The sequence below is a fragment of the Corylus avellana genome, chromosome ca5 (assembly GCF_901000735.1).
Source record: "Corylus avellana chromosome ca5, CavTom2PMs-1.0".
NCBI lineage: Eukaryota > Viridiplantae > Streptophyta > Magnoliopsida > Fagales > Betulaceae > Corylus > Corylus avellana.
Genome location: NC_081545.1, coordinates 3,594,248 through 3,665,869, shown reverse-complemented (window position 1 = coordinate 3,665,869; position 71,622 = coordinate 3,594,248). Strand labels below are relative to the sequence as shown.

At 35.3% G+C, this 71,622-nt stretch overlaps 5 protein-coding genes across 14 annotated transcripts in view; 4 read left to right on the top strand and 1 right to left on the bottom strand.

The window, feature by feature from the left end:
- Positions 1-9,736, top strand: part of LOC132181473 (ATP-dependent helicase rhp16-like) — a 19,463-nt gene extending 9,727 nt beyond the window's left edge. For 4 of the 5 annotated variants that reach the window (XM_059594709.1, XM_059594708.1, XM_059594712.1 and 1 more), the window contains 6 exons: positions 600-827; positions 3,894-3,998; positions 4,079-4,231; positions 8,710-8,798; positions 8,889-8,969; positions 9,354-9,736. In XM_059594709.1, coding sequence (XP_059450692.1) covers positions 600-827; positions 3,894-3,998; positions 4,079-4,231; positions 8,710-8,798; positions 8,889-8,969; positions 9,354-9,426 — 729 coding nt within the window. In that variant the 3' untranslated portion in view covers positions 9,427-9,736. Of the gene's footprint in view, positions 1-599; positions 828-3,893; positions 3,999-4,078; positions 4,232-8,709; positions 8,799-8,888; positions 8,970-9,353 lie in introns of those variants that run through there. The other variant, XM_059594713.1, reaches the window with a different exon arrangement.
- A 6,583-nt stretch (positions 9,737-16,319) lies between these two features.
- On the top strand, positions 16,320-24,791 carry LOC132181471 (ATP-dependent helicase rhp16-like). 3 transcript variants are annotated; one of them, XM_059594706.1, is made up of 16 exons: positions 16,320-16,477; positions 16,982-17,077; positions 17,446-18,689; positions 18,950-19,072; positions 19,161-19,234; positions 19,832-19,895; positions 19,998-20,144; positions 20,231-20,316; positions 20,927-20,996; positions 21,449-21,574; positions 21,909-22,139; positions 23,161-23,265; positions 23,354-23,506; positions 24,048-24,136; positions 24,229-24,309; positions 24,411-24,791. In XM_059594706.1, exons 1-16 carry the CDS (start codon positions 16,432-16,434, stop codon positions 24,481-24,483), a joined length of 2,808 nt encoding a protein of 935 aa, XP_059450689.1. In that variant the 5' UTR covers positions 16,320-16,431; the 3' UTR covers positions 24,484-24,791. The 3 variants fall into 3 exon arrangements, with proteins under 3 accessions (XP_059450689.1, XP_059450688.1, XP_059450690.1); XM_059594705.1 differs by having other exon boundaries at positions 16,979-17,077; XM_059594707.1 differs by lacking the exons at positions 24,229-24,309; positions 24,411-24,791 and having other exon boundaries at positions 16,979-17,077; positions 23,379-23,506.
- Positions 24,792-26,018: 1,227 nt separating this feature from the next.
- LOC132182385 (dihydrolipoyllysine-residue succinyltransferase component of 2-oxoglutarate dehydrogenase complex 2, mitochondrial-like) lies at positions 26,019-31,914 on the bottom strand. Of its 4 annotated transcripts, none has more exons than XM_059595617.1 (15): positions 31,786-31,914; positions 31,361-31,429; positions 31,112-31,195; positions 30,401-30,461; positions 30,239-30,263; positions 29,541-29,611; positions 29,322-29,396; positions 29,113-29,168; positions 28,927-28,971; positions 28,502-28,789; positions 28,292-28,386; positions 27,889-27,979; positions 27,668-27,778; positions 26,812-27,006; positions 26,019-26,577 (listed from the first exon to the last, which is right to left on the bottom strand). In XM_059595617.1, exons 2-15 carry the CDS (start codon positions 31,394-31,396, stop codon positions 26,386-26,388), a joined length of 1,425 nt encoding a protein of 474 aa, XP_059451600.1. In that variant the 5' UTR covers positions 31,397-31,429; positions 31,786-31,914; the 3' UTR covers positions 26,019-26,385. The 4 variants fall into 4 exon arrangements, with proteins under 4 accessions (XP_059451600.1, XP_059451599.1, XP_059451601.1 ...); XM_059595616.1 differs by having other exon boundaries at positions 31,361-31,426; XM_059595618.1 differs by having other exon boundaries at positions 31,361-31,419.
- Positions 31,915-39,081: 7,167 nt separating this feature from the next.
- On the top strand, positions 39,082-43,481 carry LOC132183165 (uncharacterized). Its single transcript, XM_059596565.1, has 2 exons — positions 39,082-39,449; positions 42,902-43,481. Exons 1-2 carry the CDS (start codon positions 39,167-39,169, stop codon positions 43,282-43,284), a joined length of 666 nt encoding a protein of 221 aa, XP_059452548.1. The 5' UTR covers positions 39,082-39,166; the 3' UTR covers positions 43,285-43,481.
- A 5,373-nt stretch (positions 43,482-48,854) lies between these two features.
- LOC132180367 (dirigent protein 22-like) lies at positions 48,855-49,394 on the top strand. The gene has a single exon (XM_059593163.1). It carries the CDS (start codon positions 48,870-48,872, stop codon positions 49,392-49,394), a length of 525 nt encoding a protein of 174 aa, XP_059449146.1. The 5' UTR covers positions 48,855-48,869.
- Positions 49,395-71,622: the final 22,228 nt, after the last annotated feature.

Genomic DNA, 71,622 nt, shown 5'->3' with positions numbered 1-71,622 from the left:
ACAATCCTTGGCATAGAGGAAAAACTATGAGCTTGCCAGCTGTCAGCTGGAAAAGTTGACCATCTTATGGAAAAATACATGAAATTGTGGTGGCAACACAAACTCAAGCCACCTACAAAAAGTGTTGTGTGTCCATTGCTGAATATGTGGTTGACCAGCATTTTGTTAATGAGATGAAGGATCACATCCATAGTTAACTATTAGAGTTGACTGTCAAAAAAAAAAAAAAGTCAACTATTGGAGTTGACATCTAGATGCAAATTGAAACTGCATGAAGGCTATGTAATGCTGGAGAACATGGATTTATGCTTTAACTTGGTTTTTCGGGTATTCAAATTTGTTATTTTGCCTTTAATACAGTACCCTGGTTTGGAGACATATCTCTAATGTATTTTTCATCAATTTTGCAATGTATTATTTAACAACTTTCTGTTGGGTAGTAATAGGCCAAGCAGACATGTATTCTCTGCTTTTTCTTTTTGCCCTGAAAGAATGCACTTGCTTTCTGAATACCCTATGTATTGCTTTGTATATTTAACTTCGTTTACACCTAGTCCTTGGTTGATTTTTCCATCTAATAGCTTTTTCTTATTGTTTAGGATACTGCTTCTGAGCATTTTTTATTAAATGCTGTTTTAATTGGTGTCTATGCTTCCTTGGGACAAGCCTTTTGCTCTTCATGTTCAAATTTATTTACTGTTGATTCACCTAAAAATGGGGATGGAGATCATGCTTCTAAAACTACCATCAAGGGGTTCAGATCCTCAAGTATTCTGAACAGAATTCAACTTGACGATTTTCAGACAAGCACAAAAATAGAGGCTTTGGTATGTGTACTCGAAATTGTTAAATATTACATGTTCTTTGTTTATTATTATTATTTTTTTTGCCATTCAGATTGCAACCTTGATAATTCTATAAAAGAAGCTCCAATGATTTCAATAGCATATCTTGTGTACCGCTTCTCATGATATTTCTTGACATGATTTTTTCTAGCTTGTAATGTCTATATTTTTCTATGAGTAGGATAGAGAACAAATAGAGTTCCTTGAAGGCAATTGTGGAAGTGATTTCCTTTTATGCTCATTCTTTTAAACTAAGAAAACCTTTAACATTTAGTCTTGCAAGAAACTGCTTCAAATGCCACAACAGTGGTCAAATTATATTGCAAATAGCAAAGCACAGGTGAAGAAAGAATCAGTTTTAAGAGCAAATTGTTTTTTATTATGTCCATGAAAAGGGGAAATAGTGTGTTGTGACAATAATTGAGGATCCCCAAGAAGCAAAAAAAGAACATAATGAAAATAACTCAATTACACAGGACACCAAAATTTAACATGGTTCGGCTTAACAAGCCTACATTTACAAGCGGAGACAACCAAGAGAAATTTACTATCAAAAGATGGAGTACAAAGAGAGTAGTAGGGAAAAAACCACTTAAAACCCAAAGCCTCAATACACCAAAATCTCACTTTTACACAAAAGAGAAAACTCTGTTTTTTTCTTAGTGCTCGTGTGGCACAAGACTCTGAGAAAACTTGTGAGCAGCGCCAAGTCTCTTCCTCTCTTGCTGTTTGTCACACTGAGAGATCTCCTTTTTTTAAGAGCAGAAATCGACGAGCTTGAATCCAAGATCAAATAGGAAAGGAATGAAAGTTGGCTAACCTTAGGAGTCCAAATTTGTTCAGAATTAGTTTCTATAAAACCAAGTCAACAAAGTAAAAAGGTTATGCCATGGGGCCCACTTCAAGACTTGTCAAAGACAAATAATATACGTCACATAGTGAAGCTTAAGTTGCAGATTTTTCAGGCCCAAAATTGGAAGCTTTTTTAGGAAGTTGCCTAAACAAACTTCAGAGATTGCTAAACCATTAATTGATGGAGCCAGGATATTCTTTGATCATCTAAAAAATCTTTTTCTTGCTACAATATGATAAAAAAGGTTCTTCCGGGCAAATAGCCATCCCTAGAATTAAAAGAAGAAGAAAAAAAAGGTGTCAAGGAACAAATTGATATCATTTTTTGGGCAAAGTGAAAAAAGTAATATTTTTCTATATCCGGTTTGAACATTAATCTGGCTAAGTCAGAATTTGTTTCTGTAGGTAGTGTCAATAATGTTGATGGATTGGCCAATATTCTAGGTTGTGGGATGTCTTCTTTGCGTTTGAAGTATCTTGACCTTCTCTCGATATGGGATGGAAGCTTGAGCGTTGTTTGGTGGGATGGAAAAGGATGTATTTGTCTAAGGGTGGAAGGATGACCTTAATCAAGAGTACCCTTTCCAATTTGCGTACGTATTTTATGTCTTTCTTTCCCCTTGTTGGTGTTGCCAATCGCATAAAGAAGTTACAACGAGACTTCTTATGGGGTGGGCTAGATGATAAGTTCAAATTTCACCTTATCAGTTGGTCCAAGGTTTGGTCTTTGATTTTTGAGGGAGGGTTGAGGGTAAGAATCTTGCTTTTGTTCAAATGTGATCTTTTGGGGAAATGGCTTTGGCGCTATTTGCACGAGAGAGGCCTTATGAAGAGTTGTAATGGACACCAAATATGGCAGCTCATGGGGCGGGTAGTGTTCTAACGAGGTTCATGGATCGTATGAGGCGGGGTTATAAAAAAATAGGAGGGGTTGGTGGGAGTTTTCCAGTCATACAAGGATTGAGGTGGGAGATGGATCAAGATTAGATTATGGCATCACTTGTAGTGTGGGGATTAGGCCCTTAAGGAAACTTTTCCGGTTTTGTAAGTATTGCTCACATAAATGATGATTCAGTGGCAGATTACTTGGAGTTATCTAGTGGTTCTCAGTATAATGTATGCTTTATCAGAGCGGCTCATGATTGAAAAGTGGATGTCTTTTTAATTTGTTATATTCTTTAAGATTGAGACTGGGAGGTAAAAACAAGCTACATTGGGTCTTGTTCAAGAGATGGATGTTTGATGTTAGATCTTTCTTTGAGGTCCTTGTACCTCATGAGAGTGCCTCTTTCCCTTGGAAGAATCTTTGGCGGCATAATGTTCTTCTAAGAGAGATGTTTTTTTCTTGGACAACCACTCTAGGGAAGATTTTCCCTATGGATAACTTAAGGAAACGATGTGTCATTGTGGTTAACTGCTATTGTATGTGTAAGAGGAGTGGGGAGATTCTGGATCATCTTCTTTTCCATTATAAGATTGCCGGTGCTTTGTGGAGTGCTATCTTTAGTCGTCTTGGTTAGCTTGGGTTATGCCTAGAAGAGTAGTAGTCCTTTTCACTTGTTGGAGAGGGTTGGGAGGTAGTTCTCAATGTGCAGTTGTGTTTAAGTTAGTTCTGTTTTGCCTTTCGTGGTGTCTTTGGAGTAGAAAAAAAAAAAAAAATTGATTGAAGTTTTGAAGATTGCTAGAGGACAGAGCTGAAATTAAATTATTTCTTCTTCCAAACTCTTTATCATGACAACTGCCTTAGATCTTAATTTTCTAAGTTTCCATGAATTGTTTTACTTGTTTTCTCTTTCTAGCAAGGTATTTATCTTGTGTACTTAGTTTGCGCCTTTTGTGTTTTTCAATAATATTTTAATCACTTATAAAAAGAAATATTTTCTCGTGTGTCCTTATATATTACAGGGGTTTTATATTTTTCCACTTGCCACAAAACAATTAATTGGTTTTAAGATAACCTGTGATCATTTGATAATTATGTTTGCTGCATCATGTGGCCTTATGAATATTATCTTCCCTCTCTATCAAAAATCTGTTCCAAGAGAAAAACTGGTCTTTTTTTTTTTTTTTTTTTTTTTGGGCTATGGTAATTTAATGATTTTTTATTGATTTGCCTCTATGTTTTCTGGCGTGTCCATATCTACCGTAATTGTTATATTTATGCACTTGCTGTTGACTGAGTTTGAATGGTTCTAGAGGGAAGAAATTAGGTTCATGGTTGAAAGGGATGGTTCTGCAAAAGGAATTGTTTTCAGCCAGTTCACATCATTCTTGGATCTTATAAATTATTCCCTCCACAAGGTACTTTAAAATCTGCATTTTGATCTTTTCTTTTCTCACTTTGTGGAAGTTGAGAAAGTAATGCACTGAACCTGTTGCAGTCTGGTGTCAATTGTGTTCAATTAGATGGAACCATGTCCATGTCTGCTAGAGATGCTGCTATCAAGAGGTTTAATGAGGACCCAGATTGCAAGATTTTCCTTATGAGCTTGAAAGCTGGTGGTGTTGCTCTGAATCTTACAGTTGCATCACATGTGAGCAATTCCTTTGTAGTCTTGTTAAATTTAATTTCTAATTTCCTTCAGGCTTCATGGCATGCATTTTTACCTGTTTTTCTTAAACTAAGTTTTTTTTTTTTTTTTTTTAATCAGTAATGTTATATATATCCAAAAGCACAAAGGGGCAACCCTAGTACACCGGAAGTATACAAGAGAATGCTTAAGACGAAAGAGAAAAGAGAACAAGAAAATCGGAAAAGCTAATTACTAGGGGACCTAATAAGTTGCTGTCCAAGTAAATTGGGAAAAAAAAGAAGAAAAAGGACTTGAGCTTCTCTATAGTCTTCTCTTGGTTTTTGAAATTCCTATAATTTCTTTCCCTCCACAAGCTCCACATGAGGCAAGAGACATCATCTTCCAGATGGCCGGTCTCTGAGAGTTACCTCCCGACCACCGGCAGGCGAACGAATCCGCCACCCTATTAGGCATAACCCAAGATAGCCCAAAGCGACTGAAGATGGCATTCCATAAGGCGTTGGCGACCTCACAATGGAGGAGGAGATGATCAACAGATTCCCCATTCAGTTTACACAAACAGTATATATTAACCAGGATGAGATGTCTTTCCTTTAGATTATCTATGGTAAGAATCTTCCCTAGAGCCGCCAACCATGCAAAGAAAGCCACTTTTAAGGGAGTCTTGGTCCGCCAAATACTCTTCCAAGGGAAAGAGGGATTGTCTTTGCATGCTAGGATCTTATAAAAAGATTTGACGTCAAATATCCCTTTACGAGACAGGATCCACCAGAGCTTGTCCTCCCCTCTCATCTTCTCCCTCTATTGGAGCACAAAAGGGAATAGAAAGAGGCCAGGACATCCACTTCCCAATCGTGAGCCAAGCGAGCAAAGCTAACGTTCCACTGAAAGGAGCTACTCAAATAATTCATATTAGTAGCCATAGGTGCATCCTTCGCACAATCAATGTTATATAAAGCTGGAAAAGCTACCTTGAGGCTCACCTCACCTCACCACACCACACGTCATCCCAAAATCTGATCTTCGATCCATCACCTAAATCAAATCTGGTATGACTCGAAAAAAGCCTCCACCCCCTTCTAATGAACTTCCAAATCCCACGCCATGCAACCTGCGGGAGCACCACCTACCCCAATTGCAACCGTATTTGGCATCCACGATAGTTTTCCACCAAGCCTTGCTTTCATTCGCATAACGCCAGTTATTGTCCTAAAAGGGCTTGATTAGACAGTCTCAAGTTGCAAATCCCTAGGCCTCCTTCAGAGATGGGAGAGCAAACCTTGAGCCAGCTAACCAGGTGATATTTAAATTCTTCACCTAATCCACCCCATAAGAAATCTCGTTAAAGCTTCTCTATTCGGTTTGCCACAACAAGAAGAATTGGAAAAAGAGACAAGAAATATGTAGGTAAGTTGGAAATTGTGCTTTTAATGAGGGTAACCCTTTGACAAGTATATCCTTTTCCAACTAGCCAACCGACGTTCAATTTTTTATACAATGCCATCCCAAATAGACTTGTCCTTAAAATGAGCCCCAAGGGGAAGGCCAAGGCACTTCAAAGGTAGAGAGGACGTCCCACAATCTAGGATGCCAGCCAGCTCAACCACATTATCCACATTTCCCACAAGAACCAGCACCGACTTGGCCATATTCACCTTTAAACCAGAAACAGCTTCAAAACAAACGAACAATGCTCGCAAGGAGTGAATATGGTCGGAATTGGCTCCACAGAAGACCAAAGTATTATCCGCAAACAAGTAAGAAATATTAACCATCTCGAAGGGTCTAGACCTCATAGAAAAGCCTGAGAGAAAGCCGTTGTCAATAGTAGCGGTAATCATTCTACTAAGAGCCTCCATGACAATAATGAACGGAAAGGAAGACAAAAGATCTCCCTACTTGACCCCACGAGAGCTACTGAAAAATCCGGACGAAGAGCCATTAACCAAGACGGAAAAATGCACCGACAAAATGCAATGTGCTATCCAAGAGCACCATTTCTCTCCAAAACCACATCTTTTCAGCAAATACAACAAGAAGTTCCAACTAATGTGATCATAGGCCTTCTCCATATCCAACTTGTAGAGCACCCCTGGTTCACCAGACTTGATGCGACTATCCAAGCATTCGTTAGCTATAAGAACATAATCCAAAATTTGACTGCCTTTAACAAAAGCATTCTGAGGCTTTGAAATGATCTTCTCCACAATCCTTCTCATTCTATTGGCAAGAACTTTAGCAATGATCTTGTAAACCCCACTCACAAGACTATTTGTCTTCCGACTTACTTTTTGTCTTTGTTCCCTATTCCTATGAGTGTTGCAAAAAGGCTGGAGAAAGTCCAAAGAGACTTCTTGTGGGGAGGGATGGGAGATGAGCCTAAGTTGCACCTTGTAAGTTGGAATCAAGTCTGTCGTCCTCTTCGTTCCGGTGGTCTCAGCATTCGGAAGTTGCATCAGTTTAACCAAGCTCTATTGGGGAAATGGCTTTGGAGGTATGCGAATGAGAATGAGGCTCTTTGGCATAAGATTATAAAAGCTAAGTACGAAGACCAGGAGGGTGGGTGGTGCACTAAGGAGGTTTCGGGCTCTCATGGAGTGGGTCTATGGAAGCATATCCGGCAAGGTTGGAACTTTTTTGCCAAAGGTATTCGTTTTGAGGTTGGGGCGGGCTCGAGAGTTCGATTCTGGCATGATATTTGGTGTGGGGATCAACCGTTGAAGCATACCTTCCCTTCCTTGTTCAATATCGCTAGATTTAAAGAAGCTTGGGTGAAGGACAATTTTTCTTGGAGAAATGGGGTTGTCGAGTGGAATGTCATTTTTGTGCGGCCCGTCCAAGATTGGGAGATGGATATGGTCATTGCTTTCTTTGATCGGTTGTATTCTTGTAAGATAACCGTTGGCTCTGTGGATCATATTCGATGAGCCTCGTCCAAGAAGGGTAAGTTCGAGGTGAAGTTGTTCTTTAAGGCCTTGTCCAACACTAATCATGAGGCGTTTCCTTGGAAGAGTATCTGGTGCACGAAGGTGCCTTCGCGGGTGGCTTTTTTTGGGTGGACTGCAGCCCTTGGCAAAATTCTGACTCTCGATAATTTGCGAAGGAGGAACCTTGTGGTTATGGATTGGTGTTGTATGTGTAAGAAGAACGGAGAGTCTGTTGATCATCTTCTTCTTCACTGTGAGATTGCAAGAGTTCTCTGGCACACTATCTTTAGTCGGTTCGGGTTGCTTTGGGTTATGCCTAGCAGGGTAAGGGACTTGTTCGATTGTTGGTGGACGGGAGGGCGTTCTCGTAGTGCAGTTGTGTGGAAGATGATCCCTCTCTGTTTTATGTGGTGTGTATGGAGCGAAAGAAATGCTAGATGTTTTGAGAACTCCTCTAGGTCTTTAGAGGAACTTATTCATTTCTTTTTATTCACTCTGTACTCTTGGACGGCCGCCTGGCTAGCTCCGTTAGTGATTAGCTTTTCTGACTTCCTTTTTCATTTCTCTCCCTCTTAGGCGCTCTCTTGTTATACTTCCCGTGTATAGGGGTTGCGCCCCTCTGCGCTCTTTTTATATCATTATTACTTATCAAAAAAAAAAAAAAAACCCCGCTCACAAGACTAATAGGATGGAAGTCCTTTAGATTCGACGCCCCAAGCTTCTTCAGAATTAGAGCAATAAAGGTGGCGTTAAGGCTTTTTTTGAACTTACCACAAGTGTGGAAGTCTGAGAATACCCCATAATGTCGGCCTTAATTAGATCTCAGCAGTTTTGGAAGAAAGCCATAGAGAACCCATCCAGGCCTGGAGCCTTATTTCTATTCATACCTTTTACCACCTCAAAGACCTCCCTTTCCTCAAACGGAAACTCAAGACGGGAAGACTCCTCCGCGTCCAAAGATTCGAAAGCAAGGTCGTCTAACCTAGGCCACCAATCGTATTGTTCTGAATAACTAAGTTTTCATTTCCTGAGCTGGTTTTTCATAAAGAAAAAGTTTGTGATAATCTTCCTTAGGCTCCATATGATTCGAGGGAAGTCCTCTTCTGTTAGACTCATGTTTTATTGATTTTTGTATTCGGAAAATAGATCTTGTGATATTTGAGAAGCATTTCTGGGACAGTATTTTCTATGCTTTTATTCTCCTCCCACCCCCCACCCCCCCCTCTCTCCCAACCCACCCCCACCCCCACCCCTGCCCTTTTTTTTTTTAATGATTTTACCACTGATGTCCTTCTGCATGCATTTGCAAACATGAGCCAGGTCAGATACCTTCAAATTATATTTGTAGATTGCGTTTTTTCGTTCCTGGGTTTTAGTTGTTAATTTGATTTCCTTGTACCTCTGTGTTACACCAATCCTCTTTTATGTGGCTTATACCTCCAAAAATATGGACGCACCCTTGAGCTTCTTCATTTATTGTGGATGCCTGAATGTAATTCCTTGCTAGTTTCTTAAGGTTTGGTATCCTTCTTGTACTGTGCCTGTGTCTAGGTCTTCTTGATGGATCCTTGGTGGAACCCAGCTGTGGAGCGGCAAGCACAAGATAGAATCCACCGAATAGGGCAGCATAAACCAACCAGGTGCTTTATTTTGCTCACAACTCTAATATCCTGAGTTCTTATAATGTTATGCTTTCTATAAGGATTATAACGTAGTCTCTACATTTGCAGAATTGTGAGATTTGTTATTGAGAATACAATTGAGGAGAGGATTCTGAAGCTGCAAGAAAAGAAGGAATTAGTGTTTGAAGGGTAAGTGTCATTTGCCTGGTACTGAGAATGTATTATTCAAGTCGTTTCCACCGGTTGGCTTCTATTGATTGAAAAACATAAAAGAAAAGAAAGAAGAAAAAAAAAAGATAAATCGATCACTTCGAGGGGATTCAACAGGATCAACCTCCAATTGCCTTAACAAAATTAGGTTTCTTCTTCATTCTATTGCCTACGGCATCTGCACTGAATTTCTAGAATAAAGCAAGACTTATTTAGGTAAGAAAATCTTTGGTTTAGCTTATTAGGAAATGGCCTATTAGAGAAATAAAATCAAAATATGCTGATACAGCTTATTAAGGAAATAAAAATCTCTAGGATTTCCTAACAGTGCAATACTGACCTAGCCAATATTGTGTTTTGCAGGACTATAGGTGGCTCTTCAGAGGCCCTCGGAAAATTAACTGAAGAAGACTTGAGATTTCTATTTGTTATCTGAGCAGGATTATCCACAAGATGAGGCTACTGTCAGTTCTAAACATCAACTGCCTCCTCTAGGTTATGGATGTGTGATTTAAGCCTAAACATTAAATCATCATCTTCCAACCTAGTACCTGCTACTTCTTTTTTGGAGATTGCCACCTGGTAAATATTTCCTTTAGGAGATGACCTGGCATCAAAAGGTAAGCAATCCGGCTATGGATTGATTTTGGGTGATATTTGGTGATATTTTGGCTAATACCTAGTTTACATTTAAAGAAAGTTTTATTTATTTATTTTTTTAAAAAAAAAATTGTAAAGAATCAACATTTGGAATAATATAGGTTTTTTTTTTATTTTTTATTAGAGTTCTTAGATTTACATCCGATTGATCATCTGAGATCATACTATTTTCTTTGCAACTGACTTTTTGAGATATGGTCTTTAATAAAACGGTTTATCTATTCTATTAAAACCATATTTGAAAAATATATTAATCAACACAAGAAAAGCAAATCTTCATATGTGCTAAAGTAAAGCATAAAATTATGCACATTCATTGAGGTACTTGCTTTCTAAAGCAATATTCTCTCTCATATATTGGAGTTTTCTTACACTTGAATTTACTAGAAATATATTTTAAAGGGAAAATTTCATTTAACCCTTATGAATTTTCAGTATTTTTGCAATCATCCTTCTAAATTTAAAAAAAAATTAATTTAGTGTAGCCAACTTCAAAAAGTTTGTAATGTCATCTCTACTGTTAGGATTTGGGGTTAATTCGGGTGGAATATAGGTGAAATGTCTCTTATACTCTTATAAATTATTTAATTTTTAAATAATTAAAATTATAAACAAAAACACGGAACCCATGACTTGGCCATGTGTTAGTTTGTAAACAAGGGTATTTTGAGTATTGGATGGGTAATATTGCAAACTTTTTAAAGTTGAATACATTAAATTGAGAATTTTTTAAGTTTAGGAAAATAATTGCAAAAGTGTTGAAATTTTAGGGGGTTAATTAAAGTTTCCCTTACTTCTAGTGGGCCAGAAGATAACAAAGGTCTTCTTATCAAAAACTAGAAACAAAATTGTTTATAGAGAGCCCTTACTATGCGGTCAGGTGCAAAACCCAACTTTTGTAGCCTCCAATCAACTACTGCCACCTAAGCTAAGGGCACAAACATAACTTACAACCAAATACACCGGAAGAAAACAAGAGAAAGAGAGAAAGAAGGGGAAAGAAGCAATGTCGTGGGTCTGGCAGAGAAAGAAGAAATGGCCGGTGGGTCTCGCCAGACCCACGGCACGGGTCAGGCGAGACCCAGCTGTGGGTCTTGCCAAACCCATGGCGTGGGTCTTGCGTGACCCACGGCTGGGTCTGGCCGTGACCCAGTCGTGGGCCACCTCTCCGACGATTTTGGGTCACCCTCTCCGGTGACTTTCCTGTCGAATTCAGCCTCAAGAATCGATTATAATGCCACAAAAATCGATTATAATGCTTCAAAACTAGTTTTTGGATTAAAATTAAAACTTAGAGGGAAAGGTTAACCCTTAGAAACTAATGCTTCAAAATCCAACCGGAGCTGTGAGACCCACGACCAGACCCCTTCACTGGCGCCGTTTCAGTGGCTGGGAAGACCCATCAGAAAAAAACCCATCAAGCAAAAAAAAAAAAAACTGATCAGAAATGATTTTGAACTCAAATGATCAGAAAAAACCAGACCCATAAGAAAAATCCAAAGAAGAAAGAGAGAAAAGTTACTTAGTTACCCATGGCCATTTGTTCTTTCTCTTCTCTGCCAGACCCACGCCACTTCTTTCTATCTTTTCTTCTTTCTCCTTCTTTCTCTCTTTTCTTTCTTTTTTTTATCTAGTGTTTTTTTATCGGGTGTATTGGGTTGTAAGCTAAGCTTGTGCACTTAGCTTAGGTGGCATTAGATGATTGGGGGCTGCAAAAGTTGGGTTTTGCAACCCGACCGCATAGGAGGTTTATTCTTGTTTATATGTTATTTTACCATTGTTTATCTTTTTCTATGCCAAATGCATGCATGTTGAGGCAAGCCATTTATGAGAAAGCATTACAAAATCAGACTTCATGGAGATTTGGATTCCCTACGATTCTTTGCCTAGAGTGTTGGAGTTAGGGAAATTGTGAGTTGTGAGAGAGGGGTCTCCTGTTCGAGCAACTTGGTCGAGCGGCCCATGGGCCTCTCACAACTCTGCTTGATTTTAAGTACGAGAGAAATTTCACAAATCCCCAATTGTGGGGGATCTCGATCCTGTCATGACACTAGGGCCGCATAGAGACAGATTACAAATACATTGTGTAGTTCTCAGTCACATAAGTTAACTAGGTTATTTTTCAATAATGATTTTGACCAATTCAAAACAACTACAAAAATATTTGATTTAGATGTAACTAGTATTTTAGGGTATGACTAACTTGCTCAAAGAGTTTCTTGATCGGGTAGTTCTAGTTGATTGAACGTATTTCATGAAGTTTGGATTTGGGTGTTATAAATTTTTAACAATCTTTTTCCACTTAATAAATCTTTTAAGGACATATTCTCTAAACCCATTTAAAATAGTATTAAACCCATTTAAGTGTCTATAAACATTTAAAAAGCCCATTAAATTCTTAACGTTATTAATAACAGCTTACTAACTTAGGAACCTTTTGGGATTGCGGTTTCAATAAGTGCGATTTTAAAAATTGCGTTTTTTAAATCGCTACTTTTTAAAATTGCAAAGGCGTTTGGTAAAACATGTTAAAAAATACTTTTTTTATCAAATATTTGTTATGTAAAATCGTGATTTTGGTTTAAATTCGCATTTTTTAAATAAGCACCCTCTAGTCAGCCTATAGAAATTGCAGATTTTTTTCCTATTTTAAAATAAGTGCTTTTTAAATTGCAATGTCAAAAGTCTTACGTTTTGTGATATATTTTAAAAATGCAAATTATTCTAGCAAAATCGCAATCACAAACGCACCCTTAAACTAAATTTAATGTGCTTTTTAAATGTTTATAGACATTTGGCACTATTTTAAATGTGTTGGAAGATATTTCATCCGGACCAATTTGGAGGAAATTTTGTCAATCTTTTAATAGATATGCTATTAAAAATAAGAGAAAATTACAGTTTACCCTCCTAAAGTTGACAGCATTTTTCAATTCGAATACCAAAGTTTCAATTTTTGCAATCCAACCCCCACCCCCCTAAAGTTTCAAATTTTTGCAATTTGACCAATTGTATCCAAAACTTCCCATATTGCCCATAATTTTTTTTTTTTTTTAATTTTTTACAAAAAATTTAAAATATATATATATTTCGTGGTCCCTTGGCAATCTGGCCATTTTTGCACCCCCAATTTTTTTTTTCATAAAAAATAAAAATCAGGGGGCAATATGGGAATTTTGAGATAATATTGGTCGAATTGAAAAAAATTGGAACTTTGTGGGGGTGGATTGCAAAAATTGAAACTTTGATGTTCGAATTGAAAAACGTTGTCAACTTTAAGAGGGTAAACTATAATTTTCCTTAAAAATAATATTATCTACTATTTATACAATAAGAGTAATGTATACATGTTCATCAAACCTCTTCATATATCCATTAAAAGATAAATATTCTATTCTTTGTGCATAAAAATAATATAGTAGGTCAAGTGTTATTAATATCCAAATCAAATAAGAAAACAAATAAATACAAATCAAATCATATTGATGAATCATATATTTTTGTATATAATAGCATAAGCATTCAAGAGAATAGCTTAGAATTGCAACAAGTGGCAATTTAAAAATATGAAAGAAGCATATTTAAAATTGAATCAGGCTTCTAGACCTACTCCCTCCTCCTTTCCCCTCTCCCCTACTCCCCTCTTCTTTCCTCCCCCTCCCCTTTTATTTTTATTTTTATTTTTTGTTTTTTCAACCACTTCAGTTGCTCCAGCCATCCCTTTGCTTGTATTGTGCTGCCTCCGTCCGACCTCCACCATGCTGCGCCGCTCTTCACTTCCCTGAAATCGGTTGAGCTTTTCGTCTCCTTCGCCTCAGTTGTTGTAGCTGTTTGCTGGTTTTTTATTGCATTTTTGTTGTTTTTTTTAATTAGGATTTGACTTCTCCTTAGATCTACTTTCATGAGCGATCTTTGGGGTGAAAGTTTTTATCCTAGCCTTTAGGTCGAGGATAACCACTTTATAAAAGAAAAAAATTAAAATTAAAATTTATTTTTTTTACACTTTATAAAAGAAAAAAATTAAAATTAAAATTTTTTTTAATAAAAAAAAATTATAAAAAATTATAAAAAAAAAAAATCAAAACAATGTCATTTCTATGGTAACACCATAATATCATACTACATACGACATCGTTTCTATATATATATGCGGTTAGCAGTTAGTATGGTTAGAGGTTAGCAGTTTATGCGGTTAGAACCGCTCGCTATTTCACCCCTAGTAATATGCATGTTTAATAACTCTGCAAAAAAAAAAATTCACTAACAATTGCATATTACTGATACTATACAATCAAACACATGGCTGTTTTCTCGCTAGACGTTTACTCATGTTGGCAGGGAGGCAAACCAGGTAGCTCATGAGCTGGCAAGAATGGCAATGAAACAAAGTATAGATACTGTGTAGTTTTCTGATCCTCCTTTTTGATTCAATGAACTCATTGTTTATGAGCAACCTGTAATCCCTATTTGATATTAATGAAATTACTACAATTCTTTTCAAAAAAAACAAAAAACAAAACAAACAAAAAACAAAGTTACTACAATTCTTTTTTTTAAAAAAAAAAAAAACAAACAAAGTAGGTTGAAAAGGAACCAAAATTTAAAATATAAAATTATAGGGTGGTTAAGTATGTTACAAACTACACCAAGGTGGTAGTTGAGTTGGTAAAGCAACAGAGGATAGGGTTCAATTCTCCCCTCCTTTCTTCTTATTGATCACGAGTTCGAACCCGCTTGTAGTAGCTAGTCTGTGAACCAAATACTACTAAGAAGGGGCTTTACCAACTTGCACTTTGGTGAGACTGTGGTGACGGACTCGCCTTCCCAAACAATAGCTATGGCTCAAACCTAACATTTTACAGCGGTTGGAAACCCCGATGGTCACGCCTAAGGGGAAAATTACACTGGTCACCCCTTCTTGGCTTTTAAATTATAAAAAAAAAAAAAAAAAAAGGTATGTTACAAACTATATTTTATGACTATTTGTTGTTGTTTATTGTTGGTTTAATTGGATTCACCCAACAGTCACCATACGCCAGATCAACGGTTGTTTGTATTTAATGAATCTATCTACATCCTTTTTTTTTGTTAATTTTTTCATTATTATTATTCTTTATACTTTTTACTATTTTTTATAAGGTTTTTTAAATTAAATTATAATGAAAACCCCACACATAACACGGATTATAGACTAGTTTATATAAAAACGAAAATCGCATTTAAGCATATGAGTTAATGAGCAAAATTTCGTACTTTCACTTGAAAAAGAAAAGGAAAGTATAAATTGGCCAAACACAAATAAAAATAGATTTATTAATACTTTAGAGAATTCAGAATTGTACAACCTTACTATTTCCAATTAAAAAAGATAATTATAAAACTTAAATATATCAAATCAAAAGAGAGTGAAAAGTTTCACTCAATCAAACGGTCAAACCTACTAGAAAAAACTTGACATTTATTAAAGTAGGTTGAAAAAAAAAAAAACATTTAATTTATGTTTGTTCACAAACTTCTTAAGATCTACACCGTCCACATAAATATGACTTTAGGAGTGAAAAGACGGGCACGATTAACCGCTAACCAGGGGTGGAATCAGAATTTTTCATGTGGGGGATGATATATATATATATATATATATATATATATATTTGTGACACAAACTTATATAAATACAAAACATATATATTTGTGACACAAACTTATATAAATACAAAAACATATAGATACATAAACACACAATAAGCATAAAAGTCTTAAATTTAATTGCATGACATCACAAACACACAATAATATAAATAATTAGTAAAATAAGCTAAAATAAAATAAAATAAACATATATTTTCATCGTATTCTACACTTTTACTCCAAATAAAATAAATGCAAGGAAAAATAAGATATGGGGAAAAAGGCTAAGAAAAAAAAAAACACAAACAAAATAACTTATAATATGTTTTGGGGGACAAAAATATCATTTTGGGGAGTGAATTCTTAAAATATAGATATTTTATGAATAATTTTAAACATTTTCAACCCAACCCAACACATAGATCTGCCACTGCCGTTAACCGCACTAACCGCTAACCACTTTTGAAGGCAGTTAGGAACGGTTACCATTAGTGGTTATGGTTTTTAAAAAACCGCTAACCGCTATTCAAAACCCTAACCATTAATTGCTAATGGCCTTTATATATATATATATATATATATATATATATACATACATAAAACGCCATTGTTTTTGTGTTTAAATATATAAAAATCTAAAAATGATGTTGTATGTAATAGGGTATTATCATATTACCATAAAAACAATTTTTTATTTTTTATTTTTTTTTAAGTTTTAAACTTTTTAAATTTTTTTCTTTAAAAAACAGTTAACGGTTATTAAAGTTATTAACCGTTAAACATCGGTTAACTGTATAAGCAGTTAGCGGAGGCCGTTAGTAAATTTTACTAACCGCTTAGATGGTTACGATTAGCGGTTATACCATAACCACCTTTTCATCCCTAAGTGACTTTCTAGTGGGACCCATTGAAGCCAACCTAGAAACCGCTGTGATATGTTGGACTTGCTAGGAGAAGCTGACGTGGTTCCCGCCACTTGGCACTATATAATGCGGCTTCACCGTCGTCGTTTCCTTCCCACGTTCTAAAACCTCTCTCTCTCTCTCTCTCTCTCTCTCAGAATTAGAACGGTCTTCTACTTCTTCCACCGAGCCTTAAAAAGCCCTAACTTTTTTATTTTTTATTTTTAAAATATTAATTTGTTGAATAAGCAATGGAGCTTCGTCCTCGAAGGCGAATCTCCAAATCTCCTATCGATGGTAATGTCTGAGACTCAATTTTTATTTTTATTTTTTATTATTATTGATTTATGTTGTTGAGAGTTTTTATCGCTGTGTGGTTACTGAGAAAGTGTGGTAAAAGTTGGTAAGGTTTTAGATTAGTATGAATCTCTCTCACTGTTTTTTTTTTCCTTCGAGTTAAACCTGTTTGGTTACTAAGAAAGTGTGAAATACCATAATGAAACTGAAATTTTGGACGTTAGGATTTGGATTAATTAGTATAACGAAAAAGCTCAAATGTTTTCGTCTTGTTTATTTATTTATGCACATTGTTGTGAAAAGGAGCTATGTGTGCTTAATGCGAAGAAGGAGAAGAAAAGGAATTAAAGTTTTGAACATTAGGTTTTGGATTGTTATGGGAACGGGATATAAGGTTCAGAACTTCGAAATCAGTATGACTTGAAAACTCATACTAAAATGAGTATTTTTATCTGTTTGTTTTCTTTATTAATTTTATTATTATTATTTTTGCTAAACTAGAAGCAAGCGATGTGGAAATACTACAGCTTAGTGACGATAGCTCTATCGAATCGGGCTCTGATTCCGAAATTTTTGTGCCGTCCGATACCAGTGATGAAGGTACTTTTGTTTTTTGTTTTTTTTGTTATTTTTTTTTTGTGGGATTATTTTTTATTTCAGTTACAAAAATTGTGGATTTTGAATTATCCAACTACCGACTTTGTTCCGGAAAATTTCTTGGCACAATGTATGCTGGTGAAGTATTTTCAGCTTGAGGATTTATGTATTTGAAGTAGGTAACTAGATAGATGTAAGTTAAATTTTTAATGAAAAAAAAAAGAAAAAAAGAAAAAATTATAGAAAAGTGTTCTCAAGGAGATATTTTTACATGAAACAAACTAGTCTGCCAGATGGAATCTTGTAGTGTATTTTAGCAATTTTACTTCTTGTTTATATATAAGTGAGATGTGTTGATATGTAAAATATAGATGAAGACTATGGCGGGAGAGGTGATTTGGACTTGAACCAGAAACCAAAAGCTACAACCAAAGTTGATGATTGGGAAGATAATGGTTATGGATTTGAGAATTATGATGAGCCTTCAAGAAAAAGGAGGAAGAAAGGGGGAGAGAAGAAAACAGTGGAGCGTGGAGGACCGAGTTGGGAAGGGAACTTGGTGGAGCATGGAGAACAGGTTCGGGAAGATAATGCAGTGCATCATGGAGGTGTAGATGGTAACCAATTTACTCAGCAAGGAGCTGTCGAAATTGATTTCCTTGGGCTGAGCAAGAAGAAGACATACAAAAAGAGGACAAAAAATGGTTCAAAGCCAATCCTTATGTGGAATCTATGGGAAGAAGAGCACGAGAGATGGATTGATGAAAATTTGACGAAAGATTTTGATTTGGGTTGTCAGAATGAAGTGATAATTGAAACTGCTGAGGCTCCGCCTGAATTGATCATGCCCTTGCTAAGATACCAAAAGGAATGGTTGGCTTGGGCTTTGAAACAGGAAAAGTCTGCAACAGGAGGGGGAATTCTTGCGGACGAGATGGGGATGGGGAAGACCATTCAAGCAATTGCACTTGTCCTTGCCAGACGGGAAATCCACAGGATTTGTGAACCTGATAAACCCTCTACATTACCAGGTCCATCCGAAGGTTTGCCTGGAATTAAAGCCACCCTTGTAATTTGTCCTGTGGTTGCTGTGAGCCAGTGGGTGAGTGAGATTGATCGGTTTACTTCAGAGGGAAGCACCAAGGTGCTTGTTTATCATGGGGCCAATAGAGGGAAGAATTCTAAACACTTCAGAGATTATGATTTTGTCATAACAACATACTCTATTGTTGAGGCTGAGTACAGAAAGCACATGATGCCTCCCAAGAAGAAGTGCCTTTACTGTGGCAGGTCATTTTATGATAGGAAGCTGTCAATGCACTTGAAATATTTTTGTGGGCCTGATGCTGTTAGAACAGAGAAGCAATCTAAACAAGCCAGGAAAAAAGGGAAAAGTGTAATGTCAAATCAGAAAATGGAATCTGCTGAAGACAAGATGAATGAATGTGATGGCAAGAAAAGGAAGGGAGCTTTTAAGAAGACATCATACCAGCAAAGCAAAGAGAAGGATATGGGAATTAGATTTGGAAATGAAAATTCAGATGGTGTCGAAGGTTCTTCCAGAGGGAAATCCTTTTTGCATGCTGTGAAATGGGAACGTGTAATTCTGGATGAGGTAAGTTGGCACAAATTATTTGCAATAAGGGAATTGTCTTTATGGTCTCTTGCTCTCTTTCTCTGTCCATGTGAACAAGCATCTGCTCACGCACTCACAATCAGTGTTGTCCTACATGGATCAGTTTTTGTTCAGTTTTTTTTTTGCCTCCCATTGTTGTAGTTATGGATTAAATGTCAATTTCTACTAGGTGTATGCTTTTGAGAAGTAGTTTGACCATCCTTTTTTTTTGTTTTTGTTTTTTTTTTTTGTGAAAATAGGCACATTATATAAAAGCTAGACATTGTAATACAGCAAAAGCTGTTCTTGCTTTAGAGTCTTCATACAAATGGGCTTTAAGTGGTACTCCCCTTCAGAACCGTGTTGGAGAACTTTACTCTTTGGTAAGTTTAATGCATTTACGAAAAATATGCTATATAATCAGGCAACTTTCTCAGGCAAGCTTATATAGTTAATATGTTGTTTGCACAGGTTCGGTTCCTGCGAATAATTCCGTACTCTTATTACTTGTGTAAAGACTGTGATTGCAGAACACTTGATCATAGGTATGTTTTGAAATTCAACATTCTTTATGACTGCAATATATATGTAAGAAGTAATAGTGTACATTGGCTATGGTCTAGAGTTGATTGACTACATACAATTGGTTGTGGCTTAATTGAGAAATCTGAACTGGTATGATTTTTTCTTGTATGCAAATTGAAGAATTGGATAATCATTGTTTTAGTTGATATGTTAGAACCGTGAGCGAATGTTTTAAATGTCTTTATGTTTCTTGTACTGAAAACTTCTTACTGTTGGGAGGTTTCAGGGACATTTTTGGATCTTATTCTCCTTTGTGCTACACTAGGGTCTGTAATTGGTTTACAATGATACAAGTACCAGCCAACAATGGAGTGGACTGTGTTATATAGTTCATATCTTGCTTCAATGAGGTGGCAAAAAAGAAATAACGTCAAGAATCTGTAGCTGTTAATAAAAAATAGTTTTCTTTGACTTAGATTTATCTTAATTCTTCTCATGTTGTCATGTTGTTTTGTTATTGATTCTTAATAGTTATGGAACATTAATTGGGATTACTTTTTTGTCAATTTTGGTGTAATTGTTATTTATATTTTTGTTTCTCTGATGGCCACCTGCAGTTCTTCAAAAGAATGTTCGAACTGTTCTCATAGTTCGGTGAGGCATTTTTGTTGGTGGAATAAAGTGAGTCCTGAAAGTCATTGCTCTCATTTTGTTTTTGTTGTTTATGAGGCATCTTTCTTAATACTCCTTGCTAACATATAATTCAATGCTGATCCTTTTAAGTATGTGGCTACACCAATACAAATATATGGAAATGGTGATGGGGGACGAAGAGCCATGATTTTGCTCAAACACAGAATTTTAAAGAACATAGTGCTAAGACGCACAAAAAAAGGCAGGGCTGCTGACCTGGCACTTCCCCCCAGAATTGTAAGTGTTAGTGATTTATGGCTAACCCCCCACCCACGGGTTTCTTTCCTTTGCATCTTTAAATTCTTCCCAAAATCTTTCTGCAGGTTTCATTGAGGCGGGATACTTTGGATATCAAAGAACAAGATTATTATGAATCAGTGTACAATGACAGTCAGGCACAGTTCAATACGTATGTCACCCACAATCTCTTTTGCTTTGTGCTTCAGTTTTGAAATTCCACACATTGATGGATTAGGGTGGGGTCATTGTTAGTTGGTTCAATTGGAACCTGCCTTGGGGTTTTGAGTTTGCTTGTTTTAGTTAGGTGTTTACTTTTGTATACTTCTTGTGTACATATGGGTGCGTCATGCTTTTAATAAAATTTGTTGATTACTTATAAAAAAAATGTTACCATGAACATCATTAGATGCTAAAGTTTCAAATTAATTTTTCTGGAAGTTCAGGATTTTTGGGGGGCCAAGTATCTTCCTTGCTTTTCCTCCCGCCCCCCCGGGGGGCCAAAAAAAGAAAAACAAATGCAAGAGAGAAACTGTGATTCTAATGAGTGTTTTTTTCCCCCCTCTTGAAAGCCATCTACAATTTTACATGGCAAAAAGTTGTTTCGTTCAAAGTTCATACTTGTAAATGCATGCGCACGTAAACCACACATAATTATTTCATCTGTCTTATGAGATTAATTCAGCGTGTCTGTATAAATGTGCTTTTATACTTTACCAATATGTTCAGGCAGGAACCATAATGAATAACTACGCTCACATATGTGCCTTTATACTTTACAGATATGTTCAGGACGGAACCATAATGAATAACTACGCTCACATATTTGAGCTTCTCACACGCTTGCGGCAGGTGAATGATAATTATACTGTAAAACTAAAGTAGCTCTTTTTTAACCTTTTAAAAGTATATCTTCTGTGGACAACATTTTACTAAGAGAGGGCCTTGCGTTAAACGTGTGTGCCCTTTTGATTGGAAAATTTGATCCCTCATTTGTGAGGTTCAAGCGTTTTTAATCAGAAGAAAAATTTAGCTCTTGATTATGAAATTTTTTCCAGAATTCTTTGATGGGTTAGGCTTGACTGGCCAAGTCTAGAGGGCCACTAATCTATATGGGTCTTCTCTTAGAGAGTAGTTTGCATATCAACTCAGCAGCAGAAGATTGAAATTTGCAGAAGTAGAAAACTGTAAATCATCTGCTAGTGCTGTGGATTCAAAAGTAAAAACTGTTAATAATCTGCTAGTGCTATAGACAAATCTCATTTGCCAAGGCCTCTAATTTCTATTTTTGTGTATAACTACAGGCAGTGGATCATCCTTACCTTGTAGTATATTCTAGAACTGCTGCACTAAGAAGTGGAAACATGGTTAATAATGACAATAGTGAACGCGTTTGTGGTATTTGTCACCATCCAGCTGAAGATCCTAGGGTAAGTTCATCTATTTAGTTTTTGCAATTGTTCTTTTCGCTAGTATGGAATTTTGGCACAAACATTGATAATCACCATTTTTTTTGGTGGGTGTAAAGCTTTTCAATAAAATTCTTGATGGATAATATAGTGAATAAAATAAAATCTGACTAAGTTGATACTGATAATAGATGAAACTTGTTCATAATTTCTTTTCCTCTAATCTTGTAGATTTTATAACTTTTTAGATTTTCAACCCCAATAGGTTTTCGTATGCATGAGCTTTTTTTCTTCTTCTAATAAATTATTATTCATAAAATAATAATAATAAATGAAACTTTTTTTATTGTTACAGGTCTCTGCTTGTGAGCATGTTTTCTGTAAGACTTGTCTGATTGATTTTTGTGCTTCCTTGGGACAAGCCTCATGCCCCTCATGTTCGAAATTACTTACTGTTGATTTGACTAGAAATGTGGATGATGGAGATCAGACTTCTAAAACAACCATCAAGGGGTTCAGATCCTCAAGTATTCTGAACAGAATTCAACTTGACGATTTTCAGACAAGCACAAAAATAGAGGCTTTGGTATGTGTATACAAAACTTTTAAATGTTATGTGCTCCTTCCACACACATCCCTTTCAGATTGCAACCTTGATAATTCTATAAAAGCTCCACTGGATAGTATATATTTCTTAACATGATTTTGCTACCTCGTAATGTCTTTATTTGTATATAAATATGATTGAGAACAAATAGAGGTCTTTGAAGGCAATTGTGAAAGTCATTTTCTTTTGTGCTCATTCTTCTAAATTAAGAAAACCTTTTAAATATGGTTCTGCAAGAAACCACTTCAAATGCTACAGCAGTGGTCAAATTACATTTCAAATAGCAAAGCAAATGTGATGAATGAATCAGCCCTAGGAGCAAGTCATTATTCATTATGTCCATGAAAAGGCAAAATGGTGAAGTAGAAGTTGCAGGTTTCTCAGGCCTGAAATAGAAAGCTTTTGATCTAGGAGGTTGCCTAATCAAACTTCAGAGACTGCTAAACCATTAATTGATGGAGCTAGGATAGTATAGTCTTTCATCATCTAAAAAATCTGTTTCGTGCTTCAATATGATCAAAAACCATCTTCTTACTGGCAAATAGGCCGGCCAAATTTAAAAAAAAAAAAAAAAAGGTGTTAAGGACAAAATTGATATTATTTTTTGGGCAAAGAAAAAAAAATAGTAATATTTTTCTGTTGATTTTCTTCTTCGTTTTCTGGTGTCCTTTTTTATTGCATGGGTTTTCTATTTTTCTACTTGTTGCTAAACCATCAATTGGATAATGTTAAAATAATCTTGTGACCATTTGATAATAATTATGTTCCTGCATCATATGGCCGTAACTTCCCTCTCTGGCAAAATTCTTTTCCAAGGATTTTAAGAAATTGGTTTTTGCCAAAAAAAAAAAAAAAAAAAAAACCTGATCTAAACTTTTTTGGCTATGGTAAATTAATGTTTCTTTTTTTGTTGATTTTCCTATATGTTTTCTTGTGTCCATATCTATCTTAATTGTTGTAGTTTTGCACATGCTGTATGACTGAGTTTGAATGGTTCTAGAGGGAAGAAATTAGGTCCATGGTTGAAAGGGATGGTTCCGCAAAAGGGATTGTTTTCAGCCAGTTCACATCATTCTTGGATCTTATAAATTATTCCCTTCACAAGGTAGTTTAAAATCTGCATTTTTATCCCCCCCCTTTTTTTTTTGTCAATTTATGGAAGGAGAGAAAGTAATGCATTTAACCTGTTGCAGTCCGGTATAAATTGTGTTCAATTAGTTGGAAGCATGTCCTTACCTGCAAGAGATGCGGCTATCAAGAGGTTTACTGAAGACCCAGATTGCAAGATTTTCCTTATGAGCTTGAAAGCTGGCGGTGTTGCTCTGAATCTTACAGTTGCATCACAAGTGAGCAATTCCTTTCTTGGTCTTTTTAAATTTAATATCTAATTTTCTTCAGGCTTCATTGCATGCATTTTTACATGTTTTTTAAAAATTAATTAAGTTTATCATTTCTTGAGCTGATTTTTCATAAAGTAAAAGTCCATGATAATTTTCCTTAGGCTCTATATAATGAGGAGTTTTCTTCTGTTAGACAGGTTCAAGACTATTGATTGATTTGTGTATTTGGGAAAATAGATCTCATGGCATTTGAGAAGCATTTTTGAGAATTTTTTATGCTTTATTCCTTTTTTGTCTTCTCTAGATTTTACCACTGATGTCCTTCTGCCTGCATTTGCAAAAATGAGCCAGGCCAGTTACCTTCAAATTATATTTGTAGATTGTATTTTTCGTTCTTGGGTTTTAGTTGTTAATTTGATTTTCTTTCAACTCTTAGCCAAACCAAGCCTCTTTTTACGTGGCCTCTGCCTCCAAAAGATATAGATAAACCCTTAGCTTCTTTATTTATTGTGTCTTGGTATGCTTCTTGTGTTGTACCTGTGTCTAGGTCTTCTTGATGGATCCTTGGTGGAACCCAGCTGTGGAGCGGCAAGCACAAGATAGAATCCACCGAATAGGGCAGTTTAAACCAATCAGGTGCTGCTTTTTGCTCCCAACTCCAATATCCTGAGTTCTTACAATTGTTAGCCTTTTCTATGCGGATTCTGACTTTCTCTCTACATTTACAGAATTGTGAGATTTGTTATTGAGAATACAATTGAGGAGAGGATTCTGAAGCTGCAAGAAAAGAAGGAATTAGTGTTTGAAGGGTAAGTGTCATTTGTCTGGCGGTGAGGATGTATTATTCTAGTCGTTTTCACCCGTTTTTGTTGCAATACTAACCTTTCTTCCCAATAATTGTGTTTTGCAGGACCATAGGTGGCTCTTCAGAGGCCCTCGGAAAATTAACTGAAGAAGACTTGAGATTTCTATTTGTTACCTGAGCAGGATTATCCACTAGATGAAAAGCAAATTCCAGTTCTAAGCCTCAACTGCTTCCTCTTGTTTATGGATATGCTCGCTTTAAGCCTAACATTAAATTATCATCATCTTCCAGCCAAGTGTATTACTACCTGGTGTATGTTTGTTCCTTCGTGTAGGAGATGAGCCGGCATCAAAAGGTAAGCAATCCTGTTATGGATTGATTTTGGGTTACATTTAGTGATATTTTTGCAAATTCCTATTTTCCAATTAAAGAAAATTTTACGTGTCCATCAACTTTAGTTATATTGAATAAAGAGTGTTGATCTTAGTTTTTTGTTGTAAAAGATGAGATTTGGATTGGATATCTGAATGACTGGATATGGCGATGAGTTGGAGATTTAGGTATGTCTCCAACAGATATTATAACGCATCGTTTTGGAGTTTTTCTTACCATTTCGTATTACGATTGATGTAAATCCGGTTAAAACCAGATCCATATACAGGCTTAGACTCCACTGCTCGCAGAGGTGAATAAATGGATATCCCAGCTGGAAAGGTGAATAAATGGGTAAAATAGCCACTCTCCCGAGGGTTCAATGCGGTTACCACAAAATGGTCATATATACTTTCAAGTCTGCTATGCTGTCCGACATAAAATACGGAAGATTTTCGGAATTGGCATAGCAGAACTGTAATACCATGGCTTCGAACTGTACTAAGAGAACCGTTTACTGAGAAATAGAGAGGACAGGTTATCATAAAACTCCCTCCCCCTCTGCTGGAGCGGACAGCTTTTTTACCGAGTTGGAGGAATTTATTTTTCAACTCACTATATAAAAATGACGTGTTCATTTTTTTAATAACATGTGAAATGCACATATTTTTTTTATAAAGTTATTTCAACTGTCTTTGCGATTTTTACATGTTCAGTTATTTCAACTGTCTTTGTGATTTTTACATGTTCAAGGTACACCATTTTTATAGACCGAGTTGGAAGAAGTTTTTTCCACTTAGTTTGAAGGAAAATTTTGTCCTGCAAGAGCCAAGTTTTATTGGGCATGAGAAACTCAATGGTTTCATTCTTTTATGCAATGGTTTCATTCTTTTATGCTCTCTACGTGTTTGGTTGCATTGAAAAGATCATCTTCTATGTTCTTTCTCTTTTAAGGACTGAAAAAGTATTGATTGGTATAAACCAAAGAGCCAAGCGTCGCCATAGTAGGCGTTGAGACAAAGACCAAGATCTATGATGAATTTGTCTTCCATCGCCCTTGCCCAACTCTTCTTTCGACATTTCGGAGGTGGAGTAGGGCAGAAATTGCCTCCACTGGAAAACGGAGGTGACCTTGACTTTCCAACAGAGGTGAGTACAGAAAGCGGAAAACCCATTTTCACCTCCATTTCCGATGCCCACGCCAATTTCCAAAGATGGTACTTTGTCATTTTGAGGAAGTGCCTTCTTTAGTGGAGTGGGTTTAATTGTTCAAATGGGCCAACTCTGTTCAATTCTAGACATTGCCTAGGAAAAACGAAGAGGCAAAATAATAAAACAAGATAAAAACGGAGTTGTAACAACTCCAGCCAACAGATAAATAACATTGTTATACATATACTGTGTCAATCCTTCATTGAAGGATCTTGTATTATACAGACTCAAGGCTTATACATGATATTGAAAAGAATTGATTGTCCAGTCAAAAGGACATCTACAATTTGAACACATGAAAGTACTTTGGTATGCAAATCCAGAACCCATAGCATGAAAACATGACATGGTTCTTTCTTGTAAACAAGTGAACTAAAGTAGTTTCAGAACTTTATGGCATCGCAGATCAAAAAAGACATCTCTACAAAATTTTAGAGCTGAGATGTTATTCTGGCTAAAATTGAATTACCAGCAATTTGGGAATTCGAGAGAAACTTCATATATCAAGGAGAAGCCTGCGAGGGTCCTCTACAACATCTTTGATGCGGCGCAAGAAAAACACAGCCTCCCTCCCGTCAATCAGCCGATGATCGTATGTCAACGCAATATACATCATTGGCCTAGGAACAATATTACCCCCAACAACCATTGGACGGCTAACTATTGAGTGCATGCCTAATATAGCCGACTGCCAAAATAAGCAATGGGGTGAATTGGTGGAACTTCGGCCAATAACAAGAATACTATTAAAAAACAAACAAAATGAAATGATGTGACATCATTTACACTATTAAATGCATGCAACAACAGTAAATCCTAACCATTAAATAACTCCTTTCTATTTCACTTGAAATGGAAAGGATTGTGTTCAAAGAATAATGTAAAAAAAAATCAGCAACCAAGACAATTGCATGAGCATTACCTGTGGTGGGTTGATGATTGGTGTACTCAAAAGACTTCCATAGACACCACCGTTTGATATTGTGAATGTACCTCCAGCCATTTCATCAATTGATATAGAACCATCATTTGCCTTCTTAGCTAGAGTATTTATTTCCTTCTCTATATCGGCAAAGTTCATCTTCTCAGAATTGCGGATAACTGGAACAACGAGGCCCTTGAATAAGAAAGGAATTTCGTCGTTGTTAGCTGAACATATATAGATAATTAATTTGATGTGAAGCTGCAATTCATCTGACTAAAAGCTCATGTCATGTGGTTGAAGAACAGCTCAAGTAAGTTGAACGCTGCATATTAGCAATAGCTAAGAATAAGGTTTTATCATCCTTCAGTACCACGTGAAAATTTTGATTATCTATATAATGTAGTTATAACTTCAGCTAGTATCTTGAACTTCATCAAAGCTAAGAATAAGGCTTTGTCAATTAAATCTGCGGAAGCATATTTGGTAATAGATATCAAAGAATCATTTCCTTTATCCTCCTGTGGGTCCAGGACTAGTTCTTAAAAAATAGCGACAAATAAAATGATAACATTGAAGATGACAGTCTACACAAACTGAATTTGGTTCTTGATAATTCTGGGGGCACTAGTCAATTAATTGTGAACAAAAAATATTAAAAGCCTTAAACTGCCAATTCAATTAAATCCATCTATGTCTTCTGTATCTTAAGCAATGAAAACTTCTACTTGTTCAGAATTTTAAAAGGCAAAAGTTATTAATCTCAGGATTTGACAACTTAATGGAACTCATTTTTCAGGTAAGTTTCAGAAAGTCTGAAAAAATACAAAACTGAATCGATGGAATTCGGCCATACCTTAGGAGTCCCAACAGCAATGCTAATATCAATGTAATCTCGATATATGATATCATCACCATCAATGACAGCATTGACAACTGGCTGACTCTGAAGCGCAGTAACAGCAGCCTGAACCAAATTAGAATGAGCTTAAGAACATGCGCAAACAGTACACATTTTCCAAGATCATCAAATATGTGAAGGCACTTCAAACATATGACATACTACTTTGTACATACTTTCACGAAGCCTGACATAAGTCCTAATTTAACTCCATGCTTTTCAACAAAGGCATCTTTATAATCTGAACGGAGCTTCATCAAGTTTGTCCTGCATTATACAGAAAATTAACCAAGTGAGAAAGAGAGCCATATAACAGTCATTTCAGGAACAAAAAGGAAAAAATGACATAGTGAAGTAGCACTTCGAAATCCATAATTATGATATTCATTAGTTTATCGTCTTTTCCTTTCTCCTTGAGGCATGGCATTACATTCAGTAAAAATAGGACAGTTGTCAAATTCAGTGTAAACGGGAAAAGCCTGATAATCAGATTACGAAGACTTTTAAAAGAAAGAAAATTTTATGAAATTAGACATGGTTGATCCTTAAATGTGGAAAGGAAAGATGATTCACACTTACATATCAACCTCATTAAATGTGCTCAGCAAAGCAAATGTATTCTGAGAATCTTTCAAGCGTGTTGCAACCCGTTTCCTGAGTCTTGTCATGGGAACCTAGACAGGATAAGACAAGATAATACTTTAGTATTTCCTTACCATTGGAGGAGAATACATAATAAAGATACAAAGATGTATTTTTCTTCCATGAAGAAGAAACTCTCAAACTTACTCGTCTTTCCCTATCCTTGGGAGGAAGCTGGGGTTCTGAAGCTGTGTGTTTAGGAGCTGGAGAAGGTCCTTTTGCCTTGGGTTGTGATGGAGATGGTTCTTTAATCTTCTCCTTGATAGGAGCGGTCTCTGCTTTGGGGATTTGCTTCTCTGCACTTTCCTCCTGTTCAGGAGGTGGTGGATGAGCAGCAACCTTTTCTGATGGAGCTTGTGTCACACCTTCACCTGATTTTGAGATGACAGCAATCTTGGTACCTGGTTCCACAGTATCACCTTCCTTGGCCACAAACTAGAACCAAATGCATTTGCCAAAAAGGAAAAAGAAAGGGATCACCACAACAGTATAACTCAATCCACTTTAAGCAGAAAAAAGTGTGCTGAATGAACATTCAACTATTTCATATTGCCATATTACTGAAATATTACCTTTTGAATGATGCCAGCTTCAGGACTAACTACATCAATTGTCACCTTGTTGGGAAAAACAAAAAAAATCAATCATATCAATGGTAAATAATATTAGCGATGACTCTTCTTGATACTTGAAAATTAAAAGATCTATCAATTATTTAAAATAAAAATAAATAAATAAATAAACTTCTCTGCAGTTACCTTATCAGTTTCAATTTGAGCAATAGGTTCATCAACTGCAACTCTGTCCCCAGGTTCTGCTCATAGTGTAAAGATGAGTCTCAGAAGGTATTCAATTCATGCATATGTATGCCAGAATGTATATAAGTTCAAGCATATACAATTATACGATAAAATTCTTAAGGAATGAAAAGCATCACAATTCACAACGCAGCTGGAGAATAACATACTCTTTAGGAAATTTGCTAGAGTGCCATCAGTTATAGATTCACCCATGAAAGGAACAACAGCCTCAACCAGGTCTCCTACAATGCACGATGGAACAGTTAAAACTAGGCAACTCCAGCATATGTGAACACGTGAGCATACACAAACATAAACACATAAAAGCATATGAAAAAATCAAACTAAGATAAGGGATCCGCACAAGCACATAAACTATAAATTACCATTGTCCGAAGAAAATGATCTATTCCTCAATCGAACAAAGGGCTCAGCTTGAAATAGTGTTGTAACTTCCCTGCCAAAAAGAAAAAGGGTGCAAAATGAACAAGAAACCAGAGGACGAGAAAGATTCACAAGGAGTAGAACCCTTTTTTATGTTTCAATCCTTCCTAGCTTGGAAGAATCGGATTCTCTTCCCAGATTAAGGATGTAAGCGGTAGAATACAGAAAAGGGTTTTCATTCTAGAAGAAGAGATCAAGTTTGCAAACATCAAGAAGAATCCTAAGTTTTATAAAAGTAAAAGGTGTGGCATAGTACAATCAGATGTCTTGGACCACCTGTTTTCTCATGTTATATGACATGGTTAATATGGTGATAAATTCCAAAAGGGGCTTTTCAAATAAAGTGGTCCAAGACTGTCAGTTTACAATCTCTTAAGTCAGATTCGTCTGATATCTCATATATTTCCAATTATGGTGTTTAAGACATGCTCGAAATTTGGAGCTAAAAATGTTGGTCTGTGCAACCACCCTCCACCCACCTTTCCCCCCTCTCTCAAGAAAGGATTTAACCAAAAAAAAAAAAAAAAAAAAGGACAAGAAAGTACAGTCGGAAACAGCTCTTTTTTTTTCTTTCTTTCTTTTTTTTTTTCAGGTGGGGGGAGGGGGAGGCAGAAAAGACAAAAGATGAGAGCTCACTGACCTCGGCTTTGAATGGGCATGACCTCCTATAACAAAGGAATTTGAATAAATCAATCACAGGAATTTGAATAAATCAATCACAGCAAAAGAAAACAGAATCACACATGTAAATAAGTTCCCAGCAAGTAGCACATTCATTCAATAAATTTTTCCAAAAGATCACCTAAAAAAGTGTGGTAACTAGAGCTCTGGACATGCTCAAATCCTTTCCCAGCGAGCAAAGCCTGCACAGATCAACAGCCATAATATTGGAAACTTTCTACAATATTGGGGCAAGGACAAGATATACAAGGGAGAAATCTTTCTCAATTTCAAACACAAGCTAATAGGTGGAAAGAATTTTTTTTTTTTTTTTTTTTCTCTTTTCTTTTACTTTGATGAACACAAGCTGCTTTGTAAAGCTATATTCTATCAGAATTTAAGCCTAGATGTTGCTCAGACATTTTCTCCTTTTTTTTTTTTCTTTTTTTTTTTGTTGTAAATGCTGCTTAAGTATGGGACCCTCACAGCTTATCAATTTCAGCCAAATGACTATCACGGGAAAAAAAAAAAAAAAAAAAGTAATAAAGAAAAGCTTCACCAAGTTCTGTGCTTATAACCATCAATTCACAGTCAAACCAATGACTCTCATGGAGCAATTTTTCACATTGTTTAACATACTCAATCCACATTCCACTGACCAAATTTTTTTGCGAAACCCACATATATTCGATTGCAACATCCACATTTATTATATATATATATATATATGATGCTGTTCAGGAAAAGAGATTGAAACCATTTCACCAATATTACAATGAGATCTCCAATTATTTACACGGAAAATCCACCCAGAAACTTACAAGAGCAACTAAAAACAATAATTCATTGGTACCTCTTTCCGAGTTGTCCTGTAACATCTTGCCCCTGACAACACTGAAGGCCTAATCCTCTGCACTGCCTCTCCTAACGTCTTCGGCTACCGATTAACACATGCACAACAAAACCATCCATTGGAAACATAATCACTCCAATAAATCGAAACAAAACCTCAACCATTACATTAGAATAAGACGCAGAAACAAAGATAACGCCATCTATAATAAACAAAAAGAAAATTTTATAGCAAAATTATAATTGATACCGAAGCAACTTTGCGGCGAATTATCTCCCAAATCATTTCTTCGACACTTGCGAGCTGACCTGATCCCTACTATATCAAATCCGGTCCAAATTAACCATAGATAATAACTCAAAAAACAACACCATCTCATGGTCACTGTTTGGTTGCCAAGAAAATTTTAGCAGAAAAAGAAAATCAAAGCAAAAAAAAAAAAAAAAATCGACTCTGCCGCTGTAATCACTTTAATCAGCACAAAAAACTTCAGTTCAGCTGAATTCCAAGGCATCTACTTTTTCTTTTCTTTTCATTTTCTCGGTAACCAAACGGCGGACAAAAGAAAAATAAATGCGACACCGAATTGAAAATCTTCAACTTAATATAAAACAAATTAAACCAAATTCATAGATCTTATTGAACAAAATAAGAATTAGAAGAGAAACTGGTACCTGGTAGAAGATTACGAAGAGTAAGAACAGAATCAGAGACTTCGACGACTATGAAGAAAAAGTATAAATTCGAAGTGGCGAACGAGAGCTTTTAGTGCCAACTTTCTCTACGAGACTACGACCATCAAATGTGCGTTTCAAATTTTGGGATTTACTTTCTGTTTTTTTGGAGGGTTATTGGGTGGTGGCCAATAAGAGCAGCCCACGTCATGATAAAAAAAAAAAAGAGATTATCATATCTATATTAATATACTAATATATTACCATAGGAGTAGGATTTTTTTTTTTTTTTAGTAAGACATAGGAGTAGTAGGATCTTCTAAATCTTATAAAACAATTCTTAAATAATTTAGAAGAAAACCTTAGAAGAACAAGCATTTTTTCAAATTGGGTTCATGTAAATTTTTTCAATTTAGATTATTAGAGTCATTAGACTAATACAAGAGGAGTGCACTTGTCAGAATTAAGTTTCACCTTGAGAAAATATCAAATAAAATAAAAGTACTAATATATTTAAGTGGACTCAACTCTAAACTTTGACTTTTGAGTTCGGGTTAACTCTTAATGCAGGACATTTTTAAAAATGTTAAAAAACTCACAAATAAGACGGAGTTGAACAAGTAAAAGAAAAATTATTGTGATTATTGAGCCACAAACTCAAACCTATACGGATAAATAAATCCATGTCAGGAGAAAACTTTTTTCTTTTTAACATTTTATTTTTATTAATTTATTGTATTTATTGGTAATAAATATTTACGATTAATTTTTGAATTATTTCATCGAAAAAATAAATTGTGATTTGAAAAGACTTATTAGATAATTATTGTATGTATTTATCAGCATATAAAGTTAAAAGAGTAACTGAAAAAAAAAAAAAAAAAAGTTAGATTCTTTGTAATTAATATATGTTAAGATGATAAAGTTTTTTTTTTCCAATTAAAATATAATTACTAAATTCTAGAATTTAGAAAATTAGGAATGTAGTAGAATGTTCCGTGGGGGTCACGGGTTACCGCGTGGCATTTTTCCAGAACCGTCCACGTGAGTGTTTGACCTGAAGGAGGCGTGTCGGACTTGTTCTGATTATTGTGCAACCAACCATGCCTGGTGACGTTGTTATGTGAGACAATAATTATTTAAATATTGTTTCTGGAAAGCAATAATTCTACTCCTAATCTCTATGCACGTTCTTATGCTTCGACTTTTTTTTCCGAATTATTCTTATGTTTATTGACTGCTTAGAAAAAAAAAAAAAAATTATATATTGATTTGCGAACCAATTGTACATGTAAGACCGAGAGTACATAATTCTCTTCAATTCAAATGAACAAAAAAATATTCACTTAATTATATTTAAGGGATAGTTTTATCTTTTCACTTTTTAAAAACAAAAATGTCTTTCAAATATAATGAATAGCATACTCTTTAAGTCTTAAGTTTATTTGAATGGAAGAAAATCCTAATTCGTACTTATAGGATTCGCTCCATATTAATATAGACAACATCCCTAAAAATATAAATGCCTTTACTAAAAAAACAAATAAGAGAATGTGAAATATATATATATAAAATGGTTTTTAAAGTTAGGCTATTTTAAAAAATTTGATTCAATTGAAGTGAGAGAAACTGTCTTTCATGTATTGCCACATGACCAAAGAATATGAATGGTCATTCAATTTCAACTTATTGTCCGTATAGTAATATCCAACCCTAGGCTATAGAGACATCGAAAGCTTTAATCTTGCACTTTTGGCTAAGTAGGGATGGAGGCTGCTCCAACAACCTGGTTCTCTGGTGGCTTAAGTAATGAGGGCAAAATACTTCCCCAATGGTGAGTTTCTCAGTTCAAAATTGGGGAATCGACCTTCATACGCTAGGCGAAGCATTTGGTCTTCAAAAAAGTTGTTGTAGGTTGGTGTAATATGGAGAGTTGGCAATGGTAAGTCGATTAAGATATGGGGTGATCAATGGTTGCCTACCCCAACGCTGTATTCTGTCCAGTCCCCTGTTCGTATTCTTCCCCAAGATGCTCAGGTGAGTGCCCTAATTGATAGATATAAGCACTAGTGGGATGTTAACCTGGTTCAAGATATATTCATGAAAGATGAAGCTGTCACCATCTGTAAGATGTTCATTTTTCCTGCACAGATGGAGGATAAATTGGAGCGGGTATGTACTAGAGATGAAAATTTTTCTGTCCAGAGTGCATACCACCTAGCTAAGACCCTTGTGGATCTAGATAAGGGCTCGTGTTCAAATGTGGGATGCAAAGAAGAATTATGGAGGCATGTGTGGAATGTGCAAATGCCAAGGGTTGTGCAAATGCTTTTATGGAAGGCCTGCCACAACACTCTCCCTACAAAAAGCAATATATACAGATGTCATATTGCTTTGGATCCTGTTTGTCTAATCTGTGAGAGAGAGGAGGAAACAACTAGGCATGCTCCCTGGAGCTGCCTAGGGGCACAAGACGTGTGGTTAGAATGTTCCAAGAAACTACAGAAGTTTATCAGTGCGGAAGATGATTTCTCTCTTATTTTTGGTATGCTTATCGAAAAGTTGGAGGTAGAGGAGGTGCAACTATTTGCGGCCGTAGCGAGGCAAATCTAGTTTCGCTGGAATGTTGTGGTTTTGGGGGGAGCTATGGTTTCCCCTACGGTGGTTATTTAGAAAGCACAAAACCAGATGGAAGAATTTGAAAATGTGGACAAGCTACAAATCCCAGCATTAGTGGTTCCTACAAAGTCCTCGACGAATTGGGAGCTACTGTAATGCTCCGACTTTTCCAGGCAAGCCGTAAGTGAAATTATCCAAATTCTCACGTGACACTACTACTTTTTCCTTACTAAATAACACAACGGAAAACCTGTAGTAAAATTTTCTTTTCTTTTTATAACCAACTCGCTAATAAATACATACCAGAGCTTCTATTATACATCATTATGATATCACAACTTTATCCTCAATACAATGAGTCATAGACGTTGTAAATATAACTAAACTAACCATACTAACTTATGGAAATATTGCTCTTCAAAAGTAGAAACCTCCTGCAAGCCTCAGAGGTAGAAGTCTAATCAGGCGTACGGATCCTCAGCGACAGTCTTTATAGTGACATCTGTAGAATCATTATGGTTTTACAGGTAGAAGCGTGAGTCTACGGCTCAGTAAGTTTAAGCAAACTGACAATTTATAATATGAGCCCATGTTTATTTGAAAATCAATTTTATCACCAATGTTTACTAAATAGCCATGTATGCAGGGTTTTTACAAATGAGTTTTAATAAACGTATGGCTAAATGGTAAACTAGATGATAAATAATTTGATACATAGTAATAAATCATAATAATATTTTCTTGCATTTTCTTATTACATAATTAACTTCACATTTTATAATATGAAGCAGTAAAACAATTCATAACATAATGAGTAAAACGTCATTAAAAGTCATCATAATTTATGTACATATCTTTGCATAACATATCATATCATAACATACATAACATCATAAGTGAATTTATACTCCCACTTATTTCCTGGAGTTTGCTAAGTGTTACCCCACTTAATCGCAAGGTTATTAATAATTTATCTCTCTCACAGCTTTGAGGTGTTGAGCGTGTAACCCTACTCAACCGCTAGGCTGTTAGACAACTTTGTTTCCCCCTTCCTATGAGTTCCTAACATCGGGGTGTCAGGCGCATAATCCCCCCTCTGACCGTTGGGCATTACATGCATTCATACATAACATCATATTTTTCATATCATTATTCTTGTCACAAATCTCGTTTCCCTTCCAAAACTCAACTTCATTTCATAAATCATTTCTTTTGAAAACACATTTTCATGTAAAACATTTCAAAATATATTCATACGTGTAATTATAATAGCTGGGCTCAATAAAATATATTTAACATGCTTTTGTAAAATAATGCAGGGTCAGTAAGTTTGAACTCATCTTTTGAGCTTAAAGTTCCTTATACGTAGTTTCCTTTGTACATTTTTTGCATTAATATTCTACTTTTCACTTTAGCATGTATTTATTTTATTTTATTCCTAAGACTCATTTTAAATCATAGGATCCTTGAAATACCTCGAGAAACATTATTTTCATGCTTTGCCAATTGCCCTTATCCTAAAAATTTGGGCAGCATAACGACATGTTTACAATATCTTGGTATCAATTGGGCATCATAATGATATATCTAAATATCTTAATACTATTTGGGCATCATAACGACTATATAGCATATCTTTTCATATTTTCATACGGGAATTACTACAATATCAATGTAATATTTAATAAAAACTCTAGCATTACTCGGGCATTACAACGACGCTATTATAAAATATCTAATAAAATTTAGGCGGCACAACGACGCATTTGTAGTATTAAAAAGGATGATTGAATATAATATCATTCCCTAAGATATTCAATCACACTTTTTTCGAGCAATTTAGACATCATAACAACATAATTTAAATTTTAATAACTAGAATTGACATAAATTAGGGATAAAAGAATTATACCTAGCACTACCACTTGAAGAAGCTCCAAGCCTATATATATTCTACTACTTATTTATCACTTATTTTTCTTTTCTTTCTTTCTCCCCTCATTTTTTTTTCCTCTCTTTTTGAGCACTTAACTACGTGAGTGAGGGAGAGCGAATTTTTTTTTTTTTTTTTTAAATGAAAAATACTGTACAGAGGTGAGGTATTTATAGCCTATAGGCAGAATTTTTGGGACATAATCGGTATATATTATAAAGCATGAACGGTAAAATAACATAAAAATATTTTTGCTGCAGTTTTTCATTGTGGGCGCCGAAATCTGCAGCTTGGGCATGGAGAGCTTTTGAGAACATTTGAGAATATTGAGAACCTAGAATTTGAAATAGGCGTGAACCAACTTGTACAGTTTTTTAAAAAATTATATTATTATTTTAAAGTGTTGCACCTACTCACAAATATATAACAATTATATATATATTAAGACACCGTAAAATAGTTTTCAGAAAATGATTTTCGTATTTTACGGTATTTACTTCGACGTAAAATAGTGGTCAACGGAAAATATTTTCTTTTTGACCGAAAATTCTTCTTTAATTTTCGAAAAATTGTTTACGGTTTTGAAAATCGTAAACCATTTTTCGACTATGAGCATCTTATTCTTAAATCGACGGACCTTGCTAAGACCCGCCCAGAACCTCACCAGGACTTGACCGGGAGTCGCCCGAGACCTAACCGGAACTTGCCCGGGACTTGGCCGGAACCCGCCCGAGACTTGCCCGGGACCTGCCTGAGACTTGACCGAGACCTGACCGGGACCCGCCAGGGACCCCGGCGAGACCCGCTCAGGACTTGCCCAGGACCAAACTGGGACTTGCCCGGGACCTAACCGGGACCCGCCAGGGACCTCGGCGGGACCTGCAAGGGACTTGTCTGGGACCTGCTCGGGACCTAACTGGGACTTGCCCGGCACCCTCCTGGGACTTGACCGGAACCCGCCCGAGACTTGACCGGGACCCACCCGGGACTTGCTCGGGACCTGCCCTGGACTTGACCGAGATCCGCCCTGGAATTGCTTGAGACTTGACCGGGACCCGCCTGAGACTTGCCCTGGACTTAACCGAGACCTGCTCGGGACTTGATCGAACCTGCTCGGGACTTGATTGAGACCCACCTAAGACTTGCTTGAGACCTCGCCGGGACCCCCCCAAGACTTTACCGAACCTGCCCAAGACCCGCCCGGGACTTACCTGGTCGGGTCCTAGTCAAGTCCTGTCGGGGTCCCAAGCAGGTCCCGGGCGGGTTCTGGTCAAATCCCGACGGGGTCTCGAGTAAGTCGTCGAAGGGTCCAAGGCAAGTCCCAGGCAAGTCTCGATCAAGTCCCAGTGGAGTCCCGGGCAGGCCCCGAGCAAGTCCAGGTCAGGTCCCGATCAAGTCCCTGTCAAGTCCTGGGCGGGTCTCGGGCAAGTCTTGGGCAAGTCCCGGTCAAGTCCTGGTCAAGTCCTGGGCGGGTCCCGAGCGGGTCCCAGTCAAGTCCAGGGTAGGTCCCGGCGAGGTCCCAGACAAGTCCCGGTTCAGTTCCGGGGGAGTCCCAGGCAGGTCCCTGCAAGATCTCGAACAAGTCCCGTGCAGGTCTCGGCGGGGACCTTATTGGAAAAAATATATATAAAAAAAGATATTAAAAAAAATTATTTTCCTTGTGCAAAGTAAACACCGTAAAATGTTTTCGACGGAAAATATTTTCAGGGAAAATAGCTTTCTTGAAAATATTTTACGAAGGAAACCATTTTACGTTGAAGTAAACGGAGCCTAAACTAATTCATTTTTTTTTTTTTAAGTATAATTAAGTAAATCTTGAATGACAAATCATTCATAATACTAATCAGAGCCTAGTTCGAACGGTCAACTTTTCAGTTCAAACTCAGAATATTAAATTAGACATTTTTCTAATATATTTGATTTAACTTAAGATCACAATTTATACTAAAGCATTCTTAGCTATCCTAATAAATTTATCGGGTGTTACAGTTGAGGGAATTCCCTCGTTACTATTTATCATCATTTTTCAAAAAAATCAACATCAAAATATTCTAATTTTTTCACTTTTTTATATCATATAATTTACTTTTTATTATTATTCAAATAAAAAAATCACTACAAAACAAAACTTTTTAACTTTTTTCATACCACTTTTTCATTTTTTTATATCAAACATTCTTACTTTTTTTTCACATCAAAATAACTACAAAACAAAACTTTTTTATTTTTTCATATAACTTTTTATACTAAATATTTTTACGTTTTTTTTTTTTTTTTTTTTTTTTTCACATCAATCTACATCAATTACATTATATAAGCCAACTCATTTATCAAACACCACCTTAATTGGTTGGCATAGTTGTTGATCCTTATTTAAAGAGTCTCCTCTTAGAATAATGTAGAAACCTAATTTGATGACGTGTTTGGTAATCATTTCTTTCAAAAAAGTCGAACTCATTTATTTACGTTATCAAACATTTTTCTTCACAAATAAAAATAATATTGACAACCATTATCTTCTTATTATTTTCATAAAGGCTAGAGCCTTCCGAAAGATACCTCATAAAGGTCAGCAGTTGAGACTTTAATTTTGGACAGTTCATAGTACCTTCAAAAATATCAAGACAAAAAAGCCGTTCGGACCAACGACAACGATTTGCGAACTCACACAATTAACATGTAGCGGAGCCACACCTGAACATGACCCAGTAGGGCATACAGACCGACACAAAATTCAAATCCACCAGTCTCGCTCTCTCTCTCTCTCTGAGTCTCCGCTTCTCTGTAGTGTGGTAGCTAAGCGCTCTGGAGGACACACCACCTTAGAGAATGATACAGCTGCTCTACACCGTGATCGTGGCCGAAATGGTTCTGATCCTGACCCTCCTCTTCAAGAGCCCTCTGCGGAAGCTGGTGATCATAACGTTGGATCGGGTAAAGCGCGGGCGGGGACCAGTCATGCTCTCGACTGTAGCCGGGACCCTCTTCGTGGTGCTTATGTCCAGCGTCTACAGCATGAACAAGATCCAGAGCCGAACGATGGAGGGCGGTGTGGCCAATCCCACGGATCAGGTCCTCATGGCCAAGCACATGCTCGAAGCCTCTCTTATGGGTAATTTCTCACCGTCGATTTGTTTGATTCTTTATTTTTATGGCCAGAAAAAAATGAATGTGTGCGTGCGTGCGTGTGTCAATTTCCCTATTAGAGTTTGATGCTACTTTTATCACTTTCCTTTTTTTTCTCTGTTTGATGTCATGAACTCGTTATTGGGAATTATTTTACCATTTTTGGTAGAAAATTAAATAAATAATTAAATTTGAGATTAAATAAGTTGGGACCCGATTCCATGATGAAGTTCGACCTATTGAGTATTATTTTTTTTAGTTGAAGTGTTTAGAATAAGTGATGATTCAACCGTTACATCAGTTTTGTGAATCTAAGGCTATTGGGTACACACTTGGGTATAGTTGGGATTTGATTAAATCAATTAAAGAAGTGGAGAAAATTTCATTATTATTTTTTGTTGGTGTAGCCAAATGCTATGGAATTTTCTGTTCAAATTTTCCTAATGCAACATACAATTTGTTGCAGTCGTGGTGCAACCGTGTTGATGTGACATATTGAGAGTCTTTCATCAATCGTACGAAATCACTATGTTAAATTTGTAGTTATTGTCCTTCACTTGTCAACAACAATTGTAGCATCGTGGAATCCTAGAATTGTTAATAAGGCTATGTCTTGAAATCAGTTGTTTGATGTCATGAACCCTTGTTCGTGAATATTATCATCGAAATAAGTTGTGATTTGTTAATTTAGTCTATATGTTGAATGCGGGCCATGCGGCTTCCACCCAGCTGAAATCCTCAGCGTTCTCTGTACTTTGTTGGACCATTACAAATAAGAATTCCTTGCGTGATTGCTATGAGCTCTGTCTTTAACCGGTACAGTTTTTCTACATATTGCAACTAATTCATTTGGTGTCACATATTGTTCAAGCTACCAAAGCACTTAGCAGCGGATGATAAGACCCTTAGGTGCATTTAGGTCAAAGTAGAAGTGCTGAGATTGGCCAACATTGTCTGGAGACATAAGGAATTAAAATTGAAAGCTTGATTCTTAGGCATGTGGTGCTCTATTTTGGAAGTGTGACCCAATATGGCTTAATATAAATGGTTCTACTTGTATGGAGGAATCGGATGGGACTGGAATGATTGAAGGGAGAGTTTGTAGCAAGCATATGAGGTTGCCCCCTTTTGAATGCCCTTTTGTATTTAACTTGGTCAGTTACTGCACTTTTATGCGTGCACGCACACACACGTTAGAGTTTATATTATGTGCTTTTGGTTTCTGCAATCTGTTTTGGTCACCCCATCGAGATATGTAGTATATATTAGGGGTTGCAATTCATGTTTGTATGTAAGGTTCGGGTCGAGTCAAGGTATGATTATAAGATTATATAGGTTAACCATAATTCGATCCATTTAATTAAACGGGTCAAACTCCTCAACCTTAATCATCTAATTTTGTATTAGGTTTGTATTGGGCTCGCGGGTCATGTCAAAAATTGTAAGTCATTATGTTGCGTGTTGAGTTTGAGTCGTGTTGAGGCATGTGTATAAGACTATATAAGTCAACTCTAGCCCGACCCTTTTAATTAAATGGGTCAAACTCTTCAATCCTAACTCTTTAATTTCGTGTTGAGTTCGCGGGTTGTGTCAAAAATGCTTATAAGTACGATCCAACAATTGGATATACTTGACTATTACTAATATTAATTGTAAGATTACATCAACTGAGATCTAACGGTTGAAATTAAGTGAACAAGGTCTTATGGACATTCCTCTGGTAGGTGGTAACTTCACGTGATCTAATAACTGTGATCCTCCGTCATGGTCTAAAATTGATAGGTTCCTTCTTTCTCCTGACTTGGAAGCTCAATTTCCTAATATCTCGCATAGGATGCTCCCTAGATTTTTATTAGATCACTTCCCGCTATTACGTGATTGTGGTTATATTGTTTGGAGTAGAGGATATTTCAAGTTTGAGAATATGTGGCTAAAATATGAGGGCTTTGTGGAAAATGTGAATCGATGGTGGTTGTCTTATAGCTTTAGAGGCTCCCATAGTTTTGCCTTGACTCGCAAACTAAAAGCCTTGAAACTCAACTTGAAAAAATAAAACAAGGAGGTATTTGGCAATGTCAAGAAGCAGAAAATGGTTTTTTTGGATGAACTCTGTGATCTTGACATTATTACAGAAGATTCATCCTTATCTGATGTGAAAAAGGCTAGAAAGGCTTAGATTACTAATAACTTAGAAAGGATTACTCTATTGGAAGAAGTAGCTAGAGATTTGTGGGTATCGGTTTTCCGTCTTTTCGGGATAGAATAGGTCATGTCCCAATGGACGGCGGAGTTGTTGGCTAGTTGGAGAGGTCGGTTTGGTAGCGACTGTAATTTAGAAGTATGGAGGATGGTTCATCTTTGTTTGATGTGGTGTATTTGGAGAGAACACAATGCTAGAAATTTTGAAGATTGTGAGAGAACAGTGGCAGAGTTAAAAGCTATGTTGTTCAAAACTCTTTTTGGGTGGATGACCTGCTTTCAACAGTTCTCGCGTTTCTAGTTTTCTAGAATTTCTGAATTTATGTTATTCTTTTTCTCCCTAACGGGGTGTTTTTTTTGTATACTCTCAATGCACTTGGGTTGCACTCCTCTATACTTTTTATAAGATTGAGTTACTTATAAGAAAAAAGTTAATGATCTTGGCCCTAGATTGTCCATTATAACATCGGACTGAATATGTTGGTTAGTTCATAATCTTAGACCTTGGTTGTCGACTTTCATTCTTGTTGGTTCATAGGCTTTTATTTTTTATGGGTTTTTTGTTTTTTGTCTATTTTGGAATAACCGCCCACCCAACCTGGCACGACAATTCTGGCCTGATCTGGCCCAAAATTTCTAGTACGATTGGTGTTGACTTGGGATTGGCGATCTGGCTGTGGGATGCAAGATCTTGCACCTCCATCGCCACCCAGCTACTACCAACCACCGACTCGAAACTGAACCAACAGTAGTCGGTGTTGGCTCGATTTGGCACACTAAACGCATCGGTCAGGGTTAATATCAAAACATCTTTTCGTAGCCCTGCTGGGTTGGCATTTGGAAAGGTTGAAGATAGGGACGGTACTCATCCCTATTGGAATCAGGGCAATGAGGAGTCATAGGATAGCGAGTAGCTCCCTGCCATCAAAAGATACCCGCCCCCTTCGTGAGTTGAGCAGTAGACCTTTCCTATATTAGAAAGGAAGATTATGCAACTTGGCAAAAGCAGCTTGTGGCAGTAGTTTTGGATGATAAGATAAAGACATTAATATTTTTGGTACTACTATGCTGGTAAATTGATGCATATTGGATTAATTGTGTGCTAAGCTGCTTAGACATGGAATACTAAACTTTCCTATTTGCTTGCTTTCTCTATTTGGTTTGTTTTTATTTATTTATTTATTTTGAGTATTATTGTTAGTTGTTGAATCTGATATCCATGTAATCAATTACATGCAGGATTTTTGCTCTTCCTCTCACTGATGATAGATAGATTACATCATTATATAAGAGAGCTTCGTTTACTCAGGAAGACAATGGAGGCTGCAAAAAAACAAAATCGAAGCTTTGAGGATAGCAAAAATGGCGGTTCAGAGGAGGTGAAAGCCTTGGGGGAAGAAATTGCTACATTGAGGGCAAAGGTGAAGAAGCTGGAATCTGAATGTAAGACAAAAACAGAGGAGGCAAAGGCCGCTGAAACTGAATCAGCGGCTCTAAGAAAGCAATCTGAAGGATTCCTGCTGGAATATGACCGTTTGCTGGAGGACAATCAAAGCCTTCGCAACCAGTTGGAGTCAATTGACTCAGGCTTGTCACAGCCTGATAACAAAAAGAGCACTTGAGCCAACGGATACTAAAAATGACAATTTTCTCAATATGTATGAGTACTTTAAAATTGCATTTAGGGGAGGAAAGAAAATGTTTGGGTGCAGTGCCAATTAGGTGTACTATGTTTATGTACAAAGTAAAATGATGCCATGACTAAATTTTCACTTCAACTGGAAATGCTACTCTTATTAAAACAGGGTAATTACTCTTCTCTCCATCTCTCTTATGATTTGATGAGACTGAATTACCCTAAATTAAGGGATTTGATTATGATTATATTATATTCAAATCATCTGATAGCTCTCTATAAATAGAGTTTTTTTCTATTATAAACTTATCAAGGAAAGCTGTAGTAAAAAAAGCTTTAGCGTGTGGATATAGGTTATAGATCAAATTACTTAAAATTTATATATCCTCTTTTTCCCTTATCTATTTAATTTATTTTTAGTTTCTAAACCCGATATTGTTTTCTTTGTGAACCAATTATGTAAGTACATGCACAATCCCACATGCATTCACTGAACAACAGCTAACACATTCGTGAGAATTAAGGTTGTCTATAGATCAAGTTTGCTGATTTATTCACTAAGGGCCACACAGCAGCAAGATTTTGTTTTTTACAGGACAAACAAGATATCAGTTATCATGCCAAATGAGTACGCATATAGCATATCCTTATCCAACAAAATGCTTTACAAAAGGCCTAACAACTTGCCTTTGGAAAAAATTTCTTTTAACCGTAGTGCTTCTAACATCGAACCGGGTCGGATACAAACCAGGCTTCACATAACTTAACATTTTTGGGCTAACACATTCTCTTATGTGAAGAATCTTATCATGTTGAGCTGAAAGCTTGAGAACTTTAATTTGTATATAGACTTTGTAGCACAGAGGTTTCTGTTTTCTCAGTCTAGGTTCATATATATATATATATATTAGCTTTTGCATAGCCTTTAATGGTGTTTGTTGAAGGAAAGGATAGACTAGATGTCCAATATATGCGACCAGTCTCTCCAAGCAAACGTTTGAAATGAATTCACTTAAACCTTATGAGATTATATTTTATTTAATACTTTTTTTATTATATAATTTATTTAATTCTTGGACCCAATGCTTAACAGTTAACAGATGGCCATACGTGAAATTGAGGACTTGCTATTTCATATTCTCTTATTTATCTTTTATTCATGTTTTGGTAAAATTAACCATTAGAGTAATACTAAGGACCATCTTTTTATCCTCTTTTTATCCTCCCAAAGCTGATATACCTTTTAAAATCACCATTAAATTTTAGATGAATCATACTTAAATTTTAATCCAATGGTGATTTTGAAAGCCATATCAACTTTAGGAGAATAAAAAGATGGTCCCTACCATTACTCTAACCATTAAATCTTTAAGACTCGAGTACCTTCACCCATGTGAATCTTACATATAATGACAGAATACAAAATAATGACATTTCTATTACTTTAAATTTCATAGTTTTGCTTTGGCTGCAGAACCCGCGCACGTCAATTTTCATACTTTGTTGAAGCAAAAAAAATTTACAAGAATGAATGAGGTTGTTGAATAAAGCCATACGTGGCTTAATGCAGTTCTATTAATAATATAAAGGAAAAACAATTCAATGGAAGCAATAATTCTTGCATTTGATCAGAATCATATCATTACTTAGTTGTTCACGTTTCTCCTTTCCTTACTTCACCTACTGCGCAGCAGAATCCATGGAGTATAGTATCCATTGTCCCTAGGTTTAACTTCAAGGATTTTTGAGCTTCTTGTTAATTTCCATAAAAAAAAAAAAAAAAAAAAAAGGATCACAGGTTGGTGGAGGCAACGTTTAATGGAAACGTCATTGAAATTGAACTGCAAAGATTACTTCAAGAGGACTCCCTCTTACTTGAGAGAGGTTGTGTAGCCATTTCAACGGCTTTCCGGTTTGCAAGTTGTGAGTTTGTGAACTTAGAATAAAATGGTGCTTATTTATTTTAGTTTCGTTTGTTTTTTTTTTTTTTAAGAATGAATTTTAGTTTGGTATGCTTGAATGTGACGTAGAAATTTCACTCTTAATAGAATAAACTCTATGATGGGAAAGTTAATTCCTAGGTTACTATTGATTTGATGCAACGTGATGCATTGGAATCGCAAAAGACAAATACCTTAAACACAATTAACAACTTTTCTGAAAAAAAAATAAAAAGAAATGAAGATTCTATCAAGGATTGAGTACAATAGGAGAAGAACTCAAGTTACGAATCCTTATTGAAAAACTGATCTAATCCAAGGTAATTTGGTTTTCATCTTTTACCTATCTCTATATAAGAAATGGACAAACTTATCATTCAATATGTAAAACCACATGCAAGTTTCATAGATTTAATAGTAAATTTGTAAAAAATAAAATAAGAAATATTGCAACTCAGACACTGCACAGAGAAAGATCATGGGTCCACTTGTTGCTTTTTTATTTATTTATTTTTTATTAACATGTCCGCACAAAAGGGTGAGAGAGATTCGAACTAGTGACTTTTGCTTCATTAGACTGATTGAGCTACTTCTTGAGGACGGGTCCACCTGCTCCTATTTGAGATAGGTGGCCCTGTAGTACCTGCAATTCGGACGCTCCAATTGTAGGAATTCTTGTTCCAAATTTATTGTTTGATTTAAATGGAGAAGATATTGCAATAAATCTTTTTAAATTAAGACTCAAAATTCAATCAAATCAATTTAAGATATAATATTAATAACATGCGAGATGCACATGAGTTTTTAATAAAATTTATTTCAACTTTTTTCATGCTATTAAAAAAAATATGTGCATTTCACATGTTCAAGGGACACATGTCACTTTTATAAACCAGGTTGAAAGAAATTATTCCAACCCAATTTGGAGAAAAACTTTATCCTAATATTAATAGGAGAATTGTAAATAAGGTGATGGTTTGATAGAGAAAAGTATAGTTTATTCAAAATTATTGGAATGGTATACCCACGGCCGGGTTCGGTGAATATCTTGCTCGGTGGGCTTGGTATGTAGATCTGTTCCAAGAATAAAGTATAATGTGAACTAGTCCCACGACTAACATGATTGATAGCAATTAATAAAAAAGAAGATTGCAGATAATTAGGAAAAGATTTGTTTGCCAAAGTTCGATTGTTTCATCCAATAGGGCGTTTATCTGTGCAGTTTATCAATGCTCATATAATATAAGTATAATCAAATTCAATGCTTTGCACATTGGGAAAAAAATAATAATTACATGATATAATTAATATATATATACTTTGTGTGACAGAGAGATATATAATTTGTTGTTATTGGTATACATTATCTCCACATGTTTGGTTTTATGTCATTTTTATTTCTATGTTAGAGGGTTGAAATCTTTTGCATTTCCTTTGTTTACTAGCCCTTGAGTATATTTATTAGAGCATTTCTAGCAGTGTTTTTAAACTAGCTTTTTATTTAAATTTAGTTATTTTGTTAACTTTTCTTGCTTTTAAAAGTGCTTTTAAATGTCTAAGAAGCATAAAAATGGCCAAAATACATTTTTGGCAAAAACTTAAAAATGAAGCTTTCGCCCAAAAACTCTTTTTGACTTAAAAACTATATTTCTTAAACGCAATCCCAAACAGACTAGATTATGTTGGAAATAATTTTGGATAGTACACAAAATTTTTATTGAAATAAAATCATACAAATATGAAAATTAATAATAGAATAAATAAATTAAAATAAATGAAAAGTGAAATATAGAAATATCTTACAAGGCTATAGAATCACGTAAGAGCATTGTCCTTAAATGTTGATTCGTGCTTCCCGTAATATATAACTCGGTACGATTAGATCTTGTGATACGCAACCTCTTAGAATTAGATTATAGTATCTAACTTTATTAAGGTCCCACTTCCAAGAACAAAGAGTAAAAGCTAATAATACAATATATAGCTTTATGACTTGAAACAAGTTGTTTGACAACACCATAAGATAACGAAAAACAAAGAAAGAAACAAGTTGTTTTAAAAAACAATTCTTTGTTTTTCATTATCTTATAGTGTTGCTGATTTTTTCAAGACAAGGCTTCCACGTGGTAAATCAAACAGTAGTTTGGTTGAAAGGCTAAGATTGTCTGAGGGTTTTTTAACCCTGAAGACTAATGTTAAACCAAAAAAAATTGAGTAATGCTAAAGATCATTTTTTTATCCTCCTAAAGTTGATGTGACTTTTAAAATCACCGTCCAAGGATTTTTTAACCCTGAAGACTAATGTTAAACCAAAAAAAATTGAGTAATGCTAAAGACCATTTTTTTATCCTCCTAAAGTTGATGTGACTTTTAAAATCACCATTAGTGATTTTAAAAGCTACATCAACTTTAAGAAGATAAAACGATGATAAAAAGACGATCCATAGCATTACTCATTTTAAAAGTCACTTCATATTTGGGACTTGGAAGGACACAATTAAGGAGGACTCTAATCATTCTTCTAATACTCTGAGTCTCAAACCGGGTAAACGCTACTTTAACCATCCTGAGCTAAAATAATTACAAGTGATTTTCACTGCTTGCCTTGTACCGAGATCTACAAAAGGATGCAACCAAGCCTTTCACTTTAAAATGGCTAAGCAATTTTTTATTTTTTATTTTTTTAATTTAAAAAAAATCCAGTTTAAAACTAATATTTTCTATTACAACTTTTTTAAAGCGTAAACATTACACTTTTTATTTTAACTATTCACTTTAACTAAATATTTTTCATTTTTAAATTACTTACATTTCAAAGTCATTTTCAGAAGTCAATATATATATAGCAACTCGTATCAATTTTTAGATTAAAAGAGTTAATCATGGGCAGCCAAGTAGCCTATATATATATATATATATATATATATATATATATGAGAAAAATACCTCAAACAACCAGCCGTTTTCGATTTAGCCCCTAATGTTCCAAAAGTGATAAAGTACCTCCCAAACTACCAAACTATTACATTTTGGCCACTCCGTTAGTCAAAACTGTCAGTTTGAATGGAAACTGCAAAACGACGTCGTTTTGTTATGGGTAAGTTACTACAATGCCCTTTTATGAGAAAAATTTTTTTTGGAAAAAATATAAAAAAGCCCCTTAAACTACTAGCCGTTTTCATTTTAGCCCCCTAATGTTCATAAAGTGATAAAGTAGCCCCAACAAAACGACGTCGTTTTGCAGTTTCCTTCCAAACTGACGGTTTTGACTAATGGAGTGACCAAAATGCAATAGTTTGGTAGTTTGTGGGGCTACTTTATCACTTTTGAAATATTAAGGGGCTAAATCGAAAACGGCAGGTAATTTGTGAGGCTTTTTTATATTTTTCCTTATATATATATATATATATATATAGCAACTCATATCAATTTTTAGATTAAAAGAGTTAATCATTGCCAGCCAAAGTAGCCTATGGCGCGTGAAAATTTAATAATAATAATAATAATAAAAAATAATCACTCGTTATTATAACTAGAGATCATATATAACACATTACACACCAACCAGAAAATAACGGAAGCCTAATTCTTGGTTGCTTGATTAGCCGGCCGGCCAGCATCTCCATCTCCCATGGCACTTCCCAATTTATTATTAGTATTGGTTGCAGCGACGGCCATATATTTAGTCAAAGGTACGGACCTCAAAGAAACGAAGCTATCCTTATACTTGCAAGACATCTCGGCCTTCGGCGCCGCCAATGCCACGGCCGTCCCAGTTGCTGGTATTGCCGGCAAGGATTGGACATTCACCCAGTTCGGAACCCTCTACGTCACCGACGACAACATCACCGAAACCCCAGATCGGAATTCAGCCAGAGTTGGGCAGGCACAGGGCATGTACGTGACGGCGGGGTTGGACGGGTTGAATTCGCATGTTATGGTGTCGATAGTGTTCACAAATAAGGAGTACAACGGAAGCACCATACAATTGCAAGGTATTAGCAAGCAATTTGAGGCTGTTAGAGAGGTTTCGGTGGTCGCCGGAACGGGAAAATTTCGGTTTGCTAGAGGTTATGCTACTTTCGAGACATATTTCTTGGACATTCCTGCCCAATACTCGGTTATCCGGTGCAACGTCACTGTCCAACATTACTAGTGGAATTACTGTATATTCTTGGTGTGTAATTTTATTGTTTTTGAAACCATGGAGTTAAATAAATTGCTCTATAGCTGTCACCTTTTGAGTCTTTTTGGCAAAAAAGACTTTAATGGAACCCAAAAAAAAAAAAAAAAAAATTTGAGCAATGATTTAATCTCTCAAAAGGTGATTGAGAGATTGAGCAATGATTCATAGTATTTTTATGAATAGTCTCATAAAAAATAAAAAAAATTCAATCTCTCAACATTTAAACTTTTTATATCGAGCAATGATTTACGTTAATATTTTTTTTCATCTTATTTTACAAATTTAACATATTAATTATTAAATTTTGTGGACTGATGTGAATTCTACGTATAAATTCAATGATGATATCACCCATTTATTATAGAGATAGTTAAAAAATGGTTAAAAATAAAATAAATTATATCATTTCTCTTTTATATTACATCAATTATATTTTATTATTATTCAAATAAAAAATTACTATAAAATAAAAATTTTTACTTTTTCATATTAAATATTTTTACTTTTTTTCTTCATATAAATTAATTTATGCTGTAGTAAAAATGCCCAAAGCCTTTGCCAAACAGAACCTTTAACTTTGAGTAATGCTAAATTAAAAGAAAAATTATTAGTTTGAATGGAAGACTTTGAGTTAATGCTAAGTCTTTGACCAATTGAGCTATATATCACAACGATAGTCTCAATCCACGTGATGCACCATCATTTTGTATATGGGAGACTTACCTGTGGACATGTGGCAAGCACGTGGAAAAGTTGGGTTCAAAAAATGTTGAACGAGCGGATTGGGCCAACTCTGAGCAGTGTGGCACAAGAAATGTTTCGTTATCGGAAGCGAATTTGATGGAGAATGGGGCATGTACCCGAAAATTGGGTCCTCAAGCCTAAATGAAATCCTCATGGCACACCATTACTTGCAACAAAACATGCCTTTCTTCATGGTTCTTCAAGCTTATTCAACAGTTCAATGTTTCAAATACCTTTCTTCATGGCTTCTTGGATTAAAAAGTGTGTTTATGGAGCAACCCTGAAGCTTTATTGATTCTAATCAGCTTGATTTTGTTTGCCGCCTTCATAAATCTATCTACAGCATCAAGCAAGCATCAACGGCGTGTGAATTCACAATTATGTGTTAAACTAATGATTAAATGATTAAATTTACATCTTCCTATAAGTTTAAGTTGTTGGGATAAATGATAATTTAGCATGGTTTTAGTGCCAAAAGTCCTGAGTGTTGGGTCTCACCTATTAAAAGGAAGTGTGGGCTCACACGTGAGGGAGAGTGTTAAACTAATGATTAAGTGATTAAATTTATCTCTTTTTATCAACTTAAGCTTTTGAGATAAGTGATGATTTTAACAATGTGCAAACCCACCGTCTTGCACTACGTAATCAACTATATATCACATTTTTATTTTATAATTATTGATTTTTTTATTTTTTTAATTATGCATTTTCTATGCAAATAAAGTGGGTACAGTGCGCGAACAAAACCTGACTTCCCTACACAAACATTGAATCGATCGAAGAGGAAAAATCTTCCACCCACATAAACATTAAAGATTTGAAAAGAACAGAGAACTTAGTAATATTCTTAAAAGCTACCAGATAGTGTAGTCTGAGAACAAGACACTGACTGATAGGCTTAATTAGTTCACTTGTGTGAGAATTACAAAACTTTGTAAACCCATTTGATGGATTTGGTACATGCAAGAACCCCAAAAAAGAATTAGTTAATCCAAAAAAGACATCAAAGGCATGAGAGTGATTTTTTTTATTATTTTTAGGAATAAATATCAAATCGGTTGATGTGGTTTGCCTAAATTACAAATCACTCTTTGTGGTATAAAAAATAATTTATAGGTCCATGTAGTTGGCCTATATTACAAATCATTCCTTATGGTATAAAAAATAATTTATAAGTTTTCAAGATAGGTCAAAATAACAGTTTATTCCTTAAAATTTTTTTTTAGTAGCTTAACAAAATCTATTACTTTGTCACGTCATATCCAATAAAAAACGAGGCATTTTTTTATTATTAATTTATGACTTTAAAAAATATTCTTGGCACTAAATTAACTAAACATGAAGGTGCTCAGAATATGGGGCCATGCCTTTAGGAAAGAAAAGAATCCTCTCCATTTCAAATCTATTTTATTTTCTTTATTTATTGTATTTTGAAGGGTAGTGTCGTTCTAAAATTTTAATGATGGTATTACGTGCACTAAATGAACTACTCTTCAAAATACACTAAATAAAAAAAATTGATGAAATTTAAAATGGAGAGGATTATTTTCCCTCTAAAGAATGAGATAAATGAAATAGGGAGGAATCGATTAGTTGAAATTTGAAGAGCAAAATTGTAATTTTATTTTTAATGGACAATTTTGTCCCACAAACTAACCAACAAATGAAATGGAGGAGGATCCGTTTGCCTCTCAGCCTTTTGTGATTCTGACCGGCTGAAACTGTGGACGACAGATGGATGTACATTGTACTGGTGTTTTGGTGGGCGATTTCCTTATTTCTGGGAAGAATAACATGCACGCCTAGTAAATAGAATCGTCAAGCACTCAAGTAAATTATCAATCGTTCACTTGATCGAGTGACAGTGTGCAGAGTTTGCTTTGGCCGGAGAATCGCACTTGTCATCTTCCATACTTCTTGGACAGAAAAAAGCATAGGTGTAATAGGGATCCACTAGAAAGTTTGATAGGTAGGGCCAAATTCCCAGGAATTCAACAATCATTCACTTTCCAACCAAAAATTAACTATACATGCTATAGGTATTCCGATTTGGGTCAGATATTGTCGACCGTTCACGTGATATAGTCAGTGTGTAGGACAAATGATGCGATGTTACGCACTTGTCACTTTTTCACACTCTCTTGGACAGAAAAAGAAAAGCAGTGGTGTAAATGAGCATGGAATAAGCCGTACGTACGTACGTGGTATAATGCAGTTCTATTGAGATAAAACGAGAAGGAGGGAAACAATTTAATAGGTGTACGTGCTTCTTCTTGCATTTGAGAGTCATGTCCTTTTACTTCATTGTTTCTGTTTCACTTCGAAAGCCTTTGAGATTTTGGAAAATGTTAGCAAAGGAAGTGAAAAAGTCATCATCACAAACTCAAAATGCTTTGCTGGTTGTGGCTGTGCATGTATTAGCCTAGCTATAAAGTGCCAAATGACAGAAATTTTGTTGTTTTGTTCCCACAAGCAAATTTGTAAGAACTTGACATAACATAACATAACATTCACAATCCCACAAGCAAATTTGCTTGTGGAGATTTAAATATTATGTTGTTGTATGAATTAGTTGCTTCTGTTGAACAAAAGATGTATTATCATGTAATTTATGGAAAGATATTATGTAATTTACGTACTTTGTGATTAATATTGTCTTACCTATGATTAATGAATTACAATTCCAAATTTAACATTCACTGACTAGAAGGAAAAAATAATTATTAGGAGGGAGGGGAATGGATTACCATAAGAGTAAATCTTCCAACTACCATGAGGATAAAGAAACAATAAAGAAAGAATTAAAAGAAATATTTAAATAGATTAGAGAGCGATTTAGAGAGTTTGTTGTGGGGGTGTGTTTAAAAAGTGCATTCTTTTGTTCAAAATTTTTTTATAACATGGAGAACAAGGACCCAATAAAAATATACTTAATTTTTGATTGTAACATGCTACTTTTTTAATATGTGACATTTTCAAAGCGTTTTAATGTTCAAAAAGGCCTAAATTTCATAATTTAAAATTCAAATATTACTCAATTCTGTATCAAAGTTGACTGATCATTGCAGTGGATATAAAAGTCCACAGAAGATGGGAAGAAAAAAGTTTTGTAGATAAGGACTCTCGTTAAAGAACACTATGGAAATCAAAATAATAACCTATCTACCTTAATTTCTTCATCGACTTCAATTCCTCATCATCCATTTCCTCGTTTCTACCAACTTGTCTATATATAAGTGAGTGGTAGACAGTAATGAATCCAGTACAATAATAGCACTACCTTTAGAATAATTTCACGTGAAACACAAATGTTTCATTTGATAATGATTTTATAAAAAGCGTTTTCTTTTGGGGGGACAATTTGGATATATTTAACAAACGTGGCCAACTTTTCTATAGGAATTAAGCAAAAGTTGGCCATGTTATTGCGTACGCGTCGACCTAAGAAGGTGCCTTCTTCTTCGACAATTTGTGAATATTTAACAAATATGACCCATTTTTCCACCAAAAACAAAACTAGGCTGCATCCTAAAAAGGGGTGAAGATAAACGGCACGTCGGGCGTAATTTTTTTTATTATTATTATTTTATTATTTTAATTTTTTTTTTTTTAAAAAAAAAATTTACGCCTGGCGTGCCGTGAATCACGGCCCCTAAAAAGTGTGTTTTCTTTTGTTAACAATTTCGAGATATTGATCAAACAAACAAACATGGCCCAACTTTTCCACTGAAAGCAAAACTAGGCCATGTTAGCGTCCTCATTAAAGAGATTTTCCTGCATGTTAGAGATAAGGGCTAGACTAATTAGACTCCTCGAGATTCACAAATTGCTATATGTTATGTATATACTTGTGAGGGCTTGTTTTATATTGAAGAAATATAAAGAATAAGAATATTTAATATATATAAGTGGATTTAAACTCATTAGCTTAATTAGGCTTTTGGGTTAGAAGTGATGTCTTAATATGTATATTAATTTACTCTTATTTGACTCCCTTTGTGTTTCTCTCCTTTACAATTGATATCGAAGCTTATGGAGTAAGCGTGACACTCTTGTGTGTGGACTACCTAAGTTCATTAACTTTGGCTTTTGGGCTAGAAGTGGTGTACTAATATGTATATTAATTTTTACTCTTGTTTGACTCTCCTTTGTGTTTCTCTCCTCAACACTACACATTTTTTTCTCATTCTTCTTTTACTTTTTAAAATTATCATTTGATTTGTCGAACTCATGTGTAGGACCCATATGATTTCACAAATCCAATGATAATTTTAAAAAGTAAAAAGATGATAAAATAATCAAAGAGAAAATGAAGCATTTTCCTTGACAAAATAACTTGTTTCGATCTATGAACTTCAAGTTTAGTTTAGAGCCTCAGCCTCTTACCATTATATTAAATAAAATGAAAGTTTACAAGCAATCGCTCAATCGAGAAATGCTATACAAATTCTCTCTCATATATTTTTTAGTGTACATTTTCTTGTGTGGCAGTAAATATAATTAATGAATTTAAAATATAATGATGATTTTCACTACCATGTCATAAAATGTGTATTTGGAAGTGGGAGTAGCATTTCTCTTTTTTTGGTAGCATGGATTGTCCCAATCTACCAAAATTTTTACTTCTTGATCCGGCGAATCAATAATAATTAAGTCATCCTCTTTTTGAACTACACATTCAAAAGTAGGAGTGCTAAAAAGTAGGGTTAATCAAACTCAAGATAAAATTAATTAATTAAAGTTGCAAGATCTGACTCGTTTAATTAAATAAATTGAATTATGATTGATCTATTGATAATAGTATAAAATTACTTAATTTATCTATTAAAGTGAACATTATCATAACTTAGTCTTATCTAATTCTTGCATTTTGTATTTAATTGAAAAATATTATTTAATTATTAAAACATGAGATTAAATAGTAGAGTAATTCAAGTAAGTGGGAATTAAATAATAAAACCAAGAAAGACAAAAAGAAAAAACAAAGCAAAAGTTGATGATATTTGTGGCTGTGCGTGAAAGAAAGTGTCAAGTGGGCTAAAAAGACAAAAACAAGCTAAGCCATAAGAAAGAGAGTTGACCAAGAAAGTTTTTCACTCTGATTAAGTCACCGTCCACAATTGAGGGTGCGTTTGGAATTATTATTTTATTAAAAAAAAATGTAATTTCAAATAAAATTGCAGAAATGTTACTTATTAAAAAATTACAATTTTGAAAATACAAATTTTTTACGCAGCTTAAATAGTACACCAAAGTATTAGCAACAAATATATGTGACTAGTCTCAACCGTAGCGAATATTGAGAAATGTTACACTTATTTCTATTTTTTTTACATAATTTTTATAGGTGATTTTTAAAATTACTATTGAATAAAAATTTAATAAAGATCCATCTCATATTTAATGGTGATTTTAAAAGCTATCTATGAGTATAAAAAAATTGTGTAAAGAAATGTATGTAGGAGTAAATGTAGCATTATTCGCCAACATTTACAATTATTTCACTTTAACTTTTTGAAATATTTTGTTTAATAATTATTTTATATAATTTATTTAATTCTTGGACCCAATACTTTACACAGAGCTATAGCTGAAGAGAAATTTTACACGTTTCTAAAATGACCGTGAAAGTTATTAGTAATTTTTTTTTTAATTAAAATTAGGGTTAAATACTTTTATATATATTTATATATAAAGTTTCAGTTTGTATCATAACATAAATAATACCTTGTTTATAATTAAAAATAAAGATAGCACCTTCGTTCATAAATTAATGAAAATTTATGTCAACGCCTTTCAAAAATTGACACATGTTCATATATCTTATTAAAAATTATAATTTTTTTTTTTAAAATAATTTACATTCTTTTAATTTGTTGGCTGCAACTCAAATAAGTAATAAATGGTGCATGATGATATAGTTTACGCCGGCGTGCATCAACAATGATGCACGCCAAGCATAAATTTTCTTTTTTCTTTAAAAAAAAAAAATTAAAATAATAATATGGTATGAATGGTCCCTGCAGTTTCACGTCAACGCCGGATTTGTAGCATTTTTTCGCTATAAAATAGAGAACATCTTTTTTCTTTTCCACATTCAGGGTTTCTTTTTTTTTTTTTTTCTGAGTGAGCTTCTTGTTAATTTCCATAGAAAAAAAAAAAAATGGATCCTAGGTTGGTGGAGGCAGCACTTAATGGAAACGCCGTTGAACTGCAGAAATTACTTCAAGAAGACCCCCTCGCACTTGAGAGAGGTTCAGTGGCAGTATTCCCTGAGACTATCCTACACATTGCAGCCATGAGTGGGCAGACAGAGTTTGTGAGGGAGCTACTGAAGCTTAAACCAGATTTTGCCACCAGATTGGACAAGGACGGGTTTAGCGCAATACACTTGGCCTCCGCAAATGGGTTTGTGGAAACAGTAAAAGAGCTATTGAAGTTTAGGCGTGAGCTTGCCCTTCTCAAGAGCAGCGATGGAAGGACTTCTCTTCATTGTGCTGCTGTAGCTGGGAGGGTTCAAGTCATTCGGGAATTAGTTGGCTGTTTCCCCGATTGTGTCGGAGAACTTACTCTAAGAGGCGAGACTGCGCTTCATGTAGCCGTGAAGTATAACCAGTTTCAGGCCTTTGAAGCCATGTTTGATATACTGAAGCAGCTTAACATGCAGGAAATTCTGAGTGCTGGGGATAAAGATGGCAACACTGTCTTACACCTTGCAGTTGCTAGGAAGCTGCAGATTCAGGTAATTAATGGCCGAATTAACCACTTCAAGATACTTTTCCTCTTTCTTGGCATTCAAATAACGAGTGCGAAAAGTTTCGCTATTCTTGACGGATATATATATACACACCATTTTACTTTGTCTATATGGAACATTCTGAAACTAGTACGGCTCTTTACCTTTTTAGTCATGATCTGACCATTTATTAACCAATTTGGATTGATATATATCCTCCTTTTCTAGGAAAAAAGGAAAATAAAAAAATTTGCAAGAATTTAGGAGTTGATCAGGATTTAACAGAATTTACAAAAATACCTACGCCTAAATATTAGAAACGATTTTTTTTTTTTTTTTTGTTAAAAGGAGTATTTTAGAAATTTTGACCGGATTTAATAGAAAATACTATTGAATGGTTGAAAATGAAAAAAATTGAAAAATTGAAAAATTGAAACACTAAATTGACACTTTTTAAAGTTTAAGAACTATGAATAAGTATGTTTACAAAAGTGATGAAAGATCATGGGTGATAATTGAAGTTTTTCCAATCTATGTCCACGTAATTGTGATTGATTATCAAATCTTTGTTATTTGATTACATTTTATATATATATACACTTTACTACCACATTTTCATGATAAATAGGGCTAACTGGAATTGTAAACATCATCAAGAAATAAAAGTACAAGGTCGTCCTAAAGGTTTTTAACGTGTGGATGTAAGTTATAGACTGAACTAAGCAATTCTTAAGTGTTTCTCTCTCTTCTCCTTTGTGTTTATTTTCTTTTATTCCACTATTAAATTTCATTTCCATTCGATTATAAATTTCTTTATATACAATTTAAGGGATAAATACCTTATCCACCTCTAGAGTTTCACAATTTTACTTTTGATCACAGGAGGTCCCTGTAATTTGCCTAAAGACCGAGATGGTCCTTCCATCCATTTTCTGTTAGTAGACTTAACGAAAATTCAATTACATTTCGACACGTGTCCTAATTGCCAAATCATCAAATACTGGATTTACACCCTTGCCACATAATAATTTTTTTATTTTTACCCCAAACCTTTGATTAAAAAAAAAAACCCAAACCCATTCTTCCCCAACCCCAATCTCCGGTGAATCTGCCTTCTTCCCCAACCTCTGGCCATGAACCAAAGATTGCATCAGTCTATTTCTAGTAACACATTTGGAACCGTATAAATTTCGAACCTTTCATTTAATTTACGAGGTGGGTTTAGGATTGAGGTTGAATTTTCAGCTACAAGAGAATGATTCAGTTTTGGGCTTGGTTTGGATCTCAGAAAGTGCTTAAAATGATTTTTGAAAGCATTTTAAATATTTTTCAAAGATCAAAACAAAACCTTTAATTGGGATTGGTATTGAGCTAAAAACCTTAGTTTTATTATGTGGCAATGGTGTAAATTCAGTCATATTTAATGATTTGGCAATTAGGACAAGTATCGAAATGTAATTGGTCTCTAAGTCAGTGATGTGAATTTCCATTAAGTCTACTAATTATAATAGCAGATGCATGGAAGGACCATCTCGGTCTTTAGGCAAACCACAGGGATCTCCTATGATCAAAAGTAAGCCCTAGGGATCAAAAAATAAAGTTGTGAAACCCCAATAGTGAATAAGATATTTAACCCAAAATTTAATTCATGCCTTGTTATATACTTCAATGCCTTCACCATCTATGCTATCTGTTACAGACCGTTAAATTGCTATTTGATGGTGATGGTAGCCAACAAAAAGCAGTCGATGTGAATGTGACCAACAAGAGTGGCTTAACTGCTTTGGATGTGTCCGATGTCATACAGCAAATGATGATGGGTGAACCCACTGATTACATGCTCAGGAATTTGCTTCTACGCGCAGGAGCCTTAAAAGCGTCCGAACTTGAACACATTGACACTGCTCATGTTGATCACAAGCAGATCTCGGTGACGGCTGCACCGCCTCCCCAAACTCTCTGGCAGTTCTTATTACATGAGATTTCACTTCTGAACCCTTGGAGATTTTGGAAAACATTAGCAAAAGAAGTGAAAAAGTCACCACCACAAACTCAAAATGCTTTGCTCGTTGTGGCTGTTCTTATTGCAACTATAACCTACCAAGCCATACTATCTCCCCCCAATGGCATTGATGTTGGCGGCGATTATACAAGTGCTATGATTGCAAACCATTTACAAGAGTTCATTCCGTTCATGGTTCCCAACTCTATTGGATTTTTTGCATCGCTTGCGGTGATTGTTTTGGTTATTGATGAGTTTCCACTCAAAGCATTGTTGGGGATCGCTGTGCGTTGCATGGCTGCAGGTTATCTTTGCGGGCTTTTCTTGATTGGACCTACTAGTATAAATGCTTCACATTGGGCGATGATAACAATAGGAATAATCGTCTTGATGGACTTGGTTCGCTTCAGCTACTGGTTAGTCAAGAGATGGTCCAAAGAAATTAGAAACATAAGAAGAAGAATCTAATGAATTAAGTTTGTTAGTTGGGAGTTTGTGAAGTTGAAGAAAATGGTCCTTGAGTTTTAGTATGGGGTGTGCTTGAATGTGATGTAGAAATTTCATATTGTTAACAGAATAAATTCTAAGCTGCGGTATGTAATAATTCTGATGCTTCCTATCTTCACCTTTATATTTTACAGTCAAATGCTATTTCTCTTTCTTTTAAGAATTTGGTCACAGGTGCAACTCAATGTGAAATTTTTAATTTAGGACCCAAGTATAACAATTCAAAAAAAATCTCAATTTTATCGCTCAGTTTAAATGTTTTATTTTCAATTTTCAATCCAAACACCATAGATATCAATACCAAAATCATAAAAGACTCACCACTTGTCATTTTCTTTCTTCAGTGAGAATTAATAGTGGGAAAGACCTCCTAACGCCCACATATGTATAGCATCAACACTGAACATCTTGTCACTGGTACTACTATCGCAGAAGCACATTAGCTTAACTGCAGAGTTCATGACCATCAAGGCTTTAAAAAGTGTTGTTGTCATTACGGGTGTAAGTATACATATAAGCATATCTCCATCTTTATACTCAGGTGATGTGGGACGCCACATAGATCCTCTTGCTTCTTACTGCGGGAATTCGTGTATCCATCATTAGTATAAGCCATGTTGCCCCACTAGTTGTTAACCTTTAAGATTAAAATGTATTGGGCTTATTTTAGAAATCTTATCAATCCCCTCTCTCAAAAGTCCTCTCCTCTCTCCTGAAGAAAACTTTTCCTTTCTACCGGCAGCCTAAAAAGAGGGCAAAAATAAGAGGAAGGATCCTAGTTGCAGGGGATCTCATCCCTAAAAATTGAAGGTGTTAGCAAGCAATTTGAGCCTAATAGAGAGGTTTTCAATGGTATTTGGAACAAAAAATTTCAGTTTTCTTGGGGTGATGCTACAATAAGAATAATGATATAAGGATAACTATAATTCTCTTAGATTTTTTTTTTTTTTTTTTTTTTTTTAAAAATATGATATGACTTTTTTTTTTTTTATAATCAAATATGATATGACTTTTAAAATCACTATTAATGGTCATTATTGAATTTCGACCTATTGGTGATTTTAAAAGCCACGTTACATTTGAGAGAAATTTAGTCCTCCTTATATCATTACTTCTACAATAATAACATACTTTGTTTTTTTTAGTTTTATATATTTTTATTAAGAGTAACGCCTGTCATAATTTTATTGATGTTGATTCTGCATACTAACAGAATTTATCAAATGTTTTGATGAAATTTGACTGTAGGAACTAAACTATTATTTTGGCCTACCTAAAAAACATTTGAATTATTTTTTATAGCATAAAGAGCAATATATAATTTATGTTACAAAATTAATTTTACATTCATCCCCAAGTAAATTCTCATATTTCTGTAAGATATTGTCAATCGTTCACGGGATCCATCAATCCAATGTGCAGGACAAATGATGTGATGTTCCGCACTCATCACCATAAGGCCTTGTTTGGTAGAAGGGTTGGAGTTGGCCTAGACACTATTCATCACCATTTTCCAAAAAAATCAACATCAAAACATTCTAACTTTTTCACTTTTTATATCAAATTATTAACTTTTTATTATTATTCAAATAAAAAAATCACTACAAAACAAATTTTTTTTTCACTTTTCCATACCACTTTTTTATTTTTTTTTTTATACCAAACATTCTTATTTTTTTTTTCATATCAATCTATATCAACTACAGTGTTTAGGCCAACCCATTTACCAAACACCACCTAAATGACAAAAATAAATGAGCTTGAATAAGCAACATGCTTATTGCATTTTGAGAGTCGTCATATTTATCCTTACTTCATTGTTTCTGTTTCTCTTTTCCTTTTTCACTTTTTGTACTAAATTATTTACCTCAAAAACTTAAATAATATTATAATATTATTTCTTATGTGTGGACTCAAACGAGTAATGTTAAAATTTTTTGTTTCTAGGAATTAGCTCAACCGGCTGGGATCACGCCTAATGAAGTGGAGGTCATTAGTTCGAATCACCCTCCCCCCTCTTGTGCGGACATGTCAAAAAAAATGTTAATTATTTTTTTTTCTTACTCCGACAATGATGTGGTTTTTAAAATTACAATTAGGCTTGTAATTGATCATTATTGAATTTTGTTCAACTAGTGATTTTGAAAGCCACTTCATTCTTAGAGTAACACTAGATGAAACAAAAGTGACTTCAAGAATTATTCGGACTCAAACTCAAACTAGGTAAGGCTTAGCACGCAAAATAGTTAATTGAAATAAAGAGTAAATAACGAAGTTAATGTTTGAATTAAGGATCTTTAGCTCTAGCTCACAACTTGTCTCAAAAACTTAAAAATTAATAAATAAAAAATAAATTTAATCACGTAATCAATACTTTAACATTTTGTATAATTAATGAATATTAGTTTGATATCAAATATTCTCTATTTAAGGGCCGATTGTAATCAAATATTGGGATTGTAATCAAATCAATGAGATCTAATTAATATACTTGCAACCCTATAAATAGAGACTTATGTATTGTAGGCCAAAAAAAAAAAAGTTAATGAGTACAATGTAGTTCTTAGGGCTATTCAGAGTGGTAGACATATGTGTCTAACACCAAATCACTCATAAATCCTTGTGTTATTTTCTCTCTCTCTTCATTATCATTTTTTCAACAAATGAAAGCCACATACGAAGTACAAATGGTCGCTTAGTTTGTAGCAGCTTTGGCTTACATAATATAGAGTTTTCCTTTTAAAGAGAGATCGACAATTTTCTGTAGTTTAAATAAGGTATATGTACCTTTTTTTTCATATATATATATATATATATATATAGAATAAACCTTTATTATTATGTATTATCTATTATTGTTCGATCAATAATAGATAATATCGGGGGCCGCCTTCTAATAATTGAGCTGCTACACTATTCCCTTAACTTTAAAAGTCAAGGTCTTGGAGTAGTTTTTCTCATGCCCATTTATGTGCTTTATTTTTTAGCTTCTTCGTTTGAAGCTTGTTGAATGTTGATTTCATTAAGGGGATGGATCCCAGGTTGGTGGAGGTAGCACTTAATAGAAACGTTATTGAACTGAAAAGATTACTTGAAGAAGACTACCACTTGCTGGATAGAAGTTTAGTAGCCGTGTATCCTGAAACTGCCCTACACATTGCAGCCATGCGTGGGCGAACAGAGTTTGTGGGGGAGTTACTGAAGCTTAAACCAGATTTTGCCACCAGATTGGACAAGGATGGGTTTAGCGCAATACACATAGCCTCTGCAAATGGGTTTGTGGAAACAGTGAGAGAGCTATTGAAGTTTAGCCGTGAGCTTGCCGTTTTCAAGAGCAGCGATGGAAGGACTTGTCTTCATTGTGCAGCTGTAACTGGGAGGGTTCAAGTCCTTAAGGAATTGGTCGGCTTTCGTCCGGACAGTATACGTGAGGTGACTCTAAAAAGCGAGACTGCATTTCACCTCTCTGAGAAGTATAACCAATTTGATGTCTTCAAAGCCATGGTTGATCTATGCAAGCAGATAAACATTAAGGATATTCTGAATGCCGGGGATGAAGATGGCAACACTGTCTTACACCTTGCAATTGCTAGGAAGCAGCGTCAGGTAAATTATGCCATCTTTCAGTCTTACAGTACTCCATGTTGCTTTTAATAAATATTTCCACAATCTTTTCCTCTCTTTTTGCATTCTAAATAACGACGGCAGAAAGCAGTAACAACTAAAGGCCAAAAGAAACACCATGTCAATGGCGGTGGTTCTGTGGTCTTAAAAAAAATTTCATTAGGTTGGACATCTGTTAGGACGCGAGTTTAACTCTCCACACTGGGGAATCACTTACACAAACATAATTAGTATTGTTTTTGTGGGTTTGGTCAATCTATGGCTTAATTAGTCTTAAGAAAACACCATGCATGGTTCTCAACGTTTAGGCCCTTCATTGGCAACTCTCTAGGGATAGGTGCTCTATCGTCATGTCCAGGTAAACTAGCATAGTTAGTCATCCCTCTTGCCATTTTCTTAAAAAGAAGAAAAAAAGAAAGAAAGAAAGAAAAAAAACGAAGACCAGGGAACGCACAGAAACTTCAGATTCGATCTGGTCTCTAACAGTTTCTGATGAACTTAAAGACAAACAACCTCATCAGCTCAAAAGACTTCATCAGCAACGGAGGATAATATATATATTAAAGATTGATGTGCTGGATTAAAATGATTGGTAGCTTATTCATAACCTGTCTTGGTTAAGTATTATTTATACAAACTCAAACAGCCCATATCAACACAGCAGCTCTACAGTCATCGAAGGAAGAATTATCAACTTCAACAGTTATATGATCAAATTTGAATGGTTCACATCTTATCCTTGTTTTCACTAAAAAAAAATAGTGATTTTTTATACGAGGTAAACAGTCAAAAAAAAAAAAAAAAAAAAACGACGAAAATCAATTCAAGTCGATCGTTTGTCAATGGTCGTGATGTTGGGGGTCGGGAAAAAAATTTATCGTTTTAAAACAAGAACCAATGAGAATTGTCGTCGTTTAATACTAATACGAAGTAAATCGGTTTACATCTTCTTTAACAGTTCAATTCCTTTATACTTAAATTTAAACGACGTAAAAGTATACATCATTTAAACAATATTAAAATTTTTATGCTCCATATGATAAGCCTTTGTGGACTGCATTTAGGAAGGAAATATATGTTAGTTCAGAAACTTGGGAGCTACTGAGAGAGAAGAAAGAGGAGATTGCCCGGTAGAAATTGGTTTGGTTCTCATATGCCATTCCCAAGTGTTGAAATAATGATTATGCGGAAATATAAGCGGAAGCAATATAGAAAATAAACACAAAGAACTTATGGGTGGTTCGGTGTTAGACACCTACGTCCACCACTCGGAATACCCTTAAGGGCTACATTGTGCTCATTAACTTTATTTGTCTACAATACACAGGTCCTTATTTATAGGGTAATGTCTAAATATAAGTTTGGTAATCAAATCCCCTTGATTTGATTACAATCCCAATATATGATTACAATCAACCCATAAATAAAGAATATTTCAATATCAACATAATTATGGAATATATGGAAAATATAATATATTTTCCATATATTCTAACATCCCCCCTCAAACACAAGGTAGAATATTCTGGAACCTTGAGTTTGAAATTCGAAACAATGATGACAGCGGTGGTGGAGGCAAGAAACGGGCCGTGACGACTACCGGAAGAGATAGAGGCTAGTGGGCGGCTAGCGACTGCGGCAGATGGCTGGTGAATGCAGATTCAAAAGGCCTGACAACGGGCCAAACTCCAAAATGGGCCGACAACGGGCCAGGGCTGACAATGAGCCAAACTTCAAAAGGGCCCGACAACGGGCTAGGGCTGACAACGAGCCAAAAAATAAAAGGGGCCGACAACGGGCCAAGGCTGACAACGAGCCAAAAATAAAAAAGGGCCGACAACGGGCCAGGGCTGACAATGAGCCAAAATTAAAAAGGGGGCCGACTACTGGCCAGGGCTTTGATACCATGTTGAAATAATGATTATGGGGGAATATAAGCGGAAGCAATATAGAAAATAAACACAAAGAACTTACGGGTGGTTCGGTGTTAGACACCTACGTCCACCACTCGGAATACCCCTAAGGGCTACATTGTGCTCATTAACTTTATTTGTCTACAATACAAAGGTCCCTATTTATAGGGTAATTAATAAATATAAGTTTGGTAATCAAATCCCCTTGATTTGATTACAATCCCAATATATGATTACAATCAACCCATAAATAAAGAATATTTCAATATCAGCATAATTATGGAATATATGGAAAATATAATATATTTTCCATATATTCTAACACCAAGCATGCTTTCATTTTGTGGCTTGCTATACAAGATAGACTTGTAACAGGTGAGAGCTGAGGCTGCTTAAATGGGGGTTTCAAGGTGATATTAAGTGTTTGTTTTGTCATAATCAAGTTGAAAGTAGGGGGCATTTGTTCTTTGAATGTAGTTTTAGCTATAGAATTTGGAAATTTTGTATGGCTCGATGTGGAGTGGACAATTCTCCAGTTATTTGGGATGAGATTCTGCAGATAGGATTTCGAGATTGGATGAACAAGTCTCTTAAAGGTTTTCTTTGCAGATTGGTTCTAGGTTCTGTTATCTACAATTTATGGTGCACTAGGAATGAGCTAAAACATTCTGGTCAACCTAGCACTGAGGAGCAGCTTTTGAAGAAGATAATTTGGGAGGTGAGGTCAAGACTTGTTGGGAAGGGAAAGTTTCCAAGGACTAGTGAGAATTTGGGTTTAGCTTCTTTGTGGAATCTGTCTGTTGACTTGCTGTTATAGTTTTTGTGCAGGCTTGTTGTTCTTTTTCTGCCTTGCTCTTCTTCTTGAAGGCTCGTCTCCTTTTTGGAGAGGTTTTTTTTAGTGTTGCTAATGGTGTTGAGTAGTGTCTCTGCAGTTGTTTTGTTTTGTTATTTGGTTTTAGACCTTGCGTGGTTGTTTTCTGCAGGTTTGGTTTCTGTTTGTTTTCTTTGTAGAGCAGTCCTGTTTTAGTTTTCTTTTGGTAGTGCTGGTTTGCCAAATTGTATGTTGTATGCATTTGGCTTGCTTGGAGTATGCTTGAAGCCCTGCGTGGCTAAGCTTTTGGCCTTTTGAGAAGGCTTGTAATTGAAATATCTTTGTAGTTTGGATTGTTTGTTTTTGAATGAAATTCCTTATTTATCAAAAAAAATATATATATTAAAATTTTTATCGCATTCTTGTCTTTTACTGTTTAAACGACAAGAATTTTGTAAGATAAGTTAACTTTGTTCACTAAAAAAACGTTATATTATTTTATTAATAAAAAAATTGGTATACTGAATACAATATAACCATATTTTTTTCACTGGATAAATTCTATGGGAAGACAAATCCAGAGTTTTGGCCAAAGTTAGATTTGAAAGGACTCCTGAGAATTAATGAAGATTTATGTCGGATTTGGAGCATTACAGATATGGCCTTGAAGTAGATCGAGTAGTTTTGTTCGTAGTTTTTTGCAGCTGGTTTCTAAAGAAAACTATAATAGTAAAAGAAGTTAAAGAAACAAAGGAAAAAATACACAATAATGAGAGTGGGAAAAAGAATAGAAATAAAATATTTACATGGTTCGGTCTTTTTGAATTATATTGACAAGATAAAATCCTAACAATTACAGTATAAAAAACAATCTCATAAATAGAACGCTTAGTGTTTGACAAGAGATCCAGATTCTCTCAAACAACCTACTCAAATTTATCCTGTTTTGGATTTAATTAATCTTTAGGTTCGTAACATTATAATAGTCTCATAGCAATCATACTTAATCTAAATTAAATATTCATGCAAGCAATTCAATCCTCCAACAGCAAAATCCTTAACTTTCATTCATAAACAACATTAACTCTTCAACCTTTTCACATTTATCATGACCCATTAAACTCTGTTGATCTAACATCTTCGAATTTTGTGAGTGCTCTTACAGGTTGTGAAATTGCTACTTGGTAGTGATGGTAGCCAATTAAAAGCACCAGACCTTGTGAATCTGACCAACAAGACTGGCTTCACTGCTTTGGATGTGTCTGATGTGATACACCAAATGGTGGGTGAACCCACTGATTTGATGCTCAGGGATTTGCTTCTGCGTGCAAAAGCCTTGAGACGGTCAGAGGGTCAACACGTTGAACCAGCTCAAGTATTTCTTCACAGGCAGATCTCAGTGACACAACTGCCTCCCGAGACTAGTACTCCCCAGACTCTCAGTCAGTTCTTATTATCTAACACTAAACTTCTGAACCCTTTGACATTTTTGAAAACGTTAGCAGAGGAAGTGAAAATTTCACCATCACATACTCAAAATGCTTTGCTGGTTGTTGCTGTACTTATTGCAACTATGACCTATCAAGCCATGTTAAGTCCTCCCCTTGGCGTTTCTGGGAAAGACGACGATTCAAAAGGCGATTCAAAAGACAATAATATTTCATAAGACGATTATGGATACATTTCACAAGTCAACTCATTCAGTGAATTCCTGGACTTCCTTCCATTCATGGTTCCCAACACTATTGGATTTTTTTGTATCGCTTACGGTGATTATTTTGGTTATGGATGAGTTTCCACTCAAAGCATTACTAGGGATCGCTGTGCATTGCATGGGTGCAAGTCATATTTGCGGGCTTTTGTTGATTGGACCTCCGACATCGTATACTGGTAAACATGCTTCCACCTTAGCCAAGATAATAATAGCAATAATCGTCTTGATCAACTTACTTTGCTTGACCTATTGGTTAGTCAAGAGATGGTTCAAAGAAACTAGACTGTCCTACAAGCAAATAGGTCTTTCGCAACAACAAAATGTAACTTGAGCTATCTAGTTAAGAAATGGTTCAAAAAAAGTTACCCATCATCTGGTCATAGTTGAAGATGAATTCTATCACTTATTTGAGTCGTAGTTGAAGTCTATTTATATTATTCTTATCTACCGTAACTCTCCTAGCTATAAATAGCAGCTTGTTGTATTGCCAACATATAAATAAAAATAAAATGTAGTTATTTGAGCTTTATTATATGTACAAAGGTTATAGACTTCAACAGTAGATATATAAGTGATAGTCTTTGACTTTGAAATAGTATCTGAACTTGAAGAAAATTAATGGTAGTCCTTGACTTTTAGTATGATGTGCTTGAATGTGATGTATAAATTGTATATTCCTAATAGAATAAACTCTAAACTACGGCATGTAATGTAATTCTGATGCTTTCTATCTTGACCTTTATATTTTAAAGTCAAATGCTATTTCTCTTTCTTATAAGAATTTGGTCATAGTTATAACTCAACGTGAAAATTCTGATTTAGACTCCAAATTTAACAAATCAAAAATATCTCAATTTTTTCACACTCCTCAAATTATTTAGATTATCAATTTTTAATCCAAACACCACACATATCAATTCCAAAATCAAAGCAAGCATAAAAGACCCATCACTCGTTCTTTTTCTTAATTTCTTTCATAAGAATTAATAATGGGAAAGACCCGCCTCATGTGTAATTTCATTTTTCTGTTTTCCCCTTGCTGAATAAAAGAGAGAGATTCAAAAGAATACCCAAGAAAAGAATCAATACTAAAGAGAGGAGAAATTAGTCCCACAACATTGCACGGGCAAAAAAATTGTTCATGTTTCGCAACCACTAGATAACATCCTCTCTCTCCTTTGTCCACTCCCTCTTTCCACAGTTTCTACATGTACGTATTATGTACATCATTGCTTGGTATATCGATTGATGAAGCATTCATATTATATATATTGCTTACGTTGTGAATCAATTATGTCAGCATATATATGCACAGTCCCTCATATATTCATTGAACAACAGCTAAACAATCATGTGCTGATCGAGTACATCGATCAAAGGATAATTGACTACAAATTATTATATCTGGCTTAATTACTCTTTGCCTTTTATTATTTTGACATGGTTTTGTGAATACACTTGTAAGTCTTGAGTACTGCATTGAGAAAGTGTAAAGAAAAATAACAGTTAATATACAAAAGTAGACCACTACAAGCACATATTTAGCTCATTAATCAGCATCCATATATATATTATTAGCGGCGACAGTAAAATCGTTGCTAATAATGGTCATTAGCTTAAACTTTTGGGCTAATATGATGTCCAACTAATGTAACTATTAGTAAAAAAATGATTGACCACTTATCTCCCAACAATTGGCTGGAATCCGGATGATACACGTACGTTCTACTAGTGGCTATGGTGTTTTCTTTGGCAATTTCCTTAATTAGTGGTTTTTGTGGCTCTTGCAATAGCTGAGTTGTGTTGGTTCCGCATGCTTTTTTGGGGAATTGCCTGGTCCTCTATCATCTCCACCTATTGTTTGATGTGATCAATAATGTTGGAGATATAACATTAATTGGCATCTAACCTAGTGTTTCATGCACTTACAAAGCAAAGCATATAGAAGTTGATTATCTTTTTATCGGTGAGAAGGTTGTCAATAAGAACCATCGGATTAAGTATATCTCTACTTGATCAATAATTAGTTGCTGATTTATCGACTAATGGCCACACAGCAGCATGATTTTGCTTCACTACAAAAAAATATGAGTTTTTTGACGTGGCAAACAGTAAATTATGTTTGCCACGTCAAAAACTTTTGACGTGTCTAAGTAAGCACGTCAAAAAATAATTTACTGCACATTGAGAAAAATGTGATGGACAACATTCTTGGTACAATACTAGACATTCCAAAGAAAACAAAGGACAACATCCAAGCCCGCACAGACTTGCAAGAAATGGGGTTGAGACATACACTTCATCCGTACACAGGCGAGGATGGTAAAACATATATGCCCGCAGCTTGTCACACGATGTCTAAGGAAGAGAAAACTCAGTTTTTGAAAGTGCTTCGAAATGTAAGGGTGCCGGACGGATATGCCTCTAATATTTCTCGATGTGTACGACTTAGTGATTGTACGATATTCGGGTTGAAGAGCCATGATAGTCACGTAATTATGCAACAACTTCTCCCTATTGCATTGCGTGGATCATTGCCAGGAAACGTGGTAAGACCACTTGTCGGGATTTCTGCATTCTTCAGGGGCATATGTTCAACGTCATTGACACGAGATGATATGGACCGATTAGAGGGTGACATTTATATTACTTTGTGCCAGATGGAAAGGGTCTTTCCCCCAAGCTTTTTTACTGTGATGGTTCACTTGGTCGTGCATCTTGTCCGTGAATGCCGACTAGGTGGACCGGTACAATATAGGTGGATGTATCCGGCAGAGAGGTAAAATAGCTTTACTAATATTCATATTTATGAATTTTTATTTTATATTAAATCGTCACTAATTATAATGAATGAATTATGATCATATGTAGAAGTCTTGGGGTGTTCAAATCTAATGTCCGCAATAAAGCGGCTCCTGAGGGATGCATTGCGGAGGGCTACATAGCAACGGAGTTGGTTGCGTTCTGCTCAAGGTATCTAGACCACGCACCAACATTTCACAATAGGACTGTAAGAAACCCAGATGGTTCAAAGGGGGCGGGAACACGAGTTATCCTCGACCGTGTCACATTGACACAAATTCACCGATACATTATTTTTAACTCGGATGAGTTCCTTCAACTACGGACGTAAGTCGTGTTAGTAGTGTATACAAGTTCAATATGACCTTGAACCCTTAGTTGTGAATTATAATATAATTGAAACGTTGTATTGTAGGATGCACATGAATACACTTAGGCGTTCATGCAGTAGGGGGCGAACGACGGAGGATCAGTTTGAAACCCAACATCATGCGTTATTCTCCGATTGGTACCGTGACTACGTAAGAATACCGTGACGTTTAACTGTTACATGCTCCTTATATTTACTTATTGATTCATAACAACTAAAAAAAATTTCTTATGGTCAAATTTTACGTATGTGCTTACAGGTCGATCGATTGGACGATCGACAAAGGAAGGAATTAGGTGACAAACTGGTAATGCATTGTAGAGGGCCGAAGGCCACAGCGACTAGATATAACAGATATGTGATTAATGGAAAGCTGTTTCGCACTATTGCATGCGATGCTGGAAAAAGGACCCAGAATAGCGGGGTGTGCGTGCCAACAGTTGATGGTGAAACGTACTATGGGAAGTTGACGGAAATAATTGAGGTGGAGTACTTCGACAGGACTAGGTATGTTTTGTTCAAGTGCGATTGGGCGGATAACACGAGGGACAGGGGGTACAAAGTTGACGAGTATGGCATACTGCTTGTCAGCTTCAAAAACCTTGTCCACCGGGGCCAGGAAATTACTGATGAGCCGTATGTGCTAACGTCACAAGTTGACCAAGTCTTTTACGTCCAAGATGAAAGGGACCCTGATTGGGCTTGTGTTGTAAGAACTAAACCTAGGAACGTATACGACGTTGGACAAGGTGAAGGTTCTGATGATGAAAGTGTCAGCTACCACGAGTGTGAGCCGCTCCTATTGACCAGCGGTAATGAAGTGGATCCCCAGGATGACATTGACTACATCCGACAAGACTTAGATCCGTATGTGATTTAAAAAAATTTAAAACTTTAATAATATATATCGTTCACATTTATTTTGACGTATTTAATGTTATTTCTTTCTACATTGATTGGTTATATTGGTGACTT

Bases quoted from the DNA above. Each gene is read 5' to 3' on its own strand.
- LOC132181471 (XM_059594705.1), top strand. From the start codon at position 16,432: ATGGAGCTTCGTCCTCGAAGGCGAATCTCCAAATCTCCTATCGATG. The intron at 20,145-20,230 runs GTAAGTGTTAGT...ATCTTTCTGCAG, and splicing joins TGGCACTTCCCCCCAGAATT to GTTTCATTGAGGCGGGATAC. The intron at 20,317-20,926 runs GTATGTCACCCA...TATACTTTACAG, and splicing joins AGTCAGGCACAGTTCAATAC to ATATGTTCAGGACGGAACCA.
- LOC132182385 (XM_059595617.1), bottom strand. From the start codon at position 31,396: ATGATTTGGGAGATAATTCGCCGCAAAGTTGCTTCG. The intron at 30,462-31,111 runs GTACCAATGAAT...TGATCTGTGCAG, and splicing joins ACAGGACAACTCGGAAAGAG to GCTTTGCTCGCTGGGAAAGG. The intron at 28,972-29,112 runs GTAACTGCAGAG...TTTCCCAACAAG, and splicing joins CTCAAATTGAAACTGATAAG to GTGACAATTGATGTAGTTAG.
- LOC132183165 (XM_059596565.1), top strand. From the start codon at position 39,167: ATGATACAGCTGCTCTACACCGTGATCGTGGCCGAAATGGTTCTGATC. The intron at 39,450-42,901 runs GTAATTTCTCAC...AATTACATGCAG, and splicing joins GCTCGAAGCCTCTCTTATGG to GATTTTTGCTCTTCCTCTCA.
- LOC132180367 (XM_059593163.1), top strand. From the start codon at position 48,870: ATGGCACTTCCCAATTTATTATTAGTATTGGTTGCAGCGACGGCCATA.